This window comes from Lactuca virosa, chromosome 5 (genome assembly GCF_052849685.1).
Source record: "Lactuca virosa cultivar CGN04683 chromosome 5, Lactuca_virosa_CGN04683_v6, whole genome shotgun sequence".
Classification (NCBI taxonomy): Eukaryota; Viridiplantae; Streptophyta; class Magnoliopsida; order Asterales; family Asteraceae; genus Lactuca; species Lactuca virosa.
Window position 1 is genome coordinate 279311268 of NC_136430.1, and position 71312 is coordinate 279382579.

A 71312-nucleotide genomic window follows, 5' to 3' on the forward strand; every position below is an offset into this window, starting at 1 on the left:
TCTGATTTTCGAACATATTCTTCATATTTGAAAATGTTTACTTGGGAAATATTGTATTGGAAATTCGTAATGCATTTTTGAAAATATATTTCTCCATAATAGGTTGTTAAAATGTAATATATGTTTTTCCTTTGTGGTCGGTCAATGTAGTGAATTATCTCTTAATATCATTACCAATAACAAAAGATACCATTTACCAAATCCTTGGAGGATGAGCTTATTTTAAAGAGCATTTTGCATGATTAAAAAGAGTGTACTATCAAACTTAAACAATAAGAAATAAAGTAAAAGTAAAGTAAAGTTGGTGTAGTATTCACTATTCAAAAGGAATGAGTCAACACTTACAAAATTAGTTACACATCTGACCCCCATCGCCCATCACCTTTAATACTTTTCATTTCACCTTTCAACATTTGTCTAGGTGGGTCACTACTTATTTTCATGTCATCTCCACCTGCCCATCGTAACACCCTAAAAGTCCACTTATTCATATAAAATTTTATGTTTTTTTTTTTTATATAGTATATATTATATAGAAGATGTAGTGGGTATGTTGTTATTAGTAAATAAAATATGTTCCTCCTCAATAGTGGTGGTATCCGTATCTTGGGTTAATGAAACTGAAACCCAAGTTTGGGTGATTTTTTCTAGTTTTCCTTGTTTTGAGTCTATTAAAGTAAAGGCTCGAAGTGTGTTGTGAGAGAATCTTTTGACCCTAGGAACAATGGCCCCGTTTAGGTATATGGTGTTGTCATCCCCATCCCCAACCACAATCATTTTACGTTGACCATTTCCAAATGCCAGCTCCTTATGCATGTGTCCAAACACCACCACTGGAATGGAATATTTGGTGCTACTACTACCGCTACCTTTAAGTTGAGATATAGCAACCGCTAAATCTGTACACCATGATTAATGAGAGGAGTAAATGACCGTTTTGCCCCTTAATAAATGAAAGTATGTTGCTATACCTGGATCACCATGGTCTCCACCTCCACGCACCCAATCTCTTCCACAAATGTCATTCATGTTGGACCCAAGCCCTCAACATACAAAACAATAAAATCTTGCAAAATTGATTTGACCGTTTGACCATGAGACATGAAATGAGAGGTTTATATGTTGAGAAAATGGCATACCTGTGGGCCCATTGTGAGCAAGAAGAATGATGGAATGATCCTTTGGTGTCCCTACAGCAGCTTCACAGATTTTCTTTGCACTTTCGTTCATGTTGTGAACTCCATATCTAACAGGTTCTTTCAAATATTAGCACCAAAAGTTTAAATGAAAGAAATAGCATCCTACTTTCATTTATTTGTGTATTATAGCATCCTACTGAAAATCATTGTTCAACAAAATCCAGTGGCTAAATCGATAAAAAATAAAAATAAAAAAGTATGTTGTGCTTTTCTGCATTACAACTTTTTTCAAAACTTGCAACCAGGGTTCAGGGTTCAGGGTTCTTCAATGCAATTGATACATGCAAAAAACTTAAAAGCAAACAGACCTTTTAGTCAAAAGTTGTTTCCTAAAGAGCCTTTCACCTCCACAAGAAAAGGGGCGTCCTCCAACAACACTAAGCTTCAATGAATGGAAGTCCAATCTTTGGTAACCAACATGTTCTTCCCCAAAACTGGATGTCATGTCACAATATAATTATACAATGGATTTTTTTTTCTTTTTTAAAAAAAAAAAAAAAAAAAAAGAGGAACATATGATATTGTATTAAACATGATTGTTATATCAGAATACGGAGTCATGTACATTTTTGAGCTTAAAAATAAGATAAAAATCTTCAAAACTGGGAATAAGTAAAGCTCTCACCTTTCCAGCTGGAGTTGAACAGCATCTTTCCCCCTTCAAAATAAATGAATGGACACAGTTAGAAGATTTCTTACTTTTCTAGTATTTAATTACATAGCAATTATAAATTATGAAGATAAATAAATCAGATGTTGATAATGCATTTTATTAAAAATTGTCTAAATTATTATTATTATTTACAAAAGAATTGTTAAATAATTAGATGGGTACCTAAATTTGAACCTTAAGGTGTCCTTGAGCCCTTGAGGTGTGAAATTTGTATTTGATTTTGGGGATGGGTTTTTGACATATAAATAAATCACTTAAAAATAATGATAATTTTATATTAGAAATTTCATCACTTGTGTCTTCCAATTAATATGTGTATTTGATGTCATAGCTTCATTCTTCTTAACAATCATTCCATTAATGATCCAAATTCTGCTTGAAAAGCACCTGTTTTATTTGGAAGTGAAGGGTATTTTGATCAACATAAGACTTTGTGAGCTATCATATCTAAATTCTAAAAGATAATTAGTTTGAGTTTGGAGGTGCATAATTGTTGACAAAATATACTTATTAATTCTATGAATTAGAACTGATGTGGTTGTAAACCCTAACTATGGTGATTGAGGTTTGTGTCGAATTTATGGTGTATAGCGATGAATGGAAGCTATAATAACATGATTTCAAGCTTATTGAGTACTAACTCATAGCTATTTTCTTGAACTAGGGATGAAATTTGAGTTTAACTCATATGATGTATTGTGATATGCAAAGTAAGCTTGTACATATTTTATGATTGGTATAAACTGTTAATAAAAGCGTTACATGATGAGATGAGAATATCCATGTAAGACTTATAAAGAGTATAAGTCTATCATATGAGGATTGGTATTGTCACAGTTAAATTATCCACTAAGCTTAGGCTTATGCTGTGAGTTACAGGAAATAAAGGAAAGGCGGTTATGGAGAAGTGATAGTTTAGTCGGTGTGAACATGTTAACTTTTGTGTAGTATACTGTAATACCCGGTTTGGGTCATGGTTGTATTTTGGCAACTAATTGTTTTGTTTTGTAAATGTTAAAGTACAACAGTGGTTTATGAAATATAAACTTGTGAAAAATTTGGGTGTATTTTAATATTAAAGATCGGGCGTTAGTTACACAAATTCATATTTATCCTCGACTGGATCCAACCTAAATGATCTAACGGGAAAATGACCCTATTGCCCTTACTAACTGTATTTAAGCCACAAGTGGAAGTACTACACCCAAGACTACTTAAAAGTGTAAGGTTGCGTCTAGTTATGGAAAAGCAGTTTTTCGTTTTCCCTTTTTAGTTTTCATTGGAAAATTTAGAAAATGAGTTTAGTTAAAACTTTTTCATTTTTCATTTTCAGTATTAGAAAATCGTATGTTTTTCTATCGGTTTTCATTTTTAGAAAACGGTAGCGGTGGTAGGGTGGGGGTGGGGGCGGCGGCAGTGGGGTGATGATGACAGGCGGTGGTAACGATGGCGGTGTTGGTGCTGGTGCTGGTGATGAGGTAGTGGTGGTGGTGATGGTGATGGACTGATGGTAGTGATTGTGGTGGTGGTGTTGGGTGTGTGTGTGTGTGGGGGGGGGGGGGGGGGGGGGGGGTGGGCTTGGGCTTGGGAGTGGGTGGGTGTGGGTAGGTAGGGGGGTGTTAAGGTGGGGGTAGGTAGAGGTGGGTGTAGGTGTGTGTTTATATTTTAGAAAAAAATTGGAATTAGAAAAATGTGGAAAACAATGATTATCAGTTTTCCAAAAATTTCCAACTTCTTTGTAATTTTAGAAAACAGAAAATTTTCATTTTCCGTGAAAATTTTAGAAAAATAGACGAATTAAATGCGTTTTCAAAATTCTCATTTTTCTTGGAAACTTTTTCCGAAAAAAGGCCCATTTTTCCACAACTAAACGCAACCTAAGGGTGCGTTTGGTTGTGGAAAACTGTTTTCATTTTCTAAAAAAGATGTTTTCAGAAAATAGAGTTTAGTTTTCATTTTCAATTTTCAATGAAAATTTTAGAAAACGTGCTTGGTTGGAACCGGTGGAGTTTTCATTTTCCATCTTAGAAATTTGGAAAACGGTAAAAATCACTTTTCTAATTTACATACAATTTGGAAAACTGAAAATTTTCATTTTCTTAGAAAACTTTGGAAAACTAAACAAACCAAACACGTTTTCAAAATTTCTGTTTTTCTTGGAAAATTTTCCTAGTAAACTAGAAAATTTTCCACAACCAAACTCACCCTAACATTCTTGCTCAGAGTCCTTCGGTTCATGTTCTTGCAAATTTACCATTTCAACTATGAAACTCTCATAGACAATTTGATATAATCATGCTCCAACTTGAGAGGAAGTGTTAGATATATGTATGTGTAGAATATAGGGTTTTATTGCTTTTGATGCTTTCTTTTATTCAATTTCCTAGTTAGGTAATATTTTCATATAAATGAGGCTTTAACCTCACTATGAATGTATAAGAAACATTTCCAGTATATTACAAAATTCAGGGACGGATGCCATGGTGTATGTTTTTTTCTCCAATGACATTGTGGAGTAGTATAGGTGTTTCTTTACTTCTAGTATCAGTATTTTAAATCCCCCTCCCCTCTTTTTTTCTTTCACCCATGTATGGCAAGCACTTTATTCTTTTCAAAGAAGGTATAAAATTACCATAATGCCCTATTAAATATTGATGATTTTTACGAACAGAATTGTTAAGTTGGGTCTTTCAGCTCCAGAATGTTGGCCAGTAACTGAATTTGGGAATAAAATCGGTAGTGGTAAAAATGGTATTCCTATTATAGTCCAGTGGCAGTTGTTGCACTTTAATGATTAACCTAATACTTACTTTTCAGAAAAACTTTGTGTATTCCAGGCATCATGGTTCCCTAGAATAGCTGCTTTGGGCATTTTCAGTGCTGCAATGCTTCTAACAAGTTTAACATTTTCATTACCAAAATCACCTGGGCAAAGAAAACCAGAAGAAGATGATTAAAGAAAAGAGCACCAATATAAAGATTATAACTAGACACTGAATTCATAAAGAAATTGCTTTGAAAGCAAAAATGAAAGAAATCTTGCCAGATAAATCTAGAAGAAAAAAAAGCTTTGCACCAAAAACCTGCCTGTAAATAGCACCAAATCTGGCTGCAATTTCAAACAACAACTATTAACTAACAATAGAAAAATGCATAAGCATAACAATAACTTCATGAGTGAAAATGAGATAAATTCGTTATTTTGTTCAAAGGTAGAATACACACCCACACACATGCATATACATACTTATGAAAGAATCAATTAATGTTTGGAATGATCCACAGAAGAAGTAGCTGTGAATCCATTCCTACTATGAACTATATGCATAAGAACCACCTCAATCAGTCTTATATCGTTTCGAATTTGGAATTCATAAAAATTATATATTATTTTAGGGCAAAAAAAGGAGTTGATTAGTTCATATTGAGCTGTAATAAAACAAAATTAAGCCAAACTTAGTAAAAGTTGGAATGTGGAAATTAAAGCAGTTGAAGGACATAATTACCCGCAATAGCTCAAGAGCCTTTGAATCTTCTTCGAGATTCCAATCATCATGCTTCAAAATCCAACAATTACAGATAATTAATAGCTAAAAATCCATCGATTAGCACGTAATAATTAACACACAACGAAGCTCACAACGTCTCCGACGATGACTATCCTGACGGAGGAGGCCATGGATAAACGAATATTGCAGTTTAGCTTAGAAGAGTAAGACGCCGAAAAGGTCGGTGGCGACGGCGATTGGCTGGAGGAACCGAAGAGAACCGTCGGAATTGGCGTGTGAAGCAACGCGCCGGTGAACATAGAGGATCGTAATCTCGTGGTCGTACTGCCGTATATAAACTGCCACGACTTATATCTGATTTAAGAAAAATGTTACGGTTAACCCCCTCAAGCTTTGAAACTTTTACATATAGTCCTTCAATAATTTTTCAATGTTGGTGCTAATGGCTAAACAAACCCCTTTATTTGAAGAGGTACGGGTGGTGATAACAAAGCAGGTGGGTGGTGATGACAATTGGCACCAGATAGGTGATGCATCAAACCCGTTATCAATGCAGTCTATAATAATTAATAAACCTGGTTAGATTTGCTCATTATCCCAAATCATAAGTTAAGTTTGGCTTACCTGCACTGCTTCCATAGCTTCTATATAAGCTTAGAAAAAGTAAAAAATTTGCTAAACAAGTTAACCAACCTTGAAAATATATTTTGGTCATTTTAGAACTTTTTTAATGTCATACAATAGGAGGGGTGTTCAGATTTCCGAAAAAATTGGATACAAGATATTACTCTCCATATTTGTATCTGAATTTTCGGATATGGATTCGGATATATGCTTCTCTTACTTGTATATTTAATCATGTTTTACCTGTCGACCCTTTCACTCTTCATGTGCAAATGTTCCGTTCTCATTGTAGGTTGCTTTACTAAGCCTTATTCCACTTTATAATTCATTACGAACTTACATTTTCTATGCGGAGATCTTATGTCAATCATACTTTATTATATTTATTTGTTTTTTTCTTTTTTGTTATCTTTTGTCGGATGTCTTCTAGAGAAACAGTCTCTCAACCTATGTTGGGGCTACAGACCATCCTACCTTTCTCTTACCCCATTTGTAGATTGGGGTAATGTTGTGTATTTAGTTTTAATTATTGGAAAACCAATCTGTTTGATACCGATTGTGACACCCAATTTTCATAAATGACAAGTATAAAGTTATAGAAATATTGAGAGTTGATATTATAGGAGTTTAGCGAAATTCTCAAACAAAGATTGTATTGCTAGTCTTCTATGATAAATCCCTAATCAGCCATCCACACAGGTCGTCGAGGGTGTAGTTTACCTATTTTTTTCTTGATGGAGACATAAAATATCACATTTCTTCTTATTTGATCACATATCGAGTCTATAACATAGTTGTAACAATCTAACATTTGAAATACTTCACAAGATAAACAAAAAAAACATAGACACCGAGAGCGTTTATGTATTATTCAATCTAGTTCTAGGCCTCCGATTTCAACTTAAGTTAATTCATTTTGCGACTACTTAAAGGTGTGTAGCTAATTACTATTCAACTTTTGTTTTAGTAGATTAAAATTTTAATTCATCCATTAATCCTTTTGTTATATGTTTTTATCATAAGAGTACAATGTGATAAACATGGATCAACAGTCTTTAACTTTTTTCCATTTTTGTCAAGAGGCATTGGACCAATTGTCACTTTTATCAAATAAAAAACTGCTATAAACATGAATCAGAGCAAGAATGGAATGAGAAGAAGAAACAGTTTGTTTTAAAGTAGTAGTTGCACGAATGGTTAGAATATTTGAAACAAAACATATTTTTTTGCCCAAATTCAGAAAGAAAAAAATGTATACGAAATTATCATTTCATTTAGTACTGAAAAAAAAAAATCAAATTCTTATGCTACGAACAAACATTCAAAGAGTAGGAGCCATTTTTGGCACAACAAAGTAACAAAGCACAGTTGCAAAAAAGTATTCTCATTTCTCTCCAAAATTGACATCATCTCTATAAAATTCCTGCCAATAAAACACACAATTATTATGTTCCTATATAGAACTAAATGTCAGAAATACCAAAATTGACACTTTTGATTCTTTACTTATTTAGGCATTGTACTTTTAAAAAAAAATATCTTATTATTTGAAACATTCTACCTAGTTCTTGTATATCATTTAAAATTGTTTTGTATTTGGATCACATTGCTATAATTTCAGTAGGACGAAATGAGTGAGATGCTATAAATAAATGAATGAAAATACATAAATACCCTTGTAGAAATTACCTTGTATAACCAGCATTATACATATTATGGGTGGTTTGACTTTTCTCTCAACCATTCTACAAAATTGTCAAGAATCAATGGCCATGCTTGGCAAGCATCATAATTTTCAAGCTCTGGAAACTTTATCTGCACACATACAAATCACACCCCAAATCCAAATAACTATAATTTTTCGTTTTTATTTATTGCAATATATAACGAGGGTATTTTGGTCTTTTAATAAATAAGAAAGAAGAAAATTTAAATTCCTTCCACCCTCCCCTACAAATGGTAAAATCCATCCAAAATGGTATTTGAAGGATTCCGATGGAATTGAATTCCGTCCATTTGGCAACCAAAATGGAATCTCCAATTCCAATTCCATCATAAAATCGACAAAAATAAAGATAAGTTGAGTACCTCTTGACAAAAACGAAAAAAGTTAGTCCATTGATCCATGTTAACCACCTTATACTCCTTTTGTATCTATCAAAATTCAAAACATAACACAAAGAAATCAATGATTTTAAACAAAATCACAAAAGTCAAATCAGAATTAGATACAAACCTTTAAGTAGTCACAGAATGAATCAATCTGAAGTCGGAAATAGGGCCCTAAAACAAGATCAAGTAATACACAAACACTCTCGATGTCTAAACTCTTTTGTTTATCTTCTGAAATACATAAAATCATACAAATGTGTTACAAAAAATAAAATGCTATTTGGAGTTCAAAAAAAAACATAAAGATTACCTGTTAAGCAGTAACGAAAGGAGAAGCGATAGAAATCTTCAAAATTGTTTGGCTTAGCAACCTTCATAAAGAACATGGACACAAGAAGTTAGATACTAATTGAAGTTGAAATACAAATAATTACGAGGGCTAAACATGTAAAAATACCTCTCTCTCCAACTCAGAGAGTTCTTTCTTTAGCTTTTTAAGAGTGTCAGCACGAAGAGATTTGAGGCCTGTTCTCCATTCTTCCTGATAAGATAAATTGAGAAGCATTTTTCGAAAAACACCATTTTCTTAAATACTAAAACATGTTATATAAAAAGAGTAAAAAAATCAATTGAATTAGATTAGGAAAGATTTATACTCTTTGATGTAAGAAACTAAAGAACACTTATAAAACACACCTGTGGCATACCTGTGTAAAGTATCCCTGCTTCTTAGCATTCATTTTCCTGGAATATCTTTAACTGTCAATAACTGAATTACCTTAAAAGATTCAATTTCATTTAAGAAAAAAAAAAAAAAAAGAATTATACCAAGCAAGCATCAAGATTCTGACATCAGTGTGCTCAACTGATAGATCTGAGCAGAGCTTCTCAACCCCTTCTGGACTATTACAGACAAAACAAACTATAAGAAATCCACAATAAAAAGTACAAATGATCCAATAAAAATTTGCCAAAAGAGTTTTTAATAATGATGATGGTAAAGATAAATAGTTAACAGAAACAAATTTATACTTACTCAATCATGCCTATTGAAGTATTAGCATATGATGCAAAGAAGTTGTCTATTCGTTCCACTTCCTTTGTGGCTTTCTTTGGGGCTGGAGAACAGTTGAGAAAAAAAATAATAAGAATATAGTGAACAGGGTCTGAAAAGGTACAAATTTCACTAGGTGTACATTTAAATTCCATGAAGATGAACTCAAATCCTTACTTTGAAATGGAAAGCCTAAATCTAAACAAATCAGTATAGTAATAGGTGGTGAAAAAATTGTACATTAAGATCAACAATATTCTCAACCAATCCCATTATAAACCCTGCAATATAATGTACTACATCACAACTGCATAAATTTGTTCCTGTTTTTCTTTACTCAATCTATCAATCTAAAGCTATCAAGCACCAGATCAGTTTAACAAAGATTTTTAGGAGATCAATTTCCTCCTCGTTTCAGTGATTGGTTGTAATTCTACACTCCACATTCTCCATATATCCCTAACAAATAATTCTATTCAAACCCTTTTTATTACTTTCCAGGCGTTCAATTTCATAAAGGGGGGATTCCCATCACTTAAACCTCTAATTAATCAAGTTAAGAACTCAATTTCTGCAATCAAACCGCCAACATAATTTCAAATTTCGATCAGCATCGACCCAATTATAACAAACCTACGCATATAAGAATATGAAGCACGGGTTTCATGCAATTTCGGTAGCGTCACAATTAACGCAAGAAAAATATGGAAGAAGTGTATCGTTTTACAAAATATCCAGATTACTGACCAGGTTCGGCAAGAGATGATTTTACGGCGTCCGATTTCCTCTTCGAAGCGCGAGGCATTGTTGATTACGAAATGAATTTTACAAAATTAAATCGGAAATATAGCGGTTAGAGCATTTGATAGGAGAGAGTGTTTTGAGGGTTTTGGATTTGCTATGTTCGAGCTACGAAGACGAACTGCAATGTCTATGTAGAGACCAGAGACTACACAGTGGGTTTTATAAGAGAGGGGAAAGGTTTGAGAATTCCCTTCGGGTCCTCATAGGGGTTTTTTTTTTCTTTTTTTGGACATTTTTTTTTCTTATATTTTAGTCAGGTCTTAATCTAGACCAATTCGATTTTGTGGTATTTATATTTGTTTTTTTGGTTTATTAGTTTAAATTCCGAGGTTTGATGTGATTTTATTTTGCTTGGATTCATGGAGAGTCGTGTCACATAGATTGTAGGTAGGAGTTGTTTAATTTCATAAATGGTCGAGTCAACTTAGTGTTTAACGGTTTCACAAATGATCAAGTTAGGTTAAAGTTAGATGGTTTATAAATGGAAGTGTGCACATTTTGAGTATTCTACTTTTATGGCCTTAGTATGAAGTCTTTCATTCTCAAATCCCCTATATAAGATTCAAGTCCACCATAATATGTCCATAATATGTCAGTAACATGTAGTTTGGTAAAGGATAATACCTTACGAGAGTTATTCTTTCTCTGGTGGATCTTCGAATAACAAGAGATTCATACTTATCTATGTAACCTCATCCTATGGACTCTTAGTACTCTCACTATCAACATGTTCATCTAAGTTCGAAATGCTTCCTCAACTTTCACATATCTCATAAGTATTGATAGGTTTTACAATGTCGTATTCTAAGATTTCATCGAAATTAAATTGATCTTTATTTCATGGTTGCTTTTCTCTATTGGAGCTTGCTGCAATCTCATCCTTATATAGGGGCATTCTTGTTAACGACTGCATCCTCACGTCTAATAACCCTTTTTGTTTTGATTATCCCAGAAGCAATATTCCATGTCATCTAAACTGTAGCATGTAAAGGTGCATTTCCTTGTCTTTGCCTCGAGCTTGTATATTTTCGGAATCCTTGATCTTCACATTTAAGACACAACCAAATACTTTCAAGTAACTGAGCGAAATCTCACGACTCTTCCATTTCACTTATGGAATTCTGAACCATATAGGGACTGAGGGTCCTCTATTAATTAAATATGTTGTTGTACTCACTGAATCTGCCAAAATATCATGGACATTGTAACGTCCCAAAAATCATAGTAAATTTTTTTGCATTTTAAATAAGTCAAACTATTCTTTCATTGCTCTAAAAACGATTAGAGTCAAGGTATTCTCAAAACATCAGATTAATTTGTAAACATTCAGTGTGGAATAAATCTTCAGGGGATGTAGTGCGATCAAGCCGGACCCTTCCTTTTGAAAACAAAAATGTCGGAAACCATAAACATAAAACCGTAAGCACAAAGCTTAGTGAGTTTCCCAAAATATTCCACACAATAAACATATACAAACGTGCATGTTGGGTCCACAGTTATCAGATTGGATTACCCCCGGCCCACAGTCATCGGACTGGATTGCCCTGCACACTGGGTCCACAATCATCGGACTAGATTACCCTTGGGTCCACAGTCATCAGATTAGATTACCCCCTGAGTCCACAACATAAGTCTAGATTGCTCTCCCGACCCTCGGCTCATGTCTGGATTGCTCCTAAACCCACAACATAAGTCTGGATTTCCCTCCTGTCCCTCAACTTATGTATAGATTGCTCCCGGGTTTGTTGGCGTACAGCACGAAGCAATACCACCTCAACCCAACCATACTATATTGATATATGCAATAAATAAACATATAACTAGCAAACAAATAATTAGGCAGATCTACCAATCTAACAGATTACTACACCATAGCAACATCATATATACCATGATACATTGTACAACCTAGTGGGTCGGCATTGGTGCCTTCAACACATGAGTATAGTAAGGAAAAACTCACCTCGATCGGTAACGGATAGATCTCACACACGAGTCGCTGATGCTAAAGTCTCTCCCACTAAACATATCCAAAATCAAACCCTAATTAGCAATTAAGGTAATATCCTACTTAACAGGTCCAAAAGTCAATGTTAATCCCCATTTGGGCACAAGACCATTTTGCCCTTCCAAATCCTCAACCCCTCACAGTTGACCAAGGGTCAAACTGGTCAAAAAATCAACGGTCACCAGTTGACTTACGCCCTGCATAATGAGAGTACGCTCTACCTACTTATGTTGTTAAGCCATTTCCTATTTTTAGCTCTTAATCCATAAAGACCAATCATCCATTTCTCAGACCTGGTCCTGATAAATGTCTAGAGTGATAAAGTTCCTAACTTTATGCCTTTGCATGGCTAGATAGAGCTCAAGTCCAAACTCTAGCTTCCTAACACCTTCTAATGTCCCAAAACTCTTGCATGACTGAATAAAGACATCTAAGATCCCATTTTTATGACTCCTTAAACTCATAAACCACAAGAAATGACAACCACAAGGTCTGGAGTAGCTTATACTCATAATACCCAATATTATGGAACCAAAGGACATGAAGATCAAGAATCTAAAGGGATAAAACAAATGGACCAACAAGCTTTGGACTCCCCAAGCACACCTTCAATGATATCCTTCTTCTTAAAACACAAGGAACACTAAAATGCTTCAAAATCCTCACAATATGGTTAAGGTTTTGAGTTTTAGGCTCAAGAGGGTGGATGTTGATAATAAGAAGGACCCCAAGGGGTTAGAGTCCTTAAATACGGCTCAAAACCCCAAAATTAGGGTTTTTACTTTGCACAATTATGCTCTGCGTAACATAAGTTACGCCATGCTTAACTCACTAGAAAAGCGCCCCCACTACTGTTGGATTAGGTGTCTAAGCCCATAACTATAATTGGTATGCATTTAACTTGATAGTAGCACAATCCTTTTGAGTTGCCCTCAAAACTAGCAACTAGACTGGATGATATTTGGAGAGAGAGTTTTGATTTATTATTTGATTAATGAATTGAAATAAATGATTTGTTAATATATCATGAAAATAATATATTAATTAGAAATAGTAATATTTAATTAATATTTAATCAAAAATTAATTGGAATTAATTTTGGGATTAAAGGAATTATTTATAAGTGCAAGGACTAAAGTGAAATTGTTTAATAGTTGTGCAAAAGGCAATCTAGAACCCTCCATAGGCTTGGACGGTTTTCTTATGGCCTAAGGGTTCTAGAATAGTCTTTGGTAGATAAACAGGAAAGTGGATAACTGACCGGTTTAAGATTATCTTGGATTAGGGTTTATCTAGGGTTTCCTAACGGCACTATAAATAAGGCATAACCCTATGATTTTCGGCCAACTGATTCCTTAGAGGGTTAGGCAAAAAATTCATCCTCTCTCCTCCTTCTCCATCATCTTCCATTGCTAGTGTTGGGTGTGAACCATTAGAGACGTGATATTTGTGACGCTTGCTCTCAAGGCTTCAACAACATAAGGATTTGCATTGTTATTACTATATAACAATCAAGGTATGAATCTTCTAACCCTAATTGTGTATTTTGATTATATGCTAGTGTTCCAGGATTTCTATTTTGTTGTTCAAATTGTATGTTAAATTAGAGAAAACATATATCAATTTTTTTAGGGTTGCATGCACACATAGGATTTATATGTTTTGCATAATCCTCATCAGTGGTATCAGAGCGTAGGTTTAGTTTTCTTTTGAATTGATACAATGGTTGAACTTTAACAAGGAGTTGCAAACATAATCGTCATTCTTGTAACATCCGGATTCCCAGGTATATTATTTTAATTTTTATTTTTGAGGTTAATTGATCCACTCGACGAGTTGGTGCTATAACTCGCCGAGTAGAAGCGGGTTTGGCCACGTGAGATTAATGATCTACTCAACGAGTCTGGAGTAGACTCGCCGAGTAGGCACTGTAAGTGGAAACCCTAGATCCCCGGGTTTGGGGCCTATTTAAAGGCACTTATAGCCTCATCTGCGGCTACACCTCACTGAGAAGAAACCCTAATCGCCCCTTGAGCTTTTGAGAGAGTTTTGAGCTTTATTTGAGATTTTTTAGTGTATTTTGGTAGAGGAAAAGAGGATTCCAAGCAAGGATTGTGAAGAGGCTGTTAGATCTGTTGCTTATACGTCCAGGAGCTTTTGTTTGAGGTATAAAGTTTGGACCTTTCTCTTTTGTATGGATAGATCTCATGGTCCTAGAGTTAGGGTTCCATTTCCATCTTCTTGTGGGGGACCTTGAAGGTTTTGAGCACCTTCTTAGAGTTGGACATCAGATCTGGACCTTGTGAGGTCCCTAGAGTCGAAAGTCCCCTGCTTTATTCAGCCATGTTAGCCCTTTTGTATGAGAAACTTCTTCTCAAACTTGTTCTTGGCACTTTTAGCCCTTTTGTGCCATGCATGAACGTAAAGCTCAAGGCTTTACGTGATATTCGAGCCTAGAGAGCTTAGATCTAGAGTGTGAGAGAGTTTTATGCCTTAGAATCGTCTGAATAGCAATTGAGTCTGAATGGACTCGCCGAGTCGATGAGCCGACTCGACGAGTCGATTAGGGTTTGTCCCGATGAGCTTTATCATGCGATGGCTCGGCGAGTTAGGGGTTAACTCGACGAGCTGGACCTTCATGAGATTACTGAGAACGATGGGACTCGACGAGTCGCACGAGGGCACTCGACGAGTCTGGTCAATTTGGGCTGTTGACTGGAATTGACTTCTGTTGACTTTAGGGTTGGTCAAATGAGTAATGGAGGTCAAGGAAGGGTAAAATGGTCTTTTACCCATTTCTAGGGCTAAGAGTGTAAGAGAGACCAATGAATGGTGTAGTCGAGTGTGAGGAGAGTATTAATTAGAGATATTATCCTTGTGATAGGCGGAGGCTAGATCGAGGATTTCGGGCACACGATTTTACTAGCTAGCTTACGAGGTGAGTTTTCTCACTATACTTTGCCTAGAGTGGTATCTATGTGTGACCAGAGGGTCTTATGTGTTTATTTGAGTACTGTGATATTACTGCATTATGTATGTGTGATTTATGCTATTTGTATTCAGAGTTTACAGAGTTAGGACCGGAGGGTCTACAGAGTTAGGACCGGAGGGTCCATCAGAGTTGTGGGACTGGAGGGTCCCACTGAGACACATTGACCGGAGGGTCTTACAGAGTTATAGCCTCGAGTGGCTAATATATTGTATGTGGTATTTTGGGGAACTCACTAAGCTTTGTGCTTACCGTGTTATGTGTTTTGTGTTTCAGGTACTTCCGATGATCGCGGGAAGGCCCCGACTTGATTGTACACACACTCACTTTGGAGATATATTTTGGAGGATCCTGGTTTATGTAATAACAGTTTTTAATAAATAAATTGTATTAATGTCGATACTTGAGGTTTTGGGAAATATGACATGTGATTTTTATGTTCGAAATGAAAATTTTGGTTTGAAAAATTCACGTCGTTACAATTCTGTTCCGCAAACACGTCGTGGTGTTCTTCCACCACAGCGTGTTTGCCTGCGAAATCGTCCAAACATTGCATGATGATTGTTTACCACGACGTGTTGGACAATCAGATCCACAAAAATCGGATTTTATGCTTGTATCATGAATTGATTAGGATAATTACCTTAAATAATGTTTTAATTAAGTAAAACTGAATAATTATCTAAGTAATTGGATATTCTTATCTTGAATTCATGGTTGGTTTATTTTTAATTCAATTAATTGAATATTAATTTTGAAAATTTAAAAATATAACCCTAATATTTTGAAAAATTTAAAATACATCCTTATGGATCTTATTATTAATTTAATTAAATGATTAATTAAAAGATAATTAATAAATCCATAAATTGTTTAAATTTAATTAAATTAAAAGTTTAATTTATTAAAAGATTAAACTCTTGGAATTTTAAAATGTTTTAAAATACACCTTATACTATGTATATAATTAAAAGTTTAAATATATATTATATGTATAAGAAAAGTTAGTCGAACCGCTGGTACGCCTCATTCACAAAGCCATACTATAAGGGGAGTTTAAGGAAGCGGTCTGTAAAATGACCGTAATTGGGTATCCTTTCTTATCCACCGCTCTCTTGTATGGTGGAGGGTCGTTAGTCGAACGGGTTTGATAGGACAACTTAATCCTCATTAATAAGTATAATGAACTATGAAGTAACTAAACATTTTTTATAAAATTCTTAATCTTAGTTACTTTAGGAAAAATGTGAATATGTATGCTAATTCATGAAATTGCACGTTACACTTTAGAAGTCGTTAGTGGAGCGTGTGTAGTTAACCGACACACTAATGGGGGACTAATAAAGGGTAGTAATGGGTGTCTCGAAAATTATCATTGATTAATGGAGTGTTTGTGGTTAACTGACACATTAAAACGAGATGATAAATGACATCAAGAGTATCAAGCTAATTTGCATGGTTATTCACATCTCGTTTGTGATCCTCAGCATCCCAGTCACAAAAGTGAGAGAATAATTGAGATTAAACATGTCATTGGTTAAATTCAATGAATCTCAAAAAATCTAGGAGTTTCATAAGATTGAAACGGGTAAAAGGCTTACTTACCTAAAATAGATTCGAATTTAATTACGACATCCCTTTTCAAAGTTCGAATCAATAATATGGATCATAGCCTTGATTAAAATTTATGGGTTAACAAGGATTAAAATTAACTAACTTGAATTCTCTTTTTTATAGATTTCAAGTGAAGATAACAATGGTCTTCCTCATTCTTTTGGAAATGGTTTTCCTCTACCTTCTGAAGATGATCTTCCACATTCTGATCAAGGTGAAAGTATATTCCCTTTTCGAGCAATGGTGGAAATGGATATCAAACTCTTCCTCCTCCTCCTCCAATAAATATCCCCATGTCACGGGTTGAAAGATACGAAACTACTCAAGCCCTATTAGGGGTGTTCGTTTGGATGAATCGGTTCGATCCGATCCAATCAAGTGAATCCAAATGGATTTCGGTTTTCAAAACATGGATCCGAACAATCCAAACTAAATTCAAATCTGATCCGAACCAACCAAATTATAATTCGGTTGGATCGGTTTTTACAATTCGGTTTTCAAGAGGCGTAACATTTAAAACTTGAATGTTAGACAACTTTAAACAAAAATAAATTGTTTAGTTGTGAATTAAAATTTATGAACAGCCATTAAGAAAAATAGAAAAATGTGTTATCATTTAATAATCTATAGATAAAAACATTTGAGAAGTACATATTTAGGTGTTTTATTGGGTAACACGTTCAAATCTATTAAAAAAAACAATTTACACTTAAAAAATAATTAAAAGAAATATATTAAAAACAAACAATATATATAAATTAACAAATGATAAATCGTTATTCGGTTTTTTAGACTATTATGTTTTTATTTTATAAACCAAAACCAATCCGAAATCCAAAATAATAACTCGGTTTTGCTAAAAACCAATCCAAAAATCCAATTATCCGAACCAAAAAGTCCAATCCAAATTGTTCAATTGGACATTTCGGTTTCATCCGAATAGTGAACAGCCCTAAGCCCTATTGGCAAGCAAACATAAAGATGGAAATTTTGTGTGTACGCATGTTTTGAAAATAAAATTATACATTGACAAATTGGACAGAATGGGTGTCATTTTCCCAAGGGAGCAAGCCATTGATTTGGTTCTACTTTCGCTTCCTAAGTTATATAGTCAGTTCATTGAGAACTTTTATATGAGCGACCGCGACGTGACCCTAATTGATCTAACACATATGTTGATTGTTGTTGAAGCAGAAATGCTTAAGAGCACAAGTGAAGCAAAAGTGTTTGGAGGATCTAATTCCAAAGTTTCCATGGACATTGACGATGGTGACAACGTTGGTCCAGAACAATTTTCTCTTCCCAATGTAAAGGGATCAGCCAAGGTCAAACTGTTGGATCGTATGGTAAAGAGAAAGGTTGGTTCTGAGATAGTCCCATGCGTTAACCCTAAAGAATCCATATGTTTCTATTGCCAATTGAAGGGACATTGGTTTCGAAGCTACCCAGACTACCTGAAAGATCTTAGAGATGGTAAAGTCAAGTTGTGTGACTCTACTTCAGGTACATCCATTATATAACTCATTTATTTTAAATAAGTTCTTATTCATAGACTCTTAATACATTATGTGATGATCACATTTTGATGGTATTTCAGGATATAAGAAAAAGAAGGAAGCTTAAGAAAAGTGAGCTAATTCTGATCGTGAGAGATGGATTTTGATCACATGATTCGATGGTCAGAATTTGGAACTGTTATTGGAAGTTAGGATAATTTAATAGATTTTTTAGGAAATATCTAGAAACATAGTTTTCAATTTATGCATTGTAAGGACAAGTTCCAAAATTTTGTTTATTATCAATAAAAGTGAAATTTCGGTTTATATAGTTGGCTTACTTTATATTTCCTTGCAATGACATCTATGAAAGTGTTGGTTACATTTCTATTATTAGCAATATTAATTGTGGATTAGATTCTTTTAATTTCACTTGTGGTAAATGTCGTAATTGACTAAGTGATAAAGAATTCTCATCACCCAAGTTTCAATTGGATAGAAACTTGGAGTCATACAATTCGAATCGTGTGATGTATGAGAATCTTGATCTTTGGAATATTATGACCAAATCATCGATCACATGCTTTATGTAAGTCAAAGTGAAGGACTGATGAATCTAGTCCATTGATATGGACGATTCAAATCTGCCACGAAGGATAAAAAAAACTATATGTCATGATTTACTGATGATTCAGTAAATATGGTTATGTTTATAAGATTAAGCATAATTCTAACATTTTGCAAAGTTTTTTTTTCAAAGGGTGACAGAACGAATAAGAAGAGTCTGAAAGGAAAGGAGAATACTTTAGTATTATGTTTTATGATCATCTTAATGATTGTGGAACTATATCTCAATTGATCCTCGAAGAACATCTTAGTGCAATTGTTTGATTAAGAAGATGAATCGAATATTATTGAAATGGTTCAAATCAAAAGATGAGTCATACTTCGTTTTCCAATCAAGTTTTAGAGCCATGCTCTAGTTACTACACATCGTATCTTGAAACTTATTTCATACCAAGTAGGTTTATAACACATCATGAAATTTGGAGTAATAATGTTTTCTTACTCTAGTACATTTGGAATTGGTAGTTGTGATGTTTTTGGTTAAAACAAAGTATAAACTAAGACCAATTCATGAAGTGTTTCTTATCGAGAATCCACACTAATTTTTGAATATTTGTTTTACCCTTCAAGGAATGTTCCTTGAGAGAGAAATTTATATGTCAAGAAGTCAGTTGGAGTCTTAATGATCATGAAGAGTTTCAGGAGTCAACTAAGAATAAACCTTTTAGTTATCACTAGCATACAACCTTGAATATTGCTCCCACTTAGAAAAAGAACTTTTTAAGCACTTGTCTTCTGGAATGAAAATTAGTTGGATTAGTAGAAACTTCATCCTAAACAATCATTTAGGATAATCTACATAAATGTAGTTAGTATATGCTAGAGTGGTTAAGCTTATTGTCTAACATAAGCTCCATAACTACCTTTTAGATAAGGATAAACCATTACATCCTTAGTCTAAAGAAAGTATTTATTATACTTGTTTGGTTGAATATATATATATATATATATATATATATATATATATATATATATATATATATATATATATATATATTACAGTAGGTATAATTCCAAAAAAAATTATAAAGTAAATAGTTATTTTAAAACATCATATAGTAGACTGCAAGGTCTATGTTTATCCTCTTCAAAAACTTGTACTATCGCCATTCAACCAGGGGCCAGGTGACCTTATCCCACTAGAGAATACAAAGGCTACCTCGAATATCAAAACACAAATCCAACTAACCAGGTGATCACGTGCCACAAGAACCATACTAATGACGAGTGAGTGTTTTTGATGGAATGAGTTATGAATCGATTCCACAACTCCTAAGATGTTCCAAGAAGACTTGGTTTACACAAATCATTTTCTTTATCACAACGAAAGGTTAATGATGGTCTCATTAAGTCATATCTCAATCTTCACTATGAAACAATTTGAGCAAATCAAAGGTTCCAACAATAACAAATAAAAGTTGTCAGTGAAATTGACTAAGCATCTATCACCAAATTTATTCATGGATTGAAAAGATTACATACATCACTTATGTATAATTCTTTGTGAAGCCTTTTGTTCTTTAACTACTAATAGATAAATACACTTGTGAATCATCTTCCCATATGAATAGGATTCACATATATCAAATGAATCAAAGCTCAATTGTCTTAAAAAATTCCATCCTTTTGAAGTTGGTATATGTGTTTCTTATTTATATAGTCACGATGATTATGACATAGATAAGTTTAATCAAATATCATTTAATTATTTAGGTGTTATGATTAGAACTATCAATTTAGTGAAAGCTTATAGATTTACTTCATAAATAACATTATGAGAAAATACTATTTAACACATAATACATTGTTTCAGAACATGAATGTGAACATCCATTAAACGATAAGTAAATCTAGATTTATTCATAAATTTACAACTGTTACATTTCCCTATAAAATAGTTATAAAACATCTATTGTTCAAATACATAGTAAAACAACACTTGTTATATCTTCAACATGAAATATATTCGTTTGTAATTAGTTGATTATTTCTTCCAATCATCAGCACATAATATAAATTATTAGTGTCACATGCAGTATGAAGTACGCAAGTGAATGATGTAAAAATAAAAAGTTCTGTCGTATAGATATCTGAAGTCTTGTCAAAGTCAGACTTTCTCAGCTCAATGAGATAAGAAGAGTAATTCCTCTTTTAATGTCCAATTTCTTCTACAATAGGAACAACATTAATCATTTAGATCCTTTCTTGATTTATGGGTTTATGTTGTAACACCCGTGTTCCATATTGGTTAAGCCTTTTGTCGTCAAATATTAAAGATGGAGTTTTGAAGATGTGACATCCCCATTTTCACGGCCAGAAAACACCGATTTTGTTTATGCTTTATAAAAATCAGAGTACCTCTTTTAATAAAAATGTTGTGGAATTTGTTCCCAGAAAAACATGATAAATACGTTATCAAATCATTTCCGAAGAAATGTATTTCATTCATTTTCAAAACATTGGGATGTCATCGTCAATACAGAAACATAAGCATAAACAGAACTTACATTCATTTACACTAGTGATCTACATATCTTTTAAATCTCTCAGTTTAAAGTAGTTTCATATCGACACCTGTGATACAAATAAGCTTGAGTGGGTCAGGTTGGGAAACCTGGTGAGTACATAGGGTTTTCAACCCACAATAATATAATTATTATGTTTAAACAATCAAACAATCAACCCAATTACCCATCCCCATTTTCTTCATTTAATATTCCCTAAAGAATTATCTTAAGGGTCATCTCCTATGTCGTATTTACCTCTCATCTTTTTACATCACATTTCCTTATATGCTCGTTCCTAAGGCATGAATACGTAGTTACAACGTCGCCTGAACTCGTAATTCATAGTAAGGGTTAGAGTATCATCACATGAATATACAGTCACAACATCACCTGGACTCGTAATTCATCACCTACAGGTTATAAGTCTGCTGGTGTTTCCACGGGTTGTCTAGAATAGTCCGTGGTCGCCATCTATACTCTAGTAGATGACTACATCTCCAAATTGCCGGACAAGGTTATAGTATCTTTCATCCTACATCACCGATTCATCATCACCTATCCATCACCTAATTATCATCACCTTCCTATCATCACCTATCTCTCATCATTTTATTTCATCACACACCAACTATTTCATCTACCCATGTTTTATCCCAACATATTTGTAGATATAAAATAAATATATATTTAAATCATTTAAAACATGTATAAAATCATTCATACATCATAGACAACAAGTATTAAGATAATATGCACACATAGCACATAATTTATATAAAATACTTCATATATATGTGTAAGATGAAAGGGACCATGCACTCACTTGAAAAGGTGGTGATTCCGAACTCAGACAGCGCTTCGCTTCTAAAAAAATAATTTCCTTCAACGAAACCTAGTATTATTACCACTAGAGTTTAGTCTATTATTCGTCGAGACTAATTAATAGTCTAGCTATTATTACTATTATATAAGCGTTAAAAAAATACTTATATAACCCATAATAATAGCCCAAGTACTTATTATAAGCTCCTAATAATGCTACTATAATTAAATAAACGATATATTAAAAATAGCGTAGGCGTAGCTCACTTACATCGGGTTTTATAGAAAACCGGGCTTTGCTTGGAGCAGCGTTCCCGAGCCGAAAAGCTCTTCTTCTCGGAGCCGTCGACCACTCTGGGGCTTCCGCCTCGTGCTAGGGAGGTTCCCTAGGCTTTTCGGGGGGTTTCGGGGCTAGAGAGAGAGTAAAGAGAAGAAAGAATGGGAAAGGTGTGAAGAAAATGAGAGTGTGAGTGGTTCTATTTATAGGGTGAAAAATGGCTGAACTTGGTGCCACATGTCACCATCTAGTGGCAAGACTTGGGGAGAAAGCAATGGCCAAGATTGTGCCACATCACCCATTTTCGCACAACACACTTCCGACTTCTAAAATCCGTAACTTTCACATACGACCTTCGTTTTTGACGTTCTTTATATCCACGAGTAGGTAAAAATAAGATCTATAACTTTCATTTTGACTCCGTCGGCTAATTCTCGACCGATCTTAAATTTAACAGGACGAGGAGATTATACTGTTAAATGTCCGCGTAAAATTCATAACTTCTACATACGGACTTTGTTTTCGTCTGTCTTTTTACTGTTGAGTTCCTATTAATGAGATATTCAATTCTCATTTATGTCGCGTAGGCCAAAAACCGCTCGAACTAAAATTCGAGTTTCGGGTCGTGCACTGCTATGCCAAATCTTAGAAAATTCATAACTTCCTTATACGAAGTCAGATTTGGGCGTTCTTTTTTTGTATGTTCTTGGTTTAATGTATACTACATCTTTTATTTAGATCACTAAGGCTAAAAAGTCCTTTATCAAAAATTCACTATTTACGTCTCCCGATGTCGTGCCGGTTTTGCCGTAAAACTTCGACGGACCATAACTTCTTCATTATAACTCGGATTCCGGCGTTCTTTATATGTACGGAACCCTTGAGACATATTATACAACTTGGTTAAGATTATTTATTCTAAATAATATTTTGTATTATCTCTAAATTGACTAGCCCAGATCTACGGGCGTTACAGAAGAAAACTCTGTGCCACGACGTGGTGCTAGGATGCCCACGACGTGGCCATGTTGGAAGGGAATGCGCGTTTTATGGAGCCACCACGACGTGGCGTAAGGTCGCCACAACGTGACAGCTGTTCAGGACCAAGCCCACATATTTTTAGGGTTTCTCCCATATTTAAGCATCTTAACCCCCATTCTAGTCCATCTTCTTCAGTCTCCATCCCTTCATTTTGAAACCCTAGCCTCTCTTCCATGAAAATGAGCTTGGTGGCTTGATCTTGAGGTTAATGTCTTATTTTGGTGAAACTTGAAGAAGAAATAAATTCATCTTGGTGTAAGGAAGTAAGGAGCAAGCTTGGATCCAACATCTTCTTCACATTTCTGAGTTATTGGTGGTATCAAGGTCATATCTTGACCTTTGTGTTTCTTGTTTGATGTCTGAGCCTATTTTTGGATATTTTGGTCCCATTCTTGGGTACTCTTGGAGTTTGAGGAACTCCAGAGCTTGATATGGTTTTCTCATGGTCATGAACTTCTGAGTCGGTGAGAAAAAGGTCTTAGCTTGAGTGTTCTTGATCCCATGTTTGAGTTTTGGTCATATTAAGTGATTATTGGACTTAGGTCTCATGATTTTACCTTTGGATGAGGTCCTAATGGATAAAGTTGGAAACTTTATCCATTAAGTCATTGAGAAGGAGTAGATCTGGAGTTTTGGATTTAGATCTGTAAGGATTAAGTGCCTAGTGAAGAAATGGCGATTTAGACTGTTACCACGGCATGAGAAAGGTGACCATGGCGTGGTAGAGTTTGAAACCTCGACTGTTTTGTCCTGGCATGGCCACGATGTGGCCAAGGAAGGCCATGACGTGGCAATAGTTTGCATGTTGACTGTTTGACTTTGACCATTGATTGTTGACTTTTTTTTACCATTTTGACTTTTGGTCAAACTTGAGTAGAATTAAGCATGTGACTAAGGATTGATTTCGGTTTGGCTTTAGGAAGCTTGGATTGGCTGTTCTGTTGTTGAGGTGGCGGTTAAGCTTTTGATGAGTAGTTCGGGTGAGTTTGCTCATTATTGTAGGACACTAGGGATTGTATGTGCTTGTAGTCTTTGTGACTCCTGATGTATGTGTCATATGCATGTGTACCATTTTGTTATATATATATATATATATATATATATATATATATATATATATATATATATATATATATATATATATATAAATATATATATGTGTGTGTGTGTGTGAGGTGAAATAGACCTAGGGGTAAAATAGACCCGGTACAACCTTGTGATGACATATGAGTTGAAATAGACTCGGGGGTGAAATAGACCTAGGGGTGAAATAGACCCGATACAACCTTGTGCTAACATATGAGTTGAAATAGACTCGGTGGTGAAATAGATCCGGGGGTGAAATAGACTCGGTACAACCTTGGGCTGACATATGAGTTGAAATAGACTCGGGGGTGAAATAGACCCAGGGGTGAAATAGACACGGTACAACCTTGAGCTGACATATATGTATGGTATGCGGTATTTTGGGGAACTCACTAAGCTTTGTGCTTACGGTTTTGTGGTTTAAACATTTTCAGGTACTACCAGTTTTAAAAAGAAGAGTTCGGCTTGATCGCACTGCATCCCCTGAAGATTTATTCCGCAATGATTATTTATGATTTTACTTTGATGTTTTGAGAATACTTTTACTCTAATCGTCTTTTGAGATAATGTATAAATGATTTTTACTTATTTAAAAGTTTTACTCGGTATTTTTGGGACGTTACATATGTTGTATTTCCCTTAACCGAACTATAAGTCTATTTGAGTACACAATCTCTGATACTTCCTTTTATTCAATGTTTGAACATATTTGAAGCTCATTCTACTGTTCATAATGAATATATGTTTTACTTGATGAGGCATCTGACATGTTTCATAATTATCAAAGACTTTCTGCAGGTTAACGTTAATTACTCCAAGTGATATTATCTCATGCTAAAATGTTGTTTGACATGTAAAACTCATTTTCATACACAAAATATAACATACAATAACATAAAAATAAACATCACATGCATTCATTTAAAATGCGTATAAACCAAGTCATGTCTAGTAATAATTTTTGTGAGCCATCATAAGAATTATTAAGTCTTTCCTAAAGGACTTAAAGGACTCTTCAAAATGTATTCAATCTCCCACTTGTTAAGTTAACTCTTGCTTGCAAAAGCACTTCAAGTCTTTATGTTGTAAATGTTGCAACACTTAAACCATTAAGACTATAATTAAGCTAAAAACCAAGAGTAGAAGCTCATGGTTGGTATTATAGTCTCAAGTGGTTAAGTCATCTTCAAGGAGGTTATTTCTTCATCTTGTTAGATTTAAAAATAAATACAACTAGTTTAACTAATTTATTACATAAAATAAACAAATGAAAAAAAAAATACTTATTTATCTAGGATCCATTTAAAAATAAATATGATTATGATACCACTGATGAGTTTTGATACAAAGTAAAGCATAATCATTAAAATACTCTAAAGTAATGACTAGTAGAATGAGCATGAGAGACAAGGTATGGAGGTTGACAAACAACCTCCACTCCTTTAAACAACTTTCGACCATGCTATAATGTAGAAAAAGAATTGTTTAAATGTTATAAACTCAAAGTTTATAAAATAAAAACTTTGTCTTTAGGTAAAAGACTAAATGATTCAACTAATCCAAATGATTATGCATGACTTACTAAATCATATCATATGATATAATAACTAGTTATACTCTCTTATAATTATTATTTTCACAAAAAGATAATTATTCTCTAATTAAATACAAGAATTGATATTATTTATTAATAATCATATTAATAACAAATTAGTGAGTAAGCCTGTGGTGAACCACAAGTCAGTTTTTTGTATTTGGAGTGGGCTTGGTCGTTCCATCTTTTATGATGTAAAATTGGTCCATTATGAACAATTTTTGTTGTCAAAATGCTCCAATAAACCTGTGAAAATAATATATGGAAGTTGGTTGTTTAGTTTTGCTGTCAAAATGGTTATTATTTGTTGTTATAAGGATCCTTTTTTACATTAAAACATGTCATTGTTTGGCTGTGCAAAAATGTCATTTTTTGTTGTTAAAATGGTAAGAGTATTTTTCCATTGAGCATTGCTTTTGTATTTAATAAAAAAACTTCAACTTGAAAATGTTTAATATGTTCTAAAATACCAAAAAAACATGGTTTTTAACTTTTAGATTGGTATTTGTTTTCATTTAAATATGTTTGGTTTTTGATCAATTAGGAAAAAACATACGTATTTATTGTTTTTTCTTTTTGATGCAGGGGAATCCAGAACCTATTTTCATACCCACTAACATAATTCGGTTTTTTATAGCACATAAGTGAAAATGACAAAATATATTTGACACTTTTATTTTTCAATTCACCTTAAGATCCAAAAAAAGCAAACTTCTATGCAGCTTTACCATTCCTACCACCCCCATCAGCCTGATTCATCTTAATTATTGTTGGCTGCAAATGTTACCCAAAAAGAAAGTTTATAAATTTGTGTTAGATGTAGTACATTGGTATTTCTTGGTTTTACTTTGATCTAACCAAAAGTGTAATTTCTTTTTATATATATATATATATATATATATATATATATATATATATATATATATATATATATATATATATAGGATAACGTTTGTTTGTTGTACAACACCGACTACATTGTTAATCGTTTTGCTTATATATATACAATTAAACTGAAACCATGGAAAATAGAAGATGTATAGAGAGATTGATAGATTAGAACCTCGGAATGATGTGGGTGCTTATAATGTGGTTTCCAGAACCCGAAGTCGGACAAGCGAACACATCTCCATGTTTTTAAAAGCAAATAAGATAAGAAGAAATTAGTAAATTAATAACTAAAAAAAGTTACATGTTATAGTTTAAAGAAATAACTGAAAACATTTTGCTATTTTTTCATATAAAACAATTTAAAACAACGAATAAAAAATAAACACAAATGTCTTGCACTTACTTGTTGAACCTCTCATTCCTTTTAAAGTGAAGAAAGTATGTTTATAGATAATTAGATTAATGCAAAAACAAAAAAGTTGAAGCCGGTTTAGTCTGTACGGTGGATGGTATTCGGTTTCTGTACAAGACAGACAAATCATCTTAACTTTTGTCACAGGTAGTTCAACTGTAAACATAGCCAAAGCATCTTCCCTTACAATTAACTACATATTCGATCAACAGATTAGTCTCTATTGGCGATTCACATTGACTTTTTCAATTTTTTTTACTTTAAAGTTTTGTCATGTAACCCTAAGATGTTGTAATCATATATTTTAAGCTCTTGCCTTTCCAATACCAGCAACCAACCTTCATTTGTAAATCAGACCATCACTGGTACTTAGTCATACATGTGTCCCCAAAGTGCTAACCATCAATACCACCCTTATCATAAAATTGTGGTCATAAGACGTCTTTACATTTGTTATGAACCTCATGTAGTGTTTGTTTATGTATTAATTGCTATGAAATCAGTTAATCTAATTGCCACTCAAAGGAAAAATAAAAACAAATTGTATTCCTCTTTATAGCCACTCCCCCAAACAATGAATTCCAGATTTCACAAAATATAGATTTTCTCCTCTCCTGGTACGTTTATGACTTCGTTTCCATGTCTATTTGGATTTGTAAATTTAGTCAAAGATGGATCACACAAAGAATCAAGAAGTTTACCAAATGCATAATTCTGATTTCTAAGTAAGGATTTTACAAAGTAATATATAGGGGATGAGGGAAACGCCTTTGAAAGATTTTGGCAATCAAGGTAATAGAGAAAAACTATTTTTGCACTATATTCAGAAAGAGTGAAAAAAAACGATGCCTTACTATGTACGTATGAGAAAGAGAAAGAGATTGCATTTAATATACCTTATAAATCAGAAATCAAACCCTAATTGATGAAAGTGGAGACAATTCCTACACATCTTCTTAATCGCAAGCAAGTTTTGTTGCTGACTGGGATCATGATTGAAGAAGTATTTCAGAAATCAACAAAATTTTCATATCAAAGAAACCATTTTTGTCGATGTTTTTGCACATATTCAGACAGATTGGAGAAAGTTGCTGATTAGAATTGTGAATTGTTGGTAACTGTTTGTGTATGAGAGAAAGGGAGAGAGAGAAAGAGTTTTCAATTGACATACCTTATGAATCGGAAGTGTTGGTGTCGAAATTGTAAGTGCTTGGAGGAAAGACGAGGGAAGCGTCAAATGAAGAGGCTCGAAAACGAATTAGGAAGGAATTCAAAGAATGTGGAGAAACATATGTAATATGATGATGGTGGGAATATTCGATTAGGGAAGAAGGTAGTTGCAAATTTAAAAGGATGAAAAGAGTTATATTAGGGAAGAAGGCAGTTGGAAATTTAGAAGGATGAAAAGAGTCAATGTGTAGATATTGTTGTGGTTAAAATTTGAAACGGGTGAACTTTACAGTTCATAATCGTGAAGGGTTTTAATATATGTATATAATATACAAAATGTGCAAACTTGATAAAGGTGTTACCATATAGGATCATATATTATTAGCAATATCACTCAATAATGATTATTGGTCATATAGATTCAATAAAAAGGTTCGGGTTCTTGTTTTTTCGATTGGTGTTAAAGAAGTGTGCAAGGCTCCCAAAAAACGAGTTAAAGTCACCAAAGTCTTTTTCTTTTTGAAATTAATGTATCATTAAACTAGAAACTTGTTGATTTCTTTTGATTTGGTTGGTGTAGCTTTTGATCTCGGAACAATAACAACTTCGTGTCTTCCCTTTTTTCTTATCTCTTCAAATGTAATATAGCAAAAGCCTAAATGAAGACTTTCCCTTATGAACTCTTATACCTTGAATTTTGAACAATCAACTTTCATGCCTTTGGATGTTTCTTTTATCCTATTTGATAGTGTGTTTCAAAAGCATAAAAGACCTTAATAAACTTGAACTTGGACATTTAATTGGGCTCTTTAATATTGCAATGTGATTTGTTTCACTTGATCCTTTTTTTTATTGTTGAACTTTGAATAACCAAACCTGTTTATTTTCACAATAAGAACATTCATGACAAAACCTGCGCACGCGAACCATATCCGTCAATTCCTTATTAAAAACATATATGGACTTCATAAAATGAAGACCAACTCTTACCAAAACATGTGGAATAGGTTACAGGGAACCTGTGAATCACGGGTTGTACTTGCAATAACAAGTAAAATAAAATTCGTTAATTCAATTGCAAAGCACAATGTTTTATATTTTGATTTTCATAAAAAGAAAATCAACTCCCACCAACCCATGGAATAGGCGGAGGGGAACCAAGAGACTATGGTTGCACATGTGATGAAAAGTGGTGATACAAGCCGTCAATTCATATCAAAGAGTTTGTAAAAAGCTATATTTGGATTTCATGAGATGAAAATCAACTCTTACCAATACCCGTTCGAATAGGCGGTGGGGACCTAAGAAACTTAGGCGAACTTGTAAAAACAAGTTAATGAGTTGTCAATTCGTTAAGAACTTTGGACTACATAAAAGAAAGTTCAACTCCCACCAACCTATTGAATAGGCTACGAGGGACCTACCAAAGGAGGTCTACCCAACTGAATGAGACAAAGAAACATCAACAAGGAGATTTGAAATCCATCACGAAATTTAACGTAAATTTGTCTTTTTATTCTTAAAAACTATATTTTTTTTTTAAAACTGGAGGTAAAAATAGGTTTTTTAAATCATTTAGTGAACGCAAAATGGGCATTAAACATGATTACCTAATTTATGTAGTGATATTATGGTTGATTACCCTCTCTTAAACTCTTTTGAAAATATGAATATTTTGAGAATTAAAAACTATGGAACCGTTTTCAACAAAATGATTTATTGAATACGTTAAAGACTTTTATATGGTTTTAAATTATTAAACCAAAATAGAGTGATTCATATGCTATTTTTTTAGCTTATTGCAATTTATTGTTTGATGAGATCATATACGTAGTTTATAGTATCTTATAAACCATTTTTTTTATAAGTTATTTTAGATAACATTGTTTCACTAGGTTTTCAGCTAGCATGTCAAACATAACTAAAAAGTGATATACATTTATATTTTTTTATGCTTATCATTTTTTTCTTGTTTATATTTATCCATTTCTTTATTGTAAAAAATGTATGAATAAATGTGAAAACTAGTTTTAAACTTCATATTTTCATAACATTATATAACATTGAAAACATAAGCATACCATTAAAATTAAAAACTTAAAATTGGTTCATAACATTCCAAAAGTTGTAAAAAATTAAGCATATCATTTATATAAAATTTTAAAAATTGATTCATAAGATTACATAACTTGTAAAACATAAACATGCCATCAAAATGCCATATCTGAAGGCAAATTACAATAATTATAGGTGTCATTGCTATATGAATATTCTTGATCGAAGGTAGGGTATTCTTGGTTATGTATGACATATTCTTTTGTCACAAGCGGTGATGGACGATGTATTTTGTATGTAACTTTCATATCGTACTTTATTTGAAATGAACAACATTATAAATCTGAAATTGGTGCCATATGACAGGTGATGTTTTTAATAAAGTTTTTATGGAAGCTGATATAAAAATCTTCAACTACCATCTACTTTCTTATAAAGCTTGTTTGTTTGTTTGTTTTTTTTAATCATTATTTTTTAAACAAAAAAGCTTTTGTTAAGGGTAGTAAAATAAGATGTTTATATAAAATCTACTTTTTAGGTTCTAAAAACAAAAAATTATATGTCCACAATACATCATGTGCCTTTTTTCTTGCCACATACAAAGAACCAGCTTTACTGCATAAGTTCGTTAACCTACAAAACCGGAAAAAATAAAACATTAACGTCATTAATCAGGTCCTAGTAAGTTTAATGAAAAAAATAGTTGTTTACATTGACTCTTAAAATATATAGATTCAACATTTTATAAATCAAGAAATAAATTACTCAAAATTTTCAATAATATTTTGAATTTAATTAGCTCTTAAACAAATTATCTAAATATAATACAATAGTAACAATTTTTATCCTAAGTTAGAAAAGAAAAGATATAGCTAAGTTTTTGCAAGTGATTGTGATCAAGCATAACATACTTTTGAGTTTTGTGTGCATATTTTACGAAATATTTTTGTTATTAACACGTGACCAAGTCATAATTTTTTTTTAAACGGCATAATTTTTATTAAGAATAGAAAAATACTAGAAAATAACAAACCCTTTTAACATCTTCAAAATCATATCTAATTCAATTGTTTTCATTAATATACCGTTTTAATGTGCAAATAGCAAATATGGCAAAACAATTTACATAATCAAAAGTGCGTATTTAACATGTTTACATAACGTACACTTATCTTTTGTTAAATCTAAAATAGGTTACCAAGTTATTTAATCTAAAGTATATTGAATATAATTAACTACAAAGTAAATAAATTATATAATTAAAAAAAATATAATTAATTTTCAATTTAAATTTGAAAAAAATAGTCTAGCTAGGATTCTTTTAGCTAGGATTCTTTAAGAGACTAAAACACTGCACTCAAATTATGTACATAGGTCGCAAAGAAATACTTTGTTAATTTTATATTTAGTGAAGACTTACTTTGTTAAATTTATATTTAGTGAAGACTTGTGGCCAAATACATTTACGTATAGTTAAACTCAAATCACAATCGATAGTTTTAGTCATCAATCATTAAATCTATCTCATCACCATATATTGAAATTGTTTGTTATAAAAGTAAAGACTATTATAGTGTTATTGATTTTTAAATTTGGATTACGAAATTAAAAATTAAGAAAAAGTTGATCGCAGTTATTTGCATTTTATCCATAGAGTAATAGATATGGCCTTTTGAATAAGTGAAATGTAGTCTTTAGAAGTACAAAAAATTAGTCGTTATTCAGCCAAAAATTGTTTTAAAGAATATATTGATTACAAAAATTATTTTTTCAAATAAAAATTACTTACTTATTTATTATTATTATTTTTTTCAAAATCGACCATTTTAAAGTTTAAACCCTAATTGGGCTTCTTCGACATAGCCCACCCAAAACCAGAACAAAACCCTAGCTACATATAACCTCTGTCATAGCGGCCACCATCTTAAGCGAACCATAGAAGATCCGAAGAAGTAGGGCTCTTGTGCTCTCCGAAGACGAACGCCATGGTAATCTATTCTATCTTTTCTTCACCCTCATGTTAAAAATTGCTGATCGTAACTACAAATCGTAGATAGTTTCTTCCTTTTAGATCAATTTCAGAACTCGAAATTATGTAACTCTAATTCTGTTTTGGTTATAAGAAACCACTACGCACTACCTTCGATGAAGATTCTAGACTCTTGTTTTTTCGTTACTTAAGTTTTCAGTGTTTTACTGGTTGCGGTTGTTCGTTTAGGGTTATAAGAGAGATATTTGCTAAATAACTTAAGGTTTCAACGCTGTAGTGTAATATAAATTCGAGAACAGAATCTCCATCGCAGATTCTGTGAGTTGGACCTAAATTTTCTGTATATCGATTGTTGCAATGGGCTAAAAGCATGTAGAAAATGAGATGCTCTGTCCGCTCTGGTTCGAGCAGTCCATGAGTATTTATCTTTGAGCTCATAGAATTCGTATGAACAATCATAAAAATGTTTAGTTTTGAAACAGCCTTCACACAAATCATTCATGATCAAGAAGAAGCTCGCAAAGAAGATGAGGCAGAACAGGCCCATTCCTCACTGGATTCGCATGAGGACTGACAACACAATCAGGTCAAATTAATTTCTCCAACTTTCATCATCATTCTGAAATCCCAAATTATGATTTTGCTTTTGTATTTTTTTGTTGACATCTGTTTGTGTGATTCAGGTACAATGCAAAGCGCAGGCATTGGCGTAGAACCAAGCTTGGATTTTGAAGTGCTATTTTGTTTAATTCAATCAAGATTTTTGTTCTTGTTTTTCAATATTTAGCTTAAAGTGGATTTGAGTTTAATGTTTTTAATTTCTTGGAATTTGAAGATGTTTTTGATTTGACCTTGTTTATCATGTATCTTAAATGATGTTAGGCTGATTGTTGTTTTGATCTAACTTGTTCTTAATCCAATCCATTTTTGAGAGTAGTAGGAGATAATCAAAGGAATCTTTCAGAGAGTTTGTGTTTCTGATCTTTTGACAAATCAATAGTAATGTTTAATAGAAAGAATAATATTATAATGTTTGACGTCTGTGAAACCATAAGCACAAAATTAACCACTTTTTATAAATTCAAATATCATTTTTTTTTCTGGTTTCATTGGTAGTGTGCTTATTTTTATTTAGACTTGATGTAGTGGTAGGGAGTGGTGGATTGTAGATTATGCTCACATTGGTAGTGTCCAGTCCTTCATGTCTTAACTATGACACGCAATGTGTCTGATCACTCATCACTTCATTTTTTTTTGTCATAGAGAAACTCAAAGGAAATTTTCACAATTTTTGTTTTAAACATTAGATTAATTAAGTCAACTGGATAAACTAGAATTATCAACAACATACCAAAAGCTCTTAGGTGTATTAAATTCTTTATCCAATGAAGTACCATCGCGTAATCCGAATGAGACTTTGAAGGTCGTATTTTGGATTTTAGCATTTCCATAAAAACCAAACACGAACAATGGAAAAGTATAAATAAGAGAACTAGAACAAGGGTCTTCTAATATTGTCCAAGAGTACAGACAAATTTCATGGAAAGGCAATGTTTGCATACCATTCTCTACTGAAGAGTGGAAAGAATAGGGGTTTACAATAGAGTCGATAGGGAACAGTTTTAAAAGTGGAGAAACAAAAATAAATACTTTGAGCTAAAGGAAGACAGGAAGTGCATATACCAATACCACAAAAGAAACATAGGAGACACCTATCATAGTCTTATATACATTTTTTTCATCAAAAAAAGTATTTGCCTATGTTTTGTTTGATTCATGTGTGAGTAGAAGTTTTTTGTTTCCACTTTTTGACACTATTTGAATATAGAAAGCTAAGAAATTAGATGTGAAGAGATCGATTGGAATGAAAAAGTTGCATGTTTAGATAATCTAAAAGAATGAAGTTGCTACCATACAAATTTGTTAACCTTGAATTAAAAATGCTACAGTTATTTTTATTTTTTTAGAAATCGTTTTCATAAAATAAAGTTAAGTTTTTATATTCAATTTTCAACGAAAATTTTATAAAATAAGTTTGGTAGAAATCGGTAGAGTTTTCTTTTTCCATATTATTTAAAATCTTCCGAAAACTATAAAAATTATTTTTCTAATTTACATACAATTTGAAACAAAAAAAAATCACTTTTTTGGATTTTTTTTTTAAAACTGCATCAACCAAATGCGTTTTCAAAATTTTTATTTTTATTAGAAAATTTTCAAAAAAAAACTGAAAAGATTTCCACAATCAAACATACCCTAAGATTAACAAAATTTATAATTTCTATGTGAAATGAAGAACTTGATAAAATGTTTGGTAAAAACAAAAATAAAGTTTGTAAGATGTTTGGTTTGATAACAAATATGGTGTAGGTTATGCCATCCATAACTTGCTTCAACTTCCACCACCACACTGAAATTAATCATACTTGTGAAATCGGTTTATGATGATAATTCATTTTTGCATGATAAGAATGAGATTTTTTTTGTTAAACATAGTACTCATAATATTCATGCTAGATAAAAACAGAAAAACAGAAATGTTGTTAGAAATAAACCTTATATGTAAAGCATGCATACTTCACCACCTTATTTATTTGCATGCTAGAAATTTTAATAGTAATAATTATGTCACGCAAATACAATAAAGATAACATGTAAAATAGATATCCCATGCATAATAGGACTTAAAACATAAAAAATAATCTAGGGACAATAATCAAACGTATCAAATATCAAATAAAAACCTCACAAAATATATATAAAATGAATGAGCACATGTTATGTTGTTACATGGTATACTAACCTAACAAAATATCAAACATATCAAATAAAACCTCACACGTAAATGAAGGACCGAGCTTCCTGGAAGCAAATAATGGATTACCCCTAGTTCCTAATTGCAGGGATGAAAGAAAGAAACTAAAAGCGACTCATCTTGAAAACCAGAAGATACGAAGCAAGTATTTCTTTTTTAGATAAAAGGGGCTTCTGCAATTCCCTCTCATCGTCTCCTAAAAAAGCCTCTACTATGTCCGCAAGCATGGTGGAGCCTCTCTGAAGAGGGATTTTAGAGAGGCCCGATTTTATCTTAAAATCTTTATTGCTTTATTTTTCATTTAATTGAATTTAGTATTTTCTATAACCATGGCTGATAATTCCATGGATCAAATAAAAAATAACGAAGTTGATCTTGAGAAAATCCCTATCGAAGAATTGTTCAAGAGCTTAAAGTGTAGCAGAGATGGGTTGAGCGACGATGAAGGTGCGAGAAGGCTCGAAATATTTGGCCCCAATAAGCTCCAGGAGAAAAAGGAAAGCAAACTCCTCAAATTTCTAGGGTTCATGTGGAATCCCCTTTCATGGGTGATGGAAATTGCAGCGATCATGGCGATTGTTTTGGCCAATGGTGGTGGTCGGCCGCCGGATTGGCCGGATTTTGTAGGCATCGTTGTGCTTCTTCTGATCAACGCAACCATCAGTTTTGTCGAGGAAAATAATGCCGGAAACGCCGCCTCCGCCCTGATGGCGAGCCTGGCTCCCAAGTGTAAAATTTTGAGAAACGGGAAATGGAGGGAGGAGGAGGCTTCTGTCTTGGTGCCCGGAGATATGATATGCGTAAAGCTGGGAGATATTATTCCGGCCGACGCTCGTCTCCTTGAAGGTGACATGTTAAAGATCGACCAAGCTGCACTTACCGGAGAATCGCTGCCTGTGACTAAGAACACCGGTGACGCTGTGTACTCCGGGTCGACGTGTAAGCAGGGAGAGATTGAGGCTGTTGTCATCGCCACCGGCGTCCGTACGTTTTTTGGCAAGGCTGCACACCTTGTGGATAGCACTAATCAATCTGGTCATTTCCAACAGGTACAACGTACAAGTGCTTATGCATGCATCTTGCATCTTCTTTTTTAATGCCAAAATACAAAAAAATAAAATAAAAGAGTATATATTATATATTTTTATCAATTGATGCACGTGACACTTTTCCAAGTAATGCTACAAGTGCTTAATGCATGTACCATTTTTTTTTCTGATTAGAAATTCCACATGTTGATTAGGTATTAACCGACATTGGTAACTTCTGTATATGTTCGATTGCGGTTGGAATGGTGATCGAGATTATAGTGATATATCCGATTCAACGAAGAGCATATAGAGACGGTATTGATAATCTATTGGTTCTTCTGATTGGAGGGATTCCGATTGCCATGCCTACAGTGTTATCTGTAACAATGGCAATCGGGGCCCACCACCTTTCACAACAAGGTGCCATCACCAAGCGAATGACCGCCATTGAGGAAATGGCAGGCATGGATATTCTTTGTAGTGATAAAACAGGCACCCTCACTCTTAACAAATTGAGTGTCGACAAGAACTTAATCGAGGTTCACTTTTGGTGTTTTGTTTTGAATTATCTGATTATTATTGCAGCTTAAAGCTGCAATAATCAGCTTGGACAAACACGGATTATATGATTATTTGGGAATCAAATAATAGGTATTTGCCAAGGATTGTGACAAGGATACAGTGGTATTGTATGGTGCTCGGGCTTCGAGGACTGAAAACCAGGACGCGATTGATGCGTCCATGGTCAACATGTTGGCTGACCCAAAAGAAGCACGAGCGGGAATCAAAGAGGTTCATTTTCTTCCGTTTAATCCCGTGGATAAGCGTACGGCCATCACTTACATTGACGATCATGGGGATTGGCATCGATCTAGCAAGGGTGCACCGGAAGAAGTAACGAATCACTTTCTTTGTTTGTCTTTTCTAATGCAACATATTTTCACAATTGTTTTTTATATATATATTTTTCGATTTAGTTACTAAATTGTTTTATTTGCTAATTAAAATATTATAAAATTTTCTTCCTTTTTAAAATAATCATTTTTCCAGTTATCTGGTTTCAGCAAATGCAACATATTTTCACAATATCGATTTTGCTATTAAACTTTAAAAAAAAAAATTATGAATGACTAACTCGACAAAAATTAATAGAATAGTTTTGTGATTAATAAATCGCTTGTTTATTCTGCATTCTCTATCGCATTTAATATCAAGCAAAATGCAACAAAAAAAAAAAAAGACATTTGTAATTTTACTATTTTATCGATTCAACTGGTTAATTCTTATATCGAAGAGATTAAACCATTATAACTTTTTTTTTTTCTAATGAGTAAACTACTACTTTTACTATTTTACCATTTTAACGGGTAAACTACAACTTTTATGACTATCATAACAATAAATCATTAGTTAAATCGATAAAAATAATAATTAATAATTGAGAGACAACCAATAATAAGATAATAAAATTATGTTGTGTTTATTGGTAGTTTGCCGGGGCAACTGACTTTTAAATGGTAAAAAATTATAATGACTGAATGAATACAGAAAATGGTTTAGTCATTGAACTATTATCGTTTTCTTTAAGACGATTATAACAATCGTTTAATGGAAAATCGAAAAGACAGTAAAAACAAATATATAATCTTTGTGACTCTAAAACCGAATTTGCAAAAAAAAAGCTTTTTTAAGTCAAAATATGACTGATCAATCACTATGTAAAATAGTTAAGTGATTAAATCGATAAAATTGTAAAACTACAAAGTTTTTTATTTTTGAAAATTTCCCTTTAATATTCAATTTTCAAATTGCTAACGGATGACGGTTAAATATTATCCAGATCATCCAACTTTGTGAGCTCAAGGGCGAAACACTGAGGCGGGCTAATGATGTCATCGAGGGGTACGCAAACCGAGGTCTTCGATCATTGGGAGTTGCTCGTCAAACCGTGCCAGAGAAGTCAAAAGAGAGTGCAGGTTCACCATGGGAGTTTGTTGGATTATTGCCTCTTTTTGATCCACCAAGACACGACAGTGCCGAGACTATTCGAAAGGCTTTGGAACTTGGTGTTAAAGTTAAAATGATAACCGGAGATCAACTCGCTATTGGTAAAGAAACCGGTAGAAGACTTGGCATGGGGTCTGACATGTATCCGTCTTCTTCACTTCTTGGACAAGGTGGCAACGATGCTTCCATTGATGACCTCATCGAGAAAGCCGATGGCTTCGCCGGAGTTTTCCCCGGTAACTAATAATCCATAACTCTAAGTATAGATGAACAAAGACATGTCAAATGCAGTACAACATGTTCTGTTTTGTCATCATGGCATTTACAGTTGCAAATTAACGTAAATTTCTCCGATCTTATAGAGCACAAGTACGAGATTGTCAAGAGGTTACAACAAAGGAATCACATATGCGGTATGACCGGAGACGGTGTGAACGATGCACCCGCACTCAAGCGAGCCGACATCGGAATTGCAGTGGCCGACGCCACAGACGCTGCAAGGAGCGCCTCCGATATAATCCTGACCGAGCCCGGGCTTGGCGTGATCGTGGACGCAGTATTAACAAGCCGAGCAATCTTCCAAAGGATGAAAAACTACACGATCTATGCAGTCACAATCACCATCCGTATCGTGATGGGGTTCATGCTCCTCACACTCATATGGAGGTTTGACTTCTCGCCATTCATGATCCTCATTATCGCACTGCTTAACGATAGCACCATCATGACGATATCCACCGATCGGGTCAAGCCGTCACCCGTCCCAGATTCTTGGAAGCTTAACGAAATCTTCGCCACCGGTATCGTCCTCGGATCCTATCTCGCACTCATAACCGTCCTCTTTTTTTGGCTTACATCAAGAACCAACTTCTTCCCGGTAAGTCGTATGCTTTTTCTAGGACACTGATTTACCTTCTCCATGTTGGCTGTGGGACCGGTTATTATAACTTATTTATTTATTTATTTACAGATTTGACATTTTTAACGTTTGTAATTTATTTATAATATTTTAGAGGCTTTTTGGTGTTCACTCGCTCATCGGAAATGAGGACGAAATCACGGCGGCAGTTTACCTACAAGTGAGCATCATTAGCCAAGCCCTCATCTTTGTGACCAGGTCTCAAAGTTGGTCATTTGTCGAGCGCCCTGGCTTCTTGCTCTTACTCGCATTCGCTCTAGCCCAAATAGTAAGGACCGAAATAACATCTTTTTTTTTTTTAATTAAAAGACCAAACTACCCTCACCACCCATATTATGTTTTATACAGGTGGCTACAATGCTTGCGGTATATTCAGACTGGGATTTTGCGGAAATGAAAGGAGTTGGATGGCGATGGGCGGGAGTAATCTGGCTCTTCAGTATCATCACCTACATCCCTCTAGACATCCTCAAGTTCATCATCCATAAATCATTGAATGGAAAATAGTCAAATAGTCAATATCCAACACCGCCACACGGCGTAAGTCAATGGTGGTTGTGAAGGGATTGGCCACCCGTACACACAAAACACCGCCACAAACCACCACACTAGTACTAGTACTAGTACTACGCTAGGAAAAGTCTGAGGAAGTTATAATAGGAAAAGAAAGGAATTCAGCAAGAAATGTGAATATTTTTTTTGTTAACTTTTGATGTCCTATTTGTTGTTGTATCTGGTAGTAGGAAAGTCTTAAGGGTAGACAACTGGGATTTTGACTGGTGTAGATGAAGAGGAAACTACAAGTGAAAGTGGGTAATGCATAACAGAACCAAAGAGTATTGTAATGTAAATTCTGTATCTAATACTTTTTTGTGTTTGTAAATACTTATCTTCAATCACAAACAATCATTATATTTATAGCTAAAATTCCAATTCCCACCAATCTTGAACAAAAAAAAAAAAAAAACACTAGTACTAATAGTATCATAACTTTGGTCTCCATGAGGTGAATTCTTGGGGTATTACACCCTCATCACAAGAAATTACAGCTTGTGCCATTAATTTCCCGAGCCAAGCATGATACAAAAGACCTCGAGATCCGAGGCCTGAAAATAACCAGAATTTACTCGAATGATTTTGAGTGATGAAATCATCTATACACCCTAAAAGTGGAAGAGATCCATTACCTGTGAGAGGTGGCATTGCTCTTAGACCCGCGGATGCTCCATGAAAAACCCATTTTCTTAAGCTTGGATACACCGCAGATGCTTTAGGTAAAAGTTCTTCCAAAGCTCTAGAAGCTTCTTCCATCGACACTTTTTGTGAGTAGTTGCAAGATTTCCAGTCCCATGTGGACCCCACATGTAAATTTCGTGGATTCTGGATCGCAAGCCATGCGTCTGATAAAATCGAGGGGCTATGTTCAGGGATTTCTTCTCTGAAACATATTTTGTTAACAACACGTTCAATTTTTAATATAAAATCAATCTATTTTTTGTGCTAATTAATACCTGATGTTTTCAGGCAGATGGAAGTGGGCAGTGACACCTCTGCAAGTCCTCAATGGCAGCCTTCCGGAAAGTTCTGGAAGGAAAGTGGATCTGGCGCCTAGACATACGATAACTGCATCGTATTCCCCTAAAATGGATCATGTAAACATATTACTTATGAGAGGAAAATAGTAACATATTTTACTCTTTTTATCAATATAGACAATGTACTTTATTTTTTACCCATAATAGCAATGTACTTACATTTATTTACCAATTATGGAAATATTTAACAAGAACATCAGCAACACAGTATTACATGACATTCATAGAAAGGAACTATATATATATATATATATATATATATATATATATATATATATATATATATTACCTTCTAGTTGAAGGAGATTGTCAACAGATTTCTTGTGAAAATTTATCTCTTTTTCACCGGGGCCCACACTGGACATGTCTCTAGCTAGAGCTTCACAAGCTACATATAGGGCCTAATCAAAGTGAAATTTCTATGAAATAAAAAAAAAGGATACAAGAAACAATGGTAAGTGGTTAAAATATGTGTATATATTATATTAAAGTTTCCATACCTGAAGATAGAGTTGGGGATGTATATTTATAGCACCTTGCATATGAAAGGCCAAATTGGAAGGTACACATATGTTAGGCATTAATATCTGGGCTGCATCTTCATTGATAGACTGTATTCTGCAACTGGCAAGGGAGTTCTGAGCATTCTACTAGTAGGAAAAAATGAATTATTATGTGCCTATTAAGAGAAAAAGCAACATACTTTCAAATGTATATATGTACTTTAAAAAACTTACTTTAGTTTCTTTCTATTACATTCTTATTAAGGCATTGTGTTTTGAAAAATCTACTCAACTATAGCATTGTACTTTCAATCTTTTTTTTTTTTTCATTCTTTGGAAATTCTAGCCAATTATAATAGTTGAAATTGCTTTGTATTTGGATGACATTGCTATAATTTGGTAGATTTTTCAAAGTATAAGGTTGTAACAGGATGAAATGAAAGTAGGATGCTAATTAACAAATCAATAGAAGTAGGTTGCTATTTCTTTCATTTAGCCCTTAAGAGTATTGCATTGTGCGTTGTATTTACAATTTGGAGAACTTACTTCATTCATTATGCTCATTTTCTTCAAGCTGACTGCTGGTCTAAGGATACCCCTGAAGTGAATAAATTCAATTGTAGCTTATACTTGTTAGATATGTACACCAAGGCACAACTTTTGGACCAAAATTCTTATGAAAAATCACAATGGTAGTTAGAGATGTTATTTTTCTATCTTATCCATGTTTTTGTATCAAATGATATAAATCGTGTTTGTATGATCTTTATCTGTGTGAATGGTGATTCTAACAACTGTTATACAGAAATTCTGAGAGAATTGAGGGCAAAACCTTCTTCGTGCAATAAATTCATAAGAACTCTGAGCAATTTCTCCATTGTTGAAGCTTGATTCCTTGGTCTGTATTGCTGTTTCAGCAATTCTTAAAAGCTTTAAACTCTCTTCCCAGCACTCAGCTGCCCTCCATAAAGGCTTAACTACAGAAACAGACTTATCCAAATGTCAAAATAGAAAAGAGACATATAACTAAAAAATGAATGGAATATGTAGTGGTGAAATGATGGAGACCTTTAGGAGAATAAGGATGAAGGAGTCCTCCAGACACTCCAGAAGCACCACCCCCAATTCCAACCTCATCAAGAACATCTATGGAAATGTGCAACTCGATAGGACTATGCTGAAAAAACATTGAGAAATTGGAACTTTATTCTTCAATTTTCATGAAAATGCATGTTATATTCTTCAATTTCTATAAACAACTCAAGCTTCTTAATTCAAAACTTTCAATTATCAGACACATATACAGAGGAGAGAAAAAGTGTGTACTTCCAGCAAGTGCCATGCTACTGATAATCCAGCAAACCCCGCACCAAGTACAGCATATCTACACATGAACATAAACACTGCTTCATTACGCTCCAAACTTAAATTCTAATTTACAAAAATTCGTTTCTTAATGAGAGTTCAGTTTGTTATAACTAGTCCAATTGAGACTATGAAGCTCAAAATTAGGACGCGCAATTTAGGTTTTGGAGCTTAAAGAAGCTTTTACTTCAATGATTATCAGTTTTTTGGCTTCAACCACGGCGATTTTAGTAGGTCTTAACGTTAACAAGTAATCTGCAACAGACACCTAAAGATATTACAATCAGACTATATTTACCTGAGAGACTGTTGATGAAGATGAGAGGAAGAAGAAAAATCCACCACCGGAGATTGGTGTTTTCCAATACGCATAAGTTGTGAGGTTTTGCCTATTACCGAAAAATTTGAATGCAAAGACAGCATCTTCTACGATTTTTGATAGTGGTCGTCGCCACCGCCGGCGTAATCCCTCCGACGAGGGGTCTGGTTTGAAGATAGGATGACCCTAACTACCAGTTACTACTCTAAGCGGCCGGACTTCCAGTCCGGGTCCGATCTCCAAATTCAATGAACCGCCGGTCTCTATCGGTCTCAAGTCGAACCGGTATCGGTCCTATATCAGTCTCCCGATGGCTACTAGACGGACCGGGTCGGTCTCCAATGGTACAACGTCTATATTTTCTCCTTTTTTTTTTTTTTTTTTTTTTTTTTTTTTTTTCTTCCCCAAAACTCATCTTATGAGTACCCCATACTTCCTAACCATTTTCTTACCCGATCACTATTGTCTCTTAAAATCTCTCTAGAATTCCATCATACTTTTAAATCTATAATCTTATGATTCCAAAGAATAGAGAAATATGGGGAGGCGAATCTAGTTCTTGTGTCGCTTCAAAAGTTTGTAGTTTTGATTTGTTGTTACCATTTGAGGAAGTTAGCAAAATAACCCGTACCGCGACAATTTGGATTAAGTATACGCAAATCCGACAACAAATTAAATTGTTTTCTAGATGCAATTGATGTAGCTTTGTTATTTTCGACTTCAATAGCAATTTCATACGACATGATGTAAATTTTTGTAAATCTAATTATCACTTTTATAGTTTACTTAATTTATAAGGTGTTTTTTTTTTGGATACTACTATAAATACCATCATTCCTAGTTGCACCTCCTAAAGTCAATCAAATCAATTGATTTGTTGGTCCCCGACCGAGTTAAATTGACTATCTTATAATAGGTGTAGATTAGCATACTTTTTGTCTTTTTTATGTGTGTTAAGTCTAATATTAATCTCCGATTAGTCCTTAGACGGTAGGTTGTCGTTTCAGTCACACCTAATAATCATGTCTAATAAACACTTTTAAGTGTTTTGATAGAAAAACTTTATAAGTAACTTAAAGTTCATTTTTTTAGGTTTTCGTGCTCATTGGTAGTTATATATTGGAAATAGTCAATGATACCGACCTTGTAAATTTAATTACCAACAGGTGCAACAATATCTATGTAACGTCACAAATTTCAAACTAAAATTTTCATTTTGGGATAGAATATAATATCAAACTTCGTTCCAAAAGTAATATAAAACTCATTTGTTAAAAGCTAAAAAAACATAGTTTCCAAAACACTATAAAAACATAGTTTCTAAAAATAATATGAAAACCCTATCGTTCCGTCGCCAATCCTCAAACATTATGCTTTGTTCTTCTAATTTATATAATTAACTATAATAGTTGTTTAGAAATAAATAATTTATGTTTTATTAAGTATAATAGTCATTTAGAAATAATTAATAGGTATTAAATATAGATTTGTAGCTAGCTATCGTGATACTTTTTTTTCTTTATATTACTTGTGTCTCTTTTTTATTTAGTTATTGCTTTTTTTCTTGATAATTTAATATATGTATATCAATAATCATTAGTTAATCGAAGAAATAAGAACATTACAATTTCCAAAAAAAAAATGTGTGAAGAAAAGAGGGAGATTGCGGGGGCATGAGTAGATGTCATTTCAATTTGGAGTTTAAACCAGGTCAAAAGTGGTTTTGACTTAGTAAAATGGTTTTGACATGTGTAATTCGGGTGCCAATAACAACACCCTTCAAATTCACTTATGAATGAAATTTCACAAGAATTTCATCCATCCGAGCACAAAGAAGTGCTTGGAGATGGAACTTATAAGTTATGGACCATAGTTATTTCTATTGGTTATAGTGAGGATGACTGGAGTGGAATTATGTATACAACAAATTATTAGCACATATATTCATTGATTTATGAAGACTTGTTCAACAACATAAATCATCTAGTAAACTACTTTAGATCAGATTGTGGGGTAACTAAAATGTTGGTTTAATATGACAAACACTACTTTTATCATTCCAACAACTATTATCGTCCATATTTATGGTCATCATTATATGAATGTTGATTTACAAAGAGTATCAAATGCCTACTATTGTACCACTATGGTGGAACTCTTTCACTCTTTAATTGATCCCATTAAAATGGCAGCCAACAATTAGTTCTTGAACCTTAAGAACACCAACCTTTTTTTTTTTTTGAACACCAATCTGACCTCGAATTTTTGTTAACCACTTGATGTGATTACTTTGAACTCCACCTCAACCCAAAATTTCTTTGTAAATTGATCCCAAAAATGATACACACACTCAAAGAAGACAAACTCGAATTAAACTTGCAATTAACAATTTCGATCAGCCAGCTATCCTTAAGACCACATTAAAAGTTGAGTTCTGAAAATTGATGTTGCCTTAATTTTGATCGATTATCATCTGTGAAGTTGCAATTAAAAACCGTCCAAATGGTTGAAGTTGGCCCTGGTATTAGGAATAATCCTGAAATCTTATGTATAAAGTATAAACCAACTCAATATTTTTTGGGCAATCACACACATTCCATTCCAACTTGCTATCAAACACATACAGATACAAACCAATAATGATTTTTCACTGCTAACCAAAAACCACCTTAGAAACAAACAGATAACATCTGGACTACGACCTTAAGCAGACATTTCTTTAAAACTGAAACTGTTGAATAAACTACAAATTTCACCAAAAACACTTTTTAACTACTTCTTCCAATACACAAGAAGGCAGACAACACATCACATCATTCATAATTGTATGAAGATTAGGCATACAGCTTCATAAATGGTACACTCGACTTTGTGTGTGTATACAGGGCTCTATACTATATGTATACCCTTTGTCTCACACAAGTCATAACTATCACTACACTACATCCAGTTTTATATATATGCATACATTGACCACAATAGAAAAATACCGGATCCTAATTTTGTAAATACCCGACTTGCTTTAAGTACCAAATTACCCCTTGAGCTGCAAACTCAGCTGCATCTTTCTTTTTAGTACGATGATCTCCTACACACTCCAAGATTGTATTAGAGGCTTCTTCAATTATCACTGTCACTTTGAATGCAAACCTAAATGAAAAAAAAAAAAAAAAACATGTATATAAGTATATAACACTTGTTGCAGATTGACCCATGATGCGCTTCAACTTACTGTTTGAGGTGGGCGGGTCCCATTTCTTGGAAACATTCAAACAAAGGTGGTTTCCAACAGTTGATAGCACAAATTTCATATAAATGTGATTTTGCCGATGATTTCTTCACCCCATCACCTGAAAAGAAACCGGATATTTATAGGTGTAGGGAGCGTTTGTTAGATATGACATGACATGACAGAACAGATTTGACTGGGACTCAGACAGATATCTGTTAGTGAGACAAAATTAATTTTTTTTTAACCTGAAGGAGCTTGTGAATTGCTATCACTGACGTCTGAGGAAGAAGGGCTTCTTTGAGGTGTGGGCTGTGACAACCGTCTAATACTGCTACTGCTTTTAACCGAAGAATTTAAATGACGAGAATGCCCTTCTATGGGAATATTTCTAACTTTATCCGAGTTCAAGTCCACAGCTTGATTGGCACGTGAAACGTCAATATCTGTCGGGACTTCATCGTATCCAATCAATTTCGCCTCCATTTTTTTACTCGATTTCAAGATTTCCTCTAACGATTTCACTTTCGTCTTATAACCTTTGTCCTGTAACACCATAAACCCACGTAAGAAAACCGTGTAAAAGAACCTAAGGGTATATTAGTCTTTTTACCTTCAACGACAAGTACAGTTTCTGACACGCGATTCTCTTGGCGGTTTTTTTATTAAAATTTGTAGCAGAAGCAGCGTCACTAACTTCAATTCCATCAACAATTGCTTCAACCGTAAACGCCCCGTCTTTCTTTAGGGACGGAAACGTCAATTCCCAATTATAATATTGACAAAGTTCTTGAAGTTCTCTAACAGGATTAAGCTGCAATGCGGAAAATTTCATCACAGGATCAAGAAACGAGATCATTATGTTCCAAACCACATCCAAATCAAACCCTGAATCAAGAAGAATGGCTCCAACACAAGACTCCACCAAATCACCAAGAGCCTGAAAAATAAAAAAATTATTAATTATCATACAAGATATAATAAAATATTTAAGTATAGTAAGTTACCTTAGGACATGATACGGTTTCTACTACACCATTTTTTGATGCAGAAGTCTTGAAAAATTTGGCATATTTATCCACAGACATGACAAGACTATTGGAATCACATAGCATATATGTGTAGAAAGATCGATTTACAGCAATACCCGCAAATGAATTATTGTTGACTGAAAGGGATCTTAAATCGGTGAGTTGACCGGGTTTCAAGTTTGGGTATACCGAATAAAGATAAGAGGTGATCAAGTAATCCAATACTGCATCTCCAAGAAACTCCAATCTCTGTTAAAATGTTATCATAAGTAACCCTAAAGTAGACACATATTTAAGTAAATAGGTTGAGATTGTGGTGTTTACCTGATAGCAGCCACCGTAATTGTTATGGTAAGATGGATGTAAGAAGGCCTGTAAGAGAAGACCTTTATGATGAAAGCGATACCCTAAAAGACTTTCAAGGGTAGGAATGTCAATTTGATCACTGAGTGCAGTAAAGATAGCACTGGAAGCACAAATATTAGCAACATGAGAGTCTTTGAAGTCCACTGGGATACCAATCCACTTAAGAAAAGCAATTGCAGCTTTAAAACCACTATCAACTATAAAAGCTCCAACAAGAGCTTCCACAACATCTGCAACGGTTTTCTTTTGTAACCAATGATGACCTTTATTGCATCTAACTTCAGTGGTTACACCTGTGGTTAAATTGCTCTCATGTGAAGAATGGATGCTGACTCTTGTGGCTTCTGTGCATATTTTCGAACATCTTCGACCCAAAGGGTAGAAATGGAAAGGCTCGAATGGTTGATCACGTACGTAAACCTGGACAAAAATTCATCAAATGCTTTCAAAAAGTAACATTTAATAGGAAAAAGAAAAGAAACAGAGTCTTACATGCAGATTGTTGGATAATGCAAGCTTGAATAAATGGGAATTGTTAACCATATTGGAACGTTTTCTCGTTAGTTGTCCTTCATCAAGGGCATGATTCAACAAAAAAAGGTGTCTACCAACTGCAAATTTGAGAAACGCATCACCTAACACTTCAAGTCTTTCAAGAGAAAACCGTTCATTACATCTCTCTGTAGTAATTGCTTCAAAAATCTAACAAATCCAAAAAATAATAATCTCATAAAAAAGAGGAAACAATGGTGTAATAAGAACAAACGAAAGTATTACTAAGTATCCATACGCGATCTGCAGAAACTTGTGAGCCTTCTGGGAATGAAGCAGAGAGCCTATGCCTCAGTTCAATTGCAACAAGAAAGCTTTCCAATCGGTGTACAATTGAAGGCAATAATGACAATGAACTTCCAATGTCCTTTGAAAAACCAAGAATTTTCACAACACATATTTCAGGAGGTATCTCTACAAAATGCTCCTCCTTTTCTCGTGGCTCTGTTTCAAATATCAGGATTAGGGTTTAGGGTTTAGGTTTTAGAAGAAGACATAATTAAACCGGTTTACAACTTACCAGAATTCCCTCTCTTCCTCAACAAGTTGTCCAATCGAAAGAGTTGTTTGGCTTTTAAAAGAGGTTGGTTGGGGTGCAACATTTTGATGCCGAATCTGTTCACAAATTAGGAAAGTAGTAAACAACTCGATTCTCACAAGGGGCAATTACGTAAATTTACAATTGGAAAGGGTAAAGACGTACACTTCCGCATAGTGGTCGACATAATTTGTGTCTTCTTTAAAAAGATTGAACGCGTCCTTCTCATGAAGAACATCCGAGACAAAGAAAAAAGTATCTTTGCATGGAACATAAGCCAAACTATTCACTATGTCATTGATCCGTGTGGGCCCATTTGCAAGATACAAGCAATCATCCAAACAAAAAGGTTGATGTTGATCAAATGCAATATCTCGTGGAGATTTAAAAATCGGTGATGATAAACATCTTGTAATCAGCTTCCAGTCAACACTCATCGATCCTCCTCGGTCAACAGTCACAGGTAGCATTAAGTAGAATGTCGAGACGGAATTGCTGACATCATCTTTTCCTAAAGGGACAAAATTGGAAGCAAAATCCGACTTGTCCACTATCGCCTTTAGCCACATCTCTTGGAACCTCTCCGCTAGCACAATCTGTATAAATAAATTATCATAGATATTATTAACACTGACACTGATACTGACACTGTAATATGATTACCTCGTTGTTGTTGAATGTGGAGGCGCCACATGGGACGATTTCGGTTAAGACAGATCGACCCTTAGCCAAATGGAGATCAAGTTTCATTCTTTCAGCCTCTTGAGGGATTGGTGCTTTTAAAAAAAGACCAAAATCTTTATAAAGTCTATCAGCAGGGAAAGGGCTAAATTTTATAAAGTAGGAGTTGAGACGAATCATTGTACGTTTGGATTTAATCCAGGGTTCTCGAAGAGCAGAGGGAACAAGCATCTCATGGAGCTCTCTTCGTGAGTTATCCTCTGTTCACAATTTTCATTAAATAAAATAAAAATTTACTATTGAATAAAGATTATAACTTGTTTCATTTATGAAACTAACCTTCATCGGAATCAGAATCAGAAGAATCTTGGGTGTCTTCATCAACTTCATCATCAGGTAAGAGGTAGTTGGTTAAGGCACCCAATTGATGCAACTGTTGGCATGCTTTTAAACAGGCGTCTTTTTTTGCAGCTTCACGAGATGGTTGAGGCAAACTTATGACTTGGTGGATAGGGGCATTTGCGGGAAGATATATGTAACAAACCGTTCCCTCCGCATCATCAAAGAAATATAGCCGTGGCTTAGGGTTGAAGAATCTATACATAAAATAAAATTACTAAGTTTACAATGTTGATTAGTAACACACATAAACTTGCTAGTTTACTCAAACTAAATTACATTATAGTCATTTTACTTGGAACAACTACAAGGACCACAAGTGTTACAAGAACCTCAAATAAGGACCAAAGATGCAAAAGAAAACTTTTTGGGGACAAAATTTGCAAATATCAGCTATACTTGGGGATCCAAAATGTAATTTACTCTAGAATATATTAATATGCAAATGCAAGAAACTTATGGTTCCAAACATGTAGAAAAGAAAATCTTACTCATCGTGTGGGAGTTTGGAGCAATATTGGTGAAGTAATGAGACACTAGATCCTGAACTAATGGTGGCACCTGTTGAATCAACTGTATATGTTTTCTCCTCAAAATCAACATATTTCACAGTTGATGATCGTGAAGATATTTGATTGTTCATATTGGCTTCATCCTTGGTGAAGTTCTGTATTAAATTCATCTCTTTTTGGTTCCCCCTGCAAATATGTAATAGTTTAAGATATAGAATATAGGGGTAGGGTTTATATTAAAACCAAAAAAGAAAAGAAAAGAAAAGGGTGTTACCTATCTACCAAAAAGGCGTATTCAGATTGTGGCATGCGTGCACGACCTCTTGATTGTATAAAACTAGCAACGGTTTCCGGAAGATCAAATCTTATAACAAGACAACATGTTTGGATATCAAGCCCTTCCTCTCCCACTTTTGTTGCTACTAACAAATTCAACTGACATAACAAAACCCTAAATTACCTCTTTATGCATACACATATTTGTAAAATGAGGCTCCACTTGTTATGCATGACATGACATAACAGACAATGACACTGACCCTGACACTGACACTGACAGACTGTGACACGACCTCTTTATGCAAACAAGTATTCATACAAAATAGGAGTAAAGTAGCATAATGCATACCTCACCGGAACGAAACTTCTCTAAAATGGCGTTTGTGCTTTTTCGTGAAATATTTCTGAGCCCTGAGTGGACCCCAACAAGGTAACTACACCTCCATGCGGATAAAAACCTAAGTTGTTGAAGGACATATGCTAACGATCTAGCAGTTATGATTCTATTCACAAATATTATACATTTCATATCCGGTATTGCCCTGGGAATAACAACATACATATGTAAAAAATATCGTTCAGTGGTGAAAAAAAAGTTTCAAAAGTTGATTGCTTTTTCTTCCCATGTGTTACAAACCTAAAATTGGAAAGAATTTGGATTAGTCGTAAGAGCTTCCAAGAGAAATCCGGAACTTTCAAAGCCTCCACGGATGATAAATCAGCTTCCATGCAGTTTGCTTCAATAGGGTAATCTAGAAGAAGCTTATATATGAGTGCTTCTTTTTGACTTAATGCAGAAAGAACAACTTAAAGGAGAAATGCTTTTTGGAAAACAGAAAAACAAAAAGAATAAAATGTACCTTTTTTGCATTCGGAAGTGAAGTAGGAAGCAACTTGTGATAGAAAACTTCCACATAGAATATCATCACTACATTCCTCATTTACCTCAATAACTTCATTTCTCTCAACCAGATCTCCTTTCAACAAAATCCGACATGCCTTGACAATTTGAAACAAAATCATATTTAGTGGTTTAGAGTTTAGGGTTTATAAAATCACAAGTACGATCAATAGTGCAATGAGAACTTACTTGTAATGCTCCCCAAAGGCCAAGATTTTCAAGACAAAACAACAGATTTCCATGAAGACGTTGAAGTGCCTTTTTGGTGTTCTTAAGAATAGAAAGATCCTCAATCTTTGTGATCAAAGCTAACATACACTAATATGCAAATAAAACACATAATTAGCAATGGGTTGTTAATTGTATAATTGAGCAAAAATTTAACCAAAAAAAAAGACATAAAATAGATTTTACCTCAGCCTTTATTGTTTCAAGTCTTGCAGAATAAGTAACATGAGGGCTTAATGAATTGCTTATAGTAGTGCCATAATAATAGACATTAACTTTAGGGGATGACACAAATCGATCTAGCTCTTCCCTGGCTTCAACAGTATAAACCTATAAAAATGTTCGATAAAGAAAATGTTGAATTTAAATCAGTTTTCATTAATTTAATTATTGAAAAATGAATAATTATTGGCAGAAAATGAATCTTGTGACATAGATGACACACCTTGGCATGAAGTAAGGTCTCAAGACTACCAATAGAAGCACCTAATAAGACAATAATGACATACTAAACATTTAGATGAAGTACATATTTTTACCTATCTAATATACAATGCAAAAATATGCCAAACATGATCATATTACCTTTCCCAAATATTGGTGATGCAGTCATGCCAAATATACGGGGAAGTTTAGCAACACCTGGTTTGTAAAATATCTGCATTAATTCAAAAAAAAAAAAGTCAAATGCATTGACCAAAATATATTCAAAGCATGAAAGAGAAACATCAAGAAACATGTAATTAATTACTACCTTCATGATTTCAGCATAAGGATGATTACTTTCAACTTGTGCATAATGGCACTCATCAAATATAAGAAGGGCAATGTGCTCAATCCTAATGAAGCAGTGTGATAAATTATGCAACAAGATTTGTGGGGTCATGACAAAGACCTGTAGAAGAACATACATTATCAAGATCAAGAGTCAAGAACTTCAATTGAGAAATTACAAATATACCCTTTGTCAAATTAAAGCAACAAACCTCGTGTTGTTCCAATTCCTTCTCCCAATCATGATGACCCTTCAAACGATTAGAACTCCCACAATAGATTCCAACTTCTACATCTAAAGAATCTTTTATAACCTTGGCTTGCTGCATAAATAAAGTATGATAAGGAACAAGAAGAATATTTCACAATAAAATCTAAATTTGACCGGTCAAAGTGAATAATTATTGGTTCTAAGTCTTCAATTTTCATCATCAAGGCCATACTAGTAGTAAAAGTGAAAAGCTTCTCAAATATATCAAACAACACTTTTTAAAAGAAAAAGAAAGGAACAAAGGGTAAAGAAGGAAACAAAGGAAAGTTACTAACTTGTTCAACAAGAGCCACAGTGGGAGCAAGAAAAATGCATATCTCCTTTTGGGACTTCTTCATCTGGCGTTTGATCTCATAAATAAGTAAAACAGCAATGTGGGTTTTGCCACAACCTGTTTCTAAATACACTATAATGTTCTCCATTAAAGCCTTTTGACATAATTCAATCTGGTAACTGCAATAAAAAAAACAAAGGGGAACAACATGAAATCTTCAAACTTTGGAGATGGATTTAAACACCATTTTGTTTTCACGTTTAGAGCTTTAAGGCTATCATATAGATATAGTTAAAAAACTTGATGGGAAAACTAAATGAGGAATCAATATGAAAGGGATCTTTTGATTCAAAAATTCATATCATTCTGTAAAACATTTTCCTCTGTTCTCAACATATCAACTGGATAAATGATGTCTGAAAGATATGTGAACTAATTAAATGATTTGATAATCAGCTTTTAACACACAACATTTAATAAGTAACATGTTATTATAAGCCAAGAATTATAATTATGTGAACTAATTAAAGAACTTTATGCAATAAACTAAAGAAGATAGCATCCATGTATATTTAAGAAAATAGATAAGAAACCAATTATACGATTCTCATGAATGAAGTAATAATTAATATAAAATTAAGAATATGATTGTTCTTCTCTTTCATAACAAGAAACACACTAAACATAAATATTTACAAATAAAACGCCATAAGCCTTTTCTTACCCAGGGAATTTGACTCTATACACACAAATAAGAAATTTAAGTAAAAAGATATCTAAATTCAAGAATCTCTTATGAGTTTTTACCCAAAGAAAAGGTAAAATTTTGAAAAAAAAAAAAAATCACGGAATAAAGTCAATAAACTGATGAAGTAATGAACTACATTCAAAAGTATATATTTAACAAGAACATAATTTCAAGAAAAAAAAACATAAATAAAGAAATGAAGAACAAAAAAAAAAAAAAAAAAAAAAAAAAAAAAAAACTACATTCTATCACTAATCAAAAGTAAACAAATGAAGATATATGAAGAATTAGTAAAGAAAAATCAAATAACAAAGCAAAAACTAAAGCACAAAGTGGCATACCCTCTCGCAATTCTTCTCGGATCCTTTCCGGTTTGCTGCAATTGGGTTTCCGACATAGTCGATCCCTCGTCTTCTTCGTTTCCCCCATTAAAAATTGGGCTACCGATCGATATCGCTTCGAATGCTCCCATGACATTAATGTTCTCGCTAATGTGCCCCATGGTTTGACTCTTCGTTGACGATAAACTTAAAGACTAAGACATGGAATAAAGTAACTATTTCGCAATCAATCAGGTCTCTAGAGAGAGAGTAGAGTAGAGAATATATTAGATTCTAGTTTCTAGAGAGAGAAAGAGGATGTGTGAGTTTTTGGTTTTGCGGGAGAGTGGGGTTGAAGGCGCATAGTGATGATGATGACGACTGAGTAAGGTTTTGTATGACCAGGTCCTGAAGGAGTTGAGACTTGAGGGAGTTTCTTCATAAGTTTGGTTTTTTTTTTTTTTTTTTTTTTTTTTTTTAAATTGTTTTGAAATCGTAATAAAAATAAGCAATTTTTATTTATTTAAGTTAACCGATTTATATAAATAAACACTTAAAGTACAAATTCTTATTTTTTATTTTATTTTATTATTATTTTTTTTTAATTTGGGTTACAAGTAACATATAAAAAAAATTCTTGATTCAAAAATGATCAAAACCAAGAATGACTAAATAGTATAAAAATAAATTATTTTAAAAAAAAATCTGGTTTAAATTCATTATCTTAAATAATTGAAATTCCAGACTCCTATTTTGGCAGAAAAAAATGATGATTTTAAACGAGAAAATAAGCAAAATTTGATTATCAATATATGCAATTTATTCATTTATGAATCAAGCGTAGAGTGTAAATTATATAAATGGTCCCTATACTTTGGTCAGATTTATAGTTTTAGCTCCTAAATTTAAAAATTAATAGATTGTATCCCTTTGGTTTATGAATATTGCAGTTTAGGTCATTGATTTATATAAAAAGACTAACTTATCCTTTATTTTTCTTTTATCAATTACTAGGTGTGAAACTCGTGTACTACACGAGTTGATTAAAAAAAATTATATATGAAGATATAAACTTTAAATATTTTTTTAAAGAAAATATTAAATATCATTGTGCAAACATTAAGTATTTTTTAAAATAAAATTTCAAAAAATATATATACAAACAAAATGATGAATAAATATATAATTCAGTTTATATTAATAAAACAAACTATAGAAAAATAATTATATTTTGACCATATAACATTTTTTTTAGTTTGTCAATAAAAAGCAACAAAGTTTGATTATTTTTTTTATAAAGACTATTTTGCCCAAAATGACAATGAACTTTAAAAGAAAACATGTCAATTTTGAATTATATATATTAAAGGAAACATATTAATGACACATTAATTACTTTCTATAACCTAAAAATTAGATACTTAATTAAGAAAATCAAAATTTACCACATAATGACAAGTGGAAATTAATTTTTAAGAATTAACCACAAAATTACATGTGTCCAGATGCATAAAAAATTGACAAGTGACAAAATGTTCTTTATTTATTAGAGATGATTATTATTATTATTATATAACAATTTTATTTGTTTTTTATTTTAATAGAATTTGTATAGATTTCTTATAAAATTATCTTTATATTTTGCTCTCTCTCTCTCTCTCACCCCCCCCCCTCTCTCTCTCTCTCTCTATATATATATATATATATATATATATATATATATATATATATATATATATATATATATATATATATATATATATATATATATATATATATATATAGAAACAGGATCAGGAGAGGACTCTTTTTAAAGTAAGGACTCGTGAGGACACCTTAAAAAATTGAAAAAAAAATCTAAAAAAAATACAAATCATAAAATCGAGCATAGTATTACATTGGAGAGAAAAAAAATGGAAAAAAAAAATTTGGATCATTAAAATTGAAGCACATATCATTTTTATATATAGAGGTAGGTTTAAATGTTTCTCACATCTATTGTGTGCTAGAATGCACCAATAAGAATTTAATAAAAATTAAATTATTATTTAATCAAATAAATATAGATATTAAATGATTTCCATAATTATATGTATATTAAATGATATCCATAATTATAATTCTTTTTATGGAAACTAATTAAATTCGTCATTAATGTCAGCAATAATATTTTTCCAAAATGATTTCGTATCTAGAAGAATGAGAGTGTATTCTAGCAGAATGAAAGTGTATTCTAGTAAAATACACTCTCGTTCTTCATAATCAATGCAAATTTATTTTATTTTAAGTGAGTGAGTCGTGAAACAAAACATGAACCCATACATAAAAATCTAGATGCAAATTCATTCTGAAAGAATGTTATTGTTGACATTAGTAACGAAATTAATTAGTTTCTATAAAAAGAGAATTATAATTATGGATATCATTTAATATATACATACAATTATGAAAATCATTTAATATCTATCTTTATTTAATTAAATAAGTATTTAATTTTACTAAATTCTTATTGGTGCATTCTAGCACACAATTAATGTAAACACACACACACATACACACACACACACACACACACACATATATATATATATATATATATATATATATATATTATTTATTCTTAACTTTATTTATTTATCTTTGTTTTTGTAGTTTACAAATCTTTTAATATTTTTGACGTCTTATTCGAATATACGATTCAATATTGTTTTTTTTAACGTTTTGTTCGTTCACATTATATAACGTTTTTTTATGCTTTGCTCGAATAAACACATTAAAATATAACCCCGGATAACTATCAAACATCAAATATAATTATTTAATGTTGTTTTTTATGTGTTTTTCATTTATATCATTCATTCATGCGCTTTATCTTTTTTATTCAGCTTTAAGAGGTTTTATTGTTACTTTTTAAACGAATAATCTTAAATATTATGATAAACAACTATCATACTTTCATAACAACTATCGAAATAACAACTATATTTTAATAACTATTTGTTAAGAGAATAATCTTAAATAAAATCTACCGCTTGTTAATACTTATTAAGTATATATTGTCTGAAATAATAAAAAAATTCTCTCATATTTATTTTAAAAATAGAAATAGAATTCAAATATAATATCTTAAATTAATAAATAGTATAATAACAAGTAAAACATATAAATGAATGTTTTAAATGAAAAAAACCTAAAAAATTAGCATTAAATAATTATATTGTATGATTGATAGTTATCCACATTTTTATTTTAATTTGTTTGTTCAAATAAATCGTCAAATTGTAGATAATGTAAACGAACAAAACCTAAAAAACAACATTAAATAATATATTCAAATAAAACGTCAAAAATATTTAAAAAAAATTAAACCACAAAAACAAAGATAAATAAATAATGCTATGAATAAATAATAATATGATTTCATATAATTTAGATAATTAATTAAAAAAAATAAAAATAATTTTATAAATAATTTATATTAATTATGTTAAAATAAAGAACAAATAAAATTGTTTTATATAATAATAATAATAATAATAATAATAATAATAATAATAATAATAACTAGAAAGGTTACCCCCGCTACGCGGGGGCCAGAAGCTTTCAATGTTGTTTGTGAATCGATAAATATGACAGACGTAGAAAGTGTAAGGATAAAAATCCCGGACTTTGCCCCGGACCGTTTTTTTCATGTTTTTATGAAAAAATGTAAAAGTTTTGACTGCAAGGACCAGAAGTGTCAAAATGGCTAAAGAATTAAAGGGGTAGGAATTAGCAACTTTTTAGAAAAGGGATCAAAGTTGTCAAACCGTTAAAGTTTTGTGGCCAAACTTTAAAGATTAAAAGGTTCCTAAAAAGTGTAAAAATATTGATTGTAAGGACCAAAAGTGTCAAAATGGTTAAAGAATGAGGAGCAAAGTTGCCAAAAAACATCCAGTTTTTATGAAAAAATGTAAAAGTTTTGACTGCAAGGACCAGAATTGTCAAAATGGCTAAAGAATTAAAGGGGTAGGAATTTGCAACTTTTTAGAAAATGGATCAAAGTTGTCAAACCATTAAAGTTTTGTGGCCAAACTTTAAATATTAAAAGGTTCTTAAAAAGTGTAAAAATATTGGTTGCAAGGACCAAAAGTGTCAAAATTGTTAAGGAATGAGGAGCAAAGTTGCCAAAAAAACATCCAAATTTATTATACCTAACTTTGAAGCCCAATACAGGGACCAATTCTACCAAAAAAATGACAAGTTTACTATTCATTTTCTTCATAACTTTAATATATATATATATATATATATATATATATATATATATATATATATATATATATATATATATATATATATATATATATATATATATATATATATATATATATATATATATATAATAATAATAATAATAATAATAATAATAATAATTTTGTTTAAAGGAAAAGAAATGGTAAGTTAAGTGATGTTTGTTTTAAAAAAAAACATCTTCATACCACTTTTTGCTGAGCGGCGCAGCACACGCGCAACATTTGTCCTCTCGTAGCAGTTTGTTTTTTGGAAGACTTCATACTACAAAACTCTGTGTGTGTTCTGTGTGGCGCAACACTTGACTTGCCTCTTCAAAGCTCTTCAACTTTCAATTTTTTCCAAGTTTTTTTTAGAATTTTGGTATAACTTTTTTTTTTTTTTTTTAACTTTGATTTACGGATTTGATACAATTTCTTTTTATCGTTTCCGCAATTTTTTATAACTTGATTTAAAAAAAAAACTTTGATTTTTTAATTTTTTTACCGTTTTTGTTAATAATATTTTCAGTTTCGGTTGCATTTTTTTAACATGTGTAATTGTTTACGAACTTTGTAGACATCGTTTGCAATATTTTCTTAGTTTTTGTTTTTATTTTATTTTTTTATGTTTTTTAAAATTAGTTTTTTTCCTAGAATAAAACTTGATAGGTTCTTTTTTATTTTTTATATTTTTTTAGAAACTTTATATTTTTGTTTTTTACATGTTTTTTTAGTATACTTTCAATGTTTTAAGACTAGAACTATTGAAATTTCGGTGTTAACAACTATTTTCAGTTTATAAAATTAGTTTATTTAAATTTTAGTTTACTATAACAGTCTGCAGATGTTAAAAAACAAAATGCTTATTATTACAGATTGCAGCCGTTTGGTCCACCTCTTCTGTTGTAGAGGTGATCCGCAAACTTCATGAATTTTTGCTTCGAAAAAACAAACAACACTTTAGTCTTTTTATATGGAATAAGGACATTTGGTGCAATATCCATAAACTATAGGGATGCAACCTATTAATTTTTAAACTTAGGACTAAAACTACGAATCTGACCAAAGCGTAGGGACCATTTCTGTAATTTACTCTTTTGTAGATGTTAAATTATAATGCTAAAAATCTATTTTAAATTTTGAATGAACATGAAAATAAAGATGTTAATATGGTGTCTAATTATCAATTTAAATGGTAGCATTTATGTTAATTATCAATTTTAATCATTCATTTTAATTGGCATGCATACATTTTTGTAATAACCTGTTTGTAACAAATAGATAAAAAGACATGAGATTTGGGATAAAATTAATAGAAACGAATTGTTTGGCAATGTGATAAAATGGAATGAGAAATGGCTTCCAATACGGAAGGACACGACGGTTTCAATCACATTCACAACCGAATATGGGCCAAAATCTTAACACGCTATTTGTAGGAAAATTGGATTAATCAATTTTCAAAAAATAAAAAATCTATTTTTTAACACAAATTTTGATAGATAGTTATATGTAAGGGCGTGTTTGATATAGTTGCTAATCGGGTCCAATAGGGGACTCGGTCCAAAAAAAAAACAATTAGCGTGTTCGATATAGAATTTACAATCAATGACTCAATCCAAGGACATGATTCGGTCCAAGAATTTTATATGATTCGGTCCTTTCTATTCCACTGTTGGACCGGGACAACATCTAAGGAAAAGGTTTGCTTTCCCATTTGGCCCTATCTTTTTATGAATGCCTCCGTAGAAGAAACCAACAACGATGACCTATTGATCAACGATAGCCCTCGACGGCCTGCTGCTCGACGAACGTCTTCTTCCGAGCAGGTGAGTTTTTTGTTTGCTCGTTTTTTGTTGCTTGATTTTTGCAGAGATGTCTGCTTTTTGCTGCTCGTTTTTTTGGTGTTCGAGTTTTGTTGTTTGTTGTCTACTACTCAACCGGAGACCACCCAATTTTGTTCCTTTTTGTTGGTTGAATTTTGATGTTAATTGTTTATGATCTTTATTGATGATGCAAAGTGCAGGTTGATTGATGATGCCCACAAGGTGTTTGTTAGATTGGCTGACAAAGACTAGGTGTCTTAGACCACAATTATTGTTGTATACGCTTAAACCAATTTTGCAGGTAGAGCAATTGAATTGGTCCCACAGATGCAAGATGAACAACTAAAGCCAAACCCCATAACCATAATCTCACTATTCCCAGCTATTGGTAATATTGGCTACTCAACAATCTCAAGGAATATAATGATCAATGTTTTTTCCAGAAAGTGGTGTTTGGATATTGATTTTGTGTTTTATATATTTATGTCTTCTTTGTGTAGCTCCTTGCTGATGTACAAACAATTTTTTCACAAAGAAAAGTGATAAAAATTGTATATCTATATAGAAAAAGTATGATGTGAGTTGGGAGCAATGCAGTTTGTTGTACGTTACAACATGATAGAGAAGATTTTAATATACTCTCATTGTGATTTTGTACTTTTTATTTTTTTTGAACAGATAACGACAATGGAGTTTAGAGGATGTAACATTCTGTTTATTTAATTAATAAATAAGATAAAATTGATGAACGAATAGTCGCCCTAAATCCATATTATTTAGTGGAATGTTGGTTTTAGGGAGCCGAATGTTATAATTTGGATTAATTGGGGGTCAAAGTGTAATTTCAGGATGTATTTTGTAAAGATTTTTAGAAGTTAGGGTGTGTTCGGTAAGTATTGGGACTTAATTGGAAAAGATTTTGGAGGCTAAGGGGCTGTTAGGTAACTGTTGGTCTTAAAATGAAAGGAACTATAGGAGAAAGGGTGTAATGGGTAAATATGGGATCTGTTTCGAAAAGAATTTTATGGAGAAGGGCCATTCTTGCCATTATGGGATGAAGTTTGATAGGGCACGGGTATTTAACTGTTCTATTGCTCTCATAACCCTAACCCTAATGTATAACCTCAGCCGCCACCTCCACCCTTATGCCTCCCACCATCGGCCGCCACCCTACCCTCTCGCTCCTCCGACCACCGTAGCCACCGTCATGTAGAGCGTCGCAACCACTGTTGTTCCAAGGTTGGTGAAGACGAAGTGGTTGCTGCCGTTGTCCGGTGGAGGCGACCTCCACTTCCCCGCTGCCTACACCACAGTTGAAGACGGAGGCATGCTTGGACATAGCGGTTGTAGGTCGCCGGAAGAACGTCCGCGGGACGTCATTGCTGCTGTTTCGGTGGGGGGTCGTCACCTCCTCCTCCTTCTTCTGTTCGTCATCGCCGCGTCTCAGCTGCGTTGGCGCCGCCTGTTAGGCGTGTTAAACCCAACAAATAATAAGGGTACGATATACTCCAAAATAATCCCACTATATTGCACTAGAAAGGTAGTACAAGGCAAGTAGGGTCGATCCACAGAGACACGAGACAATCAGTCTATACCTGTTTTGCGTAAGGTATTTGTTCACAAAAGATTAAAAGGGGGGTTTTGAATGCAATGATTAAACAAACAAATTTAAAACACGAGTAAACAACTAAACAAATGAATTAAGTTCAAATTTTTGTAAGGACTCCAACTTCATGTATGATAATCCAGCAATGTGAATCAAAGATGACAAGACATTTGTTTCATTCTATCTAAGTTGGTACTTGAAAGTGTTAACAAGCTCTAACACTTTCCATTCACCACATTAATCAATCAAAACAAGCTCTTTGATTAATCCTAACATTGTTAACCTAATCTAAACAAGCTCTTAGAATTAGATTAAAAGATTGCATTAAGCTTATTGTGAATGTTCCCAACAACACCCAATACTCCTCACAAGCTCGGGAGCGTAAGAATGTATGAAAAGATTTACACTAAATTCATTCATAAGAAATCAATTTAATGCTTGTTACTTAGTTCAATTCACAAAACAATTACGGATTTTGCAAAATGAATAACTTGAATGACCTAACCCTAATTCAAATGGCCAATAAGAATCATTATTAGAATCAAACATTCGATTAAATCAAAATCAAATTCACTAGATAGAAATTAAACACAAACATCAGGTCATATGATTTGATTCACAACCAAAAAGTCAAAACATGAAATTGGAGAAGTTAGGGTTCTAGCCACACATGGCTAGAACAAGATTAACAATTTTAAAAGATGAAATTAAGTGCTAAAGTGCTTACAAAGAAGAAATTAAAATGTTTCCTAATGATTAACGGACAAACCCTTGCTAAAACCCTTGAGTTCTCCTCTCCAAAAGTGCTATGGTATGTCTTGTGTGTGTAAAAATGACCCAATTCCCGTGATATGAAAAATAGGAAAAACTGCCAAAAGACAGTTTTTGGGTTGAACACGGCCCATGTCAAAATAGGCTAAACTGACGGGTCGTGTTCAGCAGTCAACACGACCCGTGTTGATTTGCACTAAACTGACACGGCCCGTGTTCAGCATGGTCAACAGCTTCTTCTTGGTCAAACACGCCCCGTGCTTACTTTTCAGTGTAAATCCAACACGACCCGTGTACCCCTCTGACTCCGAATTCAAACTTGATTTTTCCAACTTTTCCGTTCTTCGTCCGATCATCCCAAAATCTTCACCAATGCTTCCCGGCACCTCCCAAAACGCATTCCAAGCTCCGGTTTACCTGAAAAAGACATGAAAGTGTGCAAATAAGGTTGTTCTAGAGACTAACATGAATATGATGAAATGCAAGAAAAAGGAAGAACAATTATGCTAAATAGATGCATGAAATGGGACTAAAAGGTGTGCAAAAAGGTGCACAAATTGCACCTAACACCGCCGCTTCCCAGTTCCGTTGAAGACCAAGCCGTCGCCGGACACTAGGCCCCCGTTGCTGCTGTGAATCGTTGCTATGGCCGCCTCCTAGTGTCGCTTTTCACCTCCTCTTCAGTCCCGTCGCCAGCCACGTCCCGCCATCGCAATACCGCCATGACTGTCGCTGTTATGCCGCTTGGGGTGCTGCTGCCGTCGCCAAACGCCACCAAGTAGGTGGCTGGATCCATTTGCAAGCAAGAAAATGTATGGGTGTGTGTATTTCTGCTGTAGAGTGTGTTGTGTCTGTGTGGTCTGTTTGGCCGAAAAACCGGGAAAGGCCACCACCACCACCATGAGGTGGTGGCTGCCACCATGTGCCACCGCCGGCCACCGCAAGGTGGCTGTGTGTGTGTGTTTATGTTAGTTAGTGTGTGTGGTTATTTTTGTAACACCATGTTTATTATGCGAATAAATAGATAAAGATTAATAAATGAATCCTGGACTTAAAATCCATATTATTTAGTGGGGCGTTGGTTTTGCGAGCCAAAAGTTATTGTTTGAATTATTCGTGGGTTAAAGTGTAAATTCGAGACTTATTTTGTAAATATTTATGAAGGCGGGGGCTCCGTGGTAATTATTGGGACTTAATTTGGAAGAAAAGAGAGGAGAAGGCTGAATATGTCATAATTGAGAGTTGGGGGTTAAAAAGATAACTTTTGGATTAGTTTTGTAAAGATTTTAGAAGATGGGGACCGTTTAGTAAAATCCAGACTTATTTTGTAAAGTAATTCAAGGGGCAGGGTTTAATTGGTAATTTGTAGACTTCTTTTGAAAATGAATCTTGATAAGAGGGGCCGATAGTGTCAACATGGAATATAGTTTGAGGAGTCGGATATAAAACTGTTGCATTGCCCTCACTAAACCCTAACCCTAAACACTCTTACAGCCGCCACCCTTATGCCTCCCTCTTCCAGCCGTCGAACCACCCATTTACTTCTACCACCGGCGCCGCTACCGTCCCATCTCCGATTAGCAAGCAACCACCGAGACCAGTCGAGCCACCGAGGTTGCTGTTGCCTTGCGCAGTTGTTGTTGAAACCGGAGACGCGAGAAGGCGCCTCCTTCTCCTGCCGCGGATGCTGTCATCGTGGATCGCCATCGCCGTCACCACCCTCTGCCACGACCTGCCGCCACCATCACAGTCCGATGACGATGCGGCTGCTGTTCCGTTGAAGATCAAGATTCGCCACCGTTGTCGTTTTGGAGATTGCTACATCCCGTTCGCCGCCTGCCACCGTAAAATTGTGGCTGGGTTTGTCACCTCGTGGAGTTGGGTTCGTGTTGGGTGTTGTAGGCGTGCATTGCTATATGGTTAAGACTGCAGGAGAGTCCTTTGGCCGGAGATCGAGGAAAGAAACACCGTGGCCGCCAGCCACGGTGGCCACCGCTGCTGCCGTTGGTTTGTACTTCTACCGTTGCCAACCGCCACCAGGAGGGTGGCAGAACCTGTTTACAAACGAGAAAAGAGTGTGGGTGTTTATTCTTCTGTAGCATGTGTGGTGTGTGTAGCTTGTTGGCCGGAAAAGCCGCTGCCACCACCGTAGAGTGGTGGCTGCCGCCATGTTCAGCCACCTGCCGCCATAAGGTGGCTAGGTGTGTGCGTGTGTGTGATTTATTCACTGTGAGTGTGATGTAGTGCGTGTCGTGTGTGTTGGATATTGGGTTGTAATTTGTAATCGGTATTGGAATAATGAAAGGAGAACTAAAAACCACCACCGTGAAGTGGTGGCTGCCGCCTCCTGCCGCCACCGGCCGCCGTGTCGGGTGGCGGTGTGCTTTGATGGTGTTTTGACTCGTTTGGATACTTGGACAAGGGACTAAGAAACCCTAATGGGCCCAATGAGGCTTAATAAACCCTAATGGGCCCAATGAAGCTTAATGGACCTAAAAGCCCAAACAGATGACTAATGGGCCTAGTGAAACCTTAATGAGTCTAATGAACCTTAATTGATCAAAAGACATATCAATTGGGCCTATTGGGCTAAGATCAGGTTGGAAACCCTAATTAGGGTTTAGAAAACCTTAATATTGGATTTATGGGCTTGAGTTTATTGGGACCCACTTTTGGGCCATTGGAATGAAATTGTGTGATTGAGCCCAATCACACCATATGACTTATTTAGAAGAATGATGGACTTAATGGATTAAGTCCTTAATGGATTAAGTCTTTAATGGGTTAAGTGAGAAACACTTAACCCTAATCGTCATTTCATGTGAAAACCCTAATTTCACTTGGGTTTATTGTTGGGCCTTTCTATTGGGGCTTGATGATTGGATTATTATTGGGCCTTTCTATTGGGGCTTGATGATTGGATTATTATTGGGCCATATTGTAACATCCGAAATTTCAGAAGTATGATTTAAGGGTTTAAAGTGTAATTTTGAAGAAGGGACTCGACGAGTTGGTGCTGGAATGAGAAAAACCCTAATCTCGTGGGTTGCACCCTATTTAAAGGACTTTATGTCCTTCTCTCAGCCTCCGTATTGCCCTTGAGAACCAGAAAACCCTAAGCTCGTGTGTGTGAGGCCTTTGGAGGGAGATTGAAGCTTTGGAAGTTGTTTCTAGTGGAAGAAACTTGAAGATCAAAAGGGCTTGCATCAAGAGAGTGGTGTAGATCCAGAATCTACTGCAGTTTGGGCACATTTTGGAGGTAACAAGCTGTTACCTTGACTCTATTGCATTTATATCTATTCAAGAATGAGATTTGGGGCCCTTTTTGCATGTTAAGGATCTATTTCGGGTTAGGGGTCTAGATCTGAGGTTGCTACTTCAGATCTAGACTTGTCTTGGTCCAGAAACTCACAAAGTATCAGCCTTTGGCTTGTAGGTGAAGCATCATTGTCTTAATCCTTAGCCCTAGAGTGATTTGGGCTTATAGCTCCTTGTTTCCACGTAAAGTTTACAACTTTACGTGAGAGTCATGCCCTAGAAGAGTGGATCTACAGTTTGGAGCCCCTGCATGACTCGAAAAGCCCCTGTATGAATAAAGGACTGAAGAGACTCAACGAGTCTGTTCTTGGACCCGGCGAGTCTGTTGAAGATATGCATGGACTCGACGAGTTGGAGGAACAACTCGGCGAGTCTATTAAAGATTGTCGTTGACTCGGCGAGTCTGTTCTTGGACTCGGCGAGTCAGAACACAAAACCCCAACCTCTTCTGGTTAAGACTCAGATCAGTGAGTTGAGTGGTGACTCAGTGAGTTGGACATGATAGAACTCAGAGATTGTTGAACTCGACAAGTCATGGGGTGACTCGGCGAGTCGAGTTGTGATATAAGAGTTTTCTGAAGTTGGGAACTCGGCGAGTCAGCGGGTTGACTAGGCGAGTAGGGTCAATCAGGAAAGTTGACTTCGGCTAGGACTTTGACTTTGACCAGTTTGACCTTCAAGGGTATTATGGTAATTTGGATATTTACGTCAATGGATCATTGATGGCTATAGGTGTTGGAGTTTGAGGCGGTGCTTCGGGATTGTGCTTTTGTGGTTCGGCTCGACAGTTGCAAGGTGAGTTATCCTCACTATACCCAAGGGTCTAAGGCACCAAGGCCAGCCCTTTGATTTGTTATTGAGTTAGTTACTGCTGTGTTATGTTAGTTGGCATCCTGGTAGATAATGTTGGGTTTTGAGCATTCTAACACTCCTATGGTGTACATGCAACCCTATAAACCTTGGATCTATGTTTTCTCTATTATACATGCAAATATTAACTATTCCAAGGTTTCATCCTAACTATCATATTATGAAGCACCTATACTACAAAGTTCTAGTTAGATGACATACCTTTTGATGTAGCTTGATGTCTTCAAGCTTTAAGAGCTTAGCCCCAATAGTGTGGAAGCCTCAAATGGAATCACAAATTACCAAAACACCTTGGAAGAACTTGAGAGAATATGTATGCACACTAAAATCGGCCCACTCTTATTTTCACACACTTGTGCCCATTTTGCGAGCCAAGGATCCCTTTATATATTATGGAGGATTAGGGTTACATCCATGTAAACCCTAATACCCATGACCTTTCATTTACATAGGATCCATGGGTTAAAAGCTCCATGGACCATCCATGAAAGCTTAGCCCAACCTAAATGAACTTGGCCCATTCCATATATATAAGAGTCCATATTTAATTAGTTCTTTTTGATCACTTAATTAATTCTAAATTAATTCTTGATCAATACTAATTAAATAATATGATTCCATATTAATATATTAGAACTTATAATATATTAATATAAATCATAAATATACTATTCTCAAAAGACTATCCATATAAATTGTGTCGGTGAAGTGCAACCCAAATGGACCATGCCGGGTCGGGTCAAGTACATACCAAATATAGTTATGGACTTAGACATTAATCCAACAGTCTCCCACTTGGATAAGTCTAAAACTATTATTGAGTATGACTTCAAAACCTAACTGACAATCGTAGCTCTTAAAGCCGCTGTCGAACTCTGACCTTGTCAATGACTTGTCCATTAGATAAGGGATCATATATTCCTCCATTCTAGATATCATATGGACTGGGACATGGATTATAATCATTCTCTCTGTCCATTTGTTGTTTCCCGATTTTCGATTTATGATGACTGACTGATTGAACAAATCAAATCAGTCCTGGCTTGGCCAAGCACTCACATGTGTCATCACTAAATCATCGAGGGGCCCACAGATATCGCTTTTATCCCGAAGGTAAAAGGAATGGATAAACTTCGACTCATATGGCTTGTTCTACTACTTGTTGAATCATAGACAAAGGCACGTTTTATAACATCGAGTTACCAAATGCATTTTCGTGCAATCAATGTATAACCAACTCATAATAACAACTCATATCTCTAGGTTTAAAGAATATAAGTTATTATCGTCTCATGATCACTCGTGATAAAATCCATGAAGTGATTCAAATGAGCGCGGGTTGAATCCAATACTCAGAACTTATGAGCACTCATGAGTGTTGTAGCACCACTTTGTCCACCAACTTGGACCTCTACAAACCAACCCATGACAACCTTGATTCATATCTACTTCCAACATATGACCGACTGTGGGTGGTTTGAATAACTTAATCATTCAGGAAGAGCGACTTAGTTATTCTGGAAGTCAAAAAATGCAAAGTGAAACACAAGAATAAATGAATCAAATATGGTATCAAACCCTATGAATATAAATAAACACTTTTATTTATCACCATACTGATTACTCATTATTCATTGTTTCAGTTTTATTAACTTTATATTTGAATTAAAAACACTAGTTGTCCCATGCTCCAAGCATGTACACTATGTTTTTCTTAAACAATAGCTTTGCCATACACCAAGTATGCACTCTATGTTTGTTTATGATCCTTACTTTGTGAAATAAACCAATTGAACATAATTTCAATGATTCTAATTTCACACTCCCAAATCCTTATCGAAAAATGTGAGAATTTCAAATTCCTATCATTTATCGAAATCTGTTTAGATTTTAAACTTATATGCATTGACCCTCCTGTAATGAATATGTACAAAGTCACAAAGACTTGTCAACAGTCATTATAAGGTATTCCAATGGAGGTCAACTCCATGGAAACTAAGTCTCATATTCAAAGTACATTGCTTTGGACATGCTTCTTGCATTAAGTTTTCTAATCTTACACAGATAACTTCCACCTATGGAGACAACTCCATATTCTCATTTTGACTATCACTTCTGAATAAGAGATGCCTCTTTTCAGAATATGTCAATATGGTCCTTCCAAAATTAGCACTATACTTCCAACTGTCCCTGAGCAACCAATCTTTGGTAAACCTCAGATTGTCCTCGACAATTGCTTAATCATTTTAGTCATATCCAATTCTAGACCTTTTCCCTTCTTAATGTCTCTGGGCATTTGGAAAAATTTAGAAATGAAAAATATTATAGCACATGCAATCGATCCTGTACCCAAAGCAAATGGTACACGATTCATGATGTCTCACATAAAGACATGATTCTAGACCAGTCTTTTGCTACAATATTTTTATTTGCCATGTTTTCAAAATTTGACTATGAAGAGGGATGCCGTAATCATAATCGAATTTTGAGAACACAATATATAGAATTTCCTTAAGTTGAACCAATCCAACATGAAATTCATATATATATTCTTGACTAAAGATGATTAAGGTCTCAATCTAAGCCTTTAGAACTGAAATGAAGTATATCCTCTCCCTTAATTATAGCAAAACAACTTTTTTAATCCCTGCAGCCTCACGAATTGAAACTTTTGTTTTCTATAATTAACATTGATAACTTGCAACACTAACAATAATTATTATGCTCCCACTAACATGATGATTATTAGCATAACACTTATGCTCCCACTAGCTTTGACATGTACTCAAAAATCAGCTGGACTTCTAGAAATCAATACTTTATTGACTTTCTTACCAAAGTTCAGATTTCTGATATGAGATGCTTTGATAAAACTTTATCAAAATCATACACCTTTCCTTAGATAGCATGCATGTGTGTCTAAACAATTTCGGAACTATGAAAAGGGATGCCGTAATCATAGTGTCAATTGTTTAGACCTTTTGCCATCTGCTTCAAATCTACTTGGTGGAAGTGTTTCCTCACCATCATTTTCATGAATCGGAGAGAAACCTTATGACCCTTAGATTTTATGGTGTATGTGTTCTTATCCATGTGAATCGTCAAAACCATAGTCACAAGACAAGGATAATGACAAATCCAAACTCATATGGACTGAACTTATGCAATCTGAACTTCTTGCTACCTGGCAGTACAGGGCCTGCCATTGCTTCCAAGTTGTTATGCAACCAATTGAGAACTTTCAGAACTCCTATGCAAAGCCAACTTTAACTGGAATGGGCACAGAATATGTCAACACGATAGGTTATAAACCTCAAGTCGTGTGCTAGTGAAGAACCTCAGGTTTTATTCTTGATTAGTTCTTGAAACTCTTTTTAGGATCTTTAAGACTCCCACTATCCTCTTGACATATAAGACTATCTTGCCAAATATTCAAGAGATAGTGCGGATTCTTTATCAAGACAAACACTTCACACAATTGGCCTTAGTTGGCCTTTGTTTTATCCAAAACATCACAACTTACCAATTTCAAATGTACAAGAGTAGGACACTTTTACTCTTACATTTGACAAGTGTTTTAAACCTTTCTTTAAGATATGTCACTCAAGTTACAATCTTGGAGTATGACTCTAAGAATTGTTTTGGAACGAAGTATGACTCATCTTCCTAATCTAACCATTTCAACAATTCATGACTCCTCTTCTTAGTCATAAGAATGCACTAAGATGACCTTTAGAGGACTAATTGTGATATTATTTCTAAATCATTAAGATGATCACAAACATGATACTAAAGTACTATCCCATCTTTTCAGATTTGAGAAACTTTTATCTTTCTGCCTAATTTGATTCTTCCCATTCGTTCTGCCATACATTGAGACTTTTCCAATGTTTTAGAATTATACTTAAACTTGTAAGTATAACCATATTTACTAAACTTTAGTAAATCAAATAGTCTTAACGAGCTTTGTGGTGGACATGACCAGTGCACAAGAATGTGTACTCGATCCCTTTAGTCCTTCACTTGACTCACACATCCATGTGAACAAGTAATTAGTCTTGATTTTCCAATGCTTGAAAGTTCTCATTCATCATACTATTCAACTTGCATGATTCCAAGTTTCGGTCCAATTGAAACTTGGGTGTTGAGGAACTTTCCTGATTTGGTAAATTTAGACACTACCACAAATGAAAGAATCAAATCCATTTTCCAATATTGCTGTCAGTGGAATCATATAAGCAACAATTTTCCACAAATGCCATTGTAAGGATATATAACACCCAATATGATATATTAAGGCTAGGACCCAACAAACTATTTTATAACTTAGAAGAGGGATGCCGTAATCCAAGCTATAAAATATTTGAAGGTAGGTGAATGACGATTCACCAATTTCCACCAAGATAAACGAAATGTATTATTAGGTTTTAATTGGT

General features: G+C 33.8%; 6 protein-coding genes and 1 long non-coding RNA gene across 9 annotated transcripts; 2 read left to right on the forward strand and 5 right to left on the reverse strand.

Moving 5' to 3' along the window:
* Positions 1–285: 285 nt before the first annotated feature.
* LOC145117013 (Calcineurin-like metallo-phosphoesterase superfamily protein) lies at positions 286–5716 on the reverse strand. 2 transcript variants are annotated; one of them, XM_079053315.1, is made up of 9 exons: positions 5513–5716; positions 5379–5429; positions 4960–4981; positions 4683–4797; positions 1825–1857; positions 1508–1633; positions 1140–1246; positions 972–1043; positions 286–899 (listed from the first exon to the last, which is right to left on the reverse strand). In XM_079053315.1, exons 1-9 carry the CDS (start codon positions 5678–5680, stop codon positions 529–531), a joined length of 1065 nt encoding a protein of 354 aa, XP_078909441.1. In that variant the 5' UTR covers positions 5681–5716; the 3' UTR covers positions 286–528. The 2 variants fall into 2 exon arrangements, with proteins under 2 accessions (XP_078909441.1, XP_078909442.1); XM_079053316.1 differs by having other exon boundaries at positions 4916–4981; positions 5513–5587.
* A 1542-nt stretch (positions 5717–7258) lies between these two features.
* Positions 7259–10151, reverse strand: LOC145115838 (uncharacterized). Its single transcript, XM_079052193.1, has 10 exons — positions 9919–10151; positions 9154–9235; positions 8946–9020; positions 8825–8861; positions 8575–8658; positions 8428–8488; positions 8242–8348; positions 8094–8159; positions 7695–7820; positions 7259–7428 (listed from the first exon to the last, which is right to left on the reverse strand). The coding sequence occupies exons 1-9, from the start codon at positions 9974–9976 to the stop codon at positions 7719–7721; spliced, it is 672 nt and encodes a 223-aa protein (XP_078908319.1). The 5' UTR covers positions 9977–10151; the 3' UTR covers positions 7259–7428; positions 7695–7718.
* Positions 10152–26724: 16573 nt separating this feature from the next.
* Positions 26725–28622, reverse strand: LOC145115110 (uncharacterized). The gene is made up of 3 exons (XR_013711417.1): positions 28511–28622; positions 27100–27163; positions 26725–26810 (listed from the first exon to the last, which is right to left on the reverse strand). It is a non-coding gene; the product is annotated as an uncharacterized LOC145115110 (long non-coding RNA).
* A 2443-nt stretch (positions 28623–31065) lies between these two features.
* On the reverse strand, positions 31066–43444 carry LOC145110850 (FAD-dependent oxidoreductase family protein). 2 transcript variants are annotated; one of them, XM_079047165.1, is made up of 10 exons: positions 43088–43444; positions 42751–42808; positions 42493–42601; positions 42257–42401; positions 41971–42022; positions 41422–41568; positions 41211–41322; positions 40838–40964; positions 40514–40764; positions 31066–31197 (listed from the first exon to the last, which is right to left on the reverse strand). In XM_079047165.1, exons 1-10 carry the CDS (start codon positions 43210–43212, stop codon positions 31193–31195), a joined length of 1131 nt encoding a protein of 376 aa, XP_078903291.1. In that variant the 5' UTR covers positions 43213–43444; the 3' UTR covers positions 31066–31192. The 2 variants fall into 2 exon arrangements, with proteins under 2 accessions (XP_078903291.1, XP_078903290.1); XM_079047164.1 differs by lacking the exon at positions 31066–31197 and having other exon boundaries at positions 40285–40764.
* Positions 32438–33458, forward strand: LOC145117793 (large ribosomal subunit protein eL39z/eL39x). The gene is made up of 3 exons (XM_079054120.1): positions 32438–32552; positions 33037–33140; positions 33238–33458. Exons 1-3 carry the CDS (start codon positions 32550–32552, stop codon positions 33284–33286), a joined length of 156 nt encoding a protein of 51 aa, XP_078910246.1. The 5' UTR covers positions 32438–32549; the 3' UTR covers positions 33287–33458.
* On the forward strand, positions 35682–40234 carry LOC145110849 (ATPase 8, plasma membrane-type-like). The gene is made up of 7 exons (XM_079047163.1): positions 35682–36418; positions 36613–36939; positions 37052–37294; positions 38241–38643; positions 38770–39284; positions 39421–39594; positions 39675–40234. The coding sequence occupies exons 1-7, from the start codon at positions 35699–35701 to the stop codon at positions 39831–39833; spliced, it is 2541 nt and encodes an 846-aa protein (XP_078903289.1). The 5' UTR covers positions 35682–35698; the 3' UTR covers positions 39834–40234.
* Positions 43445–45858: 2414 nt separating the features above from the next.
* DCL4 (dicer-like 4) lies at positions 45859–54602 on the reverse strand. The gene is made up of 25 exons (XM_079047189.1): positions 54233–54602; positions 53145–53322; positions 52811–52921; positions 52579–52719; positions 52410–52482; positions 52270–52310; positions 52011–52154; positions 51786–51914; positions 51556–51694; positions 51333–51447; positions 51045–51237; positions 50691–50851; positions 50396–50602; positions 49845–50101; positions 49488–49765; positions 48990–49420; positions 48807–48901; positions 48525–48730; positions 48227–48436; positions 47693–48154; positions 47345–47617; positions 46951–47277; positions 46586–46883; positions 46341–46458; positions 45859–46258 (listed from the first exon to the last, which is right to left on the reverse strand). Exons 1-25 carry the CDS (start codon positions 54391–54393, stop codon positions 46105–46107), a joined length of 4902 nt encoding a protein of 1633 aa, XP_078903315.1. The 5' UTR covers positions 54394–54602; the 3' UTR covers positions 45859–46104.
* Positions 54603–71312: the final 16710 nt, after the last annotated feature.

What these genes read in the sequence shown, in the direction of transcription:
- LOC145117793 (XM_079054120.1), top strand. An exon ending in AGGACTGACAACACAATCAG is followed by an intron (nt 33,141 to 33,237) that starts GTCAAATTAATT and finishes TGTGTGATTCAG; the next exon opens with GTACAATGCAAAGCGCAGGC.
- DCL4 (XM_079047189.1), bottom strand. Translation starts at nt 54,393, where the DNA reads ATGGGGCACATTAGCGAGAACATTAATGTCATGGGAGCATTCGAAGCG. An exon ending in CACAAGTTTCTGCAGATCGC is followed by an intron (nt 48,437 to 48,524) that starts GTATGGATACTT and finishes TGGATTTGTTAG; the next exon opens with ATTTTTGAAGCAATTACTAC. An exon ending in AAACCGTATCATGTCCTAAG is followed by an intron (nt 47,278 to 47,344) that starts GTAACTTACTAT and finishes TTTATTTTTCAG; the next exon opens with GCTCTTGGTGATTTGGTGGA.
- LOC145110850 (XM_079047164.1), bottom strand. Translation starts at nt 43,212, where the DNA reads ATGCTGTCTTTGCATTCAAATTTTTCGGTAATAGGCAAAACCTCACAA. An exon ending in AAATGAGCATAATGAATGAA is followed by an intron (nt 41,569 to 41,970) that starts GTAAGTTCTCCA and finishes TCCTACTAGTAG; the next exon opens with AATGCTCAGAACTCCCTTGC. An exon ending in CAATCTCCTTCAACTAGAAG is followed by an intron (nt 40,965 to 41,210) that starts GTAATATATATA and finishes GATCCATTTTAG; the next exon opens with GGGAATACGATGCAGTTATC.
- LOC145110849 (XM_079047163.1), top strand. Translation starts at nt 35,699, where the DNA reads ATGGCTGATAATTCCATGGATCAAATAAAAAATAACGAAGTTGATCTT. An exon ending in TCGACAAGAACTTAATCGAG is followed by an intron (nt 36,940 to 37,051) that starts GTTCACTTTTGG and finishes ATCAAATAATAG; the next exon opens with GTATTTGCCAAGGATTGTGA. An exon ending in CAAGAACCAACTTCTTCCCG is followed by an intron (nt 39,285 to 39,420) that starts GTAAGTCGTATG and finishes ATAATATTTTAG; the next exon opens with AGGCTTTTTGGTGTTCACTC.
- LOC145117013 (XM_079053315.1), bottom strand. Translation starts at nt 5,680, where the DNA reads ATGTTCACCGGCGCGTTGCTTCACACGCCAATTCCGACGGTTCTCTTC. An exon ending in ACACAAAGTTTTTCTGAAAA is followed by an intron (nt 1,858 to 4,682) that starts GTAAGTATTAGG and finishes TTTATTTTGAAG; the next exon opens with GGGGAAAGATGCTGTTCAAC. An exon ending in TGCTCACAATGGGCCCACAG is followed by an intron (nt 1,044 to 1,139) that starts GTATGCCATTTT and finishes TTGTATGTTGAG; the next exon opens with GGCTTGGGTCCAACATGAAT.
- LOC145115838 (XM_079052193.1), bottom strand. Translation starts at nt 9,976, where the DNA reads ATGCCTCGCGCTTCGAAGAGGAAATCGGACGCCGTAAAATCATCTCTT. An exon ending in TCTCTGAGTTGGAGAGAGAG is followed by an intron (nt 8,489 to 8,574) that starts GTATTTTTACAT and finishes TTCTTTATGAAG; the next exon opens with GTTGCTAAGCCAAACAATTT. An exon ending in TTTTTCGTTTTTGTCAAGAG is followed by an intron (nt 7,821 to 8,093) that starts GTACTCAACTTA and finishes GTATGTGTGCAG; the next exon opens with ATAAAGTTTCCAGAGCTTGA.